Source organism: Pinus tabuliformis, chromosome X, assembly GCF_031772625.1.
Source record: "Pinus tabuliformis cultivar Carrire ecotype Pingquan chromosome X, CPIR1, whole genome shotgun sequence".
Taxonomy (NCBI): domain Eukaryota; kingdom Viridiplantae; phylum Streptophyta; class Pinopsida; order Pinales; family Pinaceae; genus Pinus; species Pinus tabuliformis.
Window position 1 is genome coordinate 1,251,627,282 of NC_142308.1, and position 72,089 is coordinate 1,251,699,370.

Genomic DNA, 72,089 nt, shown 5'->3' on the forward strand with positions numbered 1-72,089 from the left:
GTCATGTCTATTCATCATCTACGTTTTAGTATAAATAGGAGAGGACTTGAAGTCATTTAAGAGACACTCACTCTTCACATGATCTCCTCCTCTCCACATTTTGGGTTTTTGGTGAAGGAGAGACACAATGAAGATACACTGGCCTTGTATGATGCCCTAGCTTACACGCAGATATGGAGCAACTACACACAACAATGAGCGTTGGCAATGGAGCAACTACGCACAGCAATGAATGTTGGCAATGGAGCAACTACGCACAACAATGAACGTTGGAAATGGAGAAACTACGCACAACAATTAACGTTGGCAATGGAGCAACCACGCATAGCAATGAACTCTATACGCTTTCATACGCAACAACTATAGACTTTATACACTGTCATCTATACCCACAACAATTGAAGACTACTTATATGCAGTTCTTGAAGATACTTATACGATGTTCATGGTGACATTTACATTGTACACTTAATACGTTGTTCTTGAACTATACGCAGGGCAGAGATAGTCAACGTGATGCCCTAACCCTAATCTGTTGTCATATGGAGCAGCCGCAGTCATAACCGCAGTCACGAGGAGGTGAAGCCGCAATTAAGGCATGGAGCTGCAGTCACGAAGAAGAGGAGCCGCAGTCTTGAGGAGGTGTAGTTGTAGTTAATGCATGAAGCTGCAGTCTTGCCACAGTCATGAAGAAAGCAGACGCAGTCATGAAGAGAGGAACCGCAGGGTTTGACTACACCTGGTTTGGGTTTTAGGTGCTGTCACAACCTCGATGCATGGAGCAATGAATAAGTTCTCCGTAGCAAACTTAAGATCTAAAGCCGCAGCAAACTCTGGGCATGTCACTCTCAGCATACTTAAGATCTGAAGGTGGTATCCACAGCAAAGTTTGACCATGTCACTCTCGGCATATCTATCTCGAATAAAAGGAGTTTCGGATGTGGACATAAAGATCATGAAGGTATTCCTGTAGTAGACAGCAGTCAATCTCAGTGATGATCACAGAGAGATCATACATCACAGTGAAATTCAAATCTATATCTCATTGTCTCAGCATAAGGAACAATATCACAGTCTATATGGAGAAACAGTCCTAAAGCTCCAGCAAACTAGTAATGGAGGAATGATATAATAACTAGGACTACTTGATGAAAAGCATTAATGAGGATCATTGTCTCAATGATGATGAAGATATAAGGCACAGTCATCATGTTGAATAATACCTCGTTGACTTAATGTCAAGGCTGATCTTAGTGATATTGTAGTGATGGCTTCAATGGTGCAACAATGAGGAGGACCTATACAGCATGGTGTCACAAGGTTATGTGCAGTACAACATGGTGTCACATGGTTATGTGCAGCAAATGGACATAAAGGGCAGCATGATGATGAATAATATCATGGACATGGGCAACATGATGATAATCATGATTAGTGTAGCATGATACAGTATGAAGTGGTGCAGCAAGTGGACCAGATGCAACCCAACAACAGGTGAAGAAGTCACCTTGGAGAATCAGTTGAAGCAATATGTCTTCAACTGATCTCATATAGATATAGAAAGTCAAAGTGTTGACTTTTGGTGTAAATGTACTCTCTCTCTCTCTCTCTCTCTCTCTCTCTCTCTATGCTGAAATTTGAAGAACATAAAAGAAGAATTGATCAAGGGTTTCCCCACATTGCGGTTTGTCCCTGGCTAGCGCCACATCCTGTGTCCTCTTGTCTTGGCTTGTCTTCTACGATTTATATTTATGTTCTATTCGCAGTTTACTTTAATGTTGATGTGATTGCTAATCTATAAAAGATATTAGAAAATTAAAATAAATTTCTCTAGCATAGAACATACCTAAAATTAACATGGTATCGGAGTTGAGGTGAAGAAAATGCCCAAGCAAGAGTGAAAGAGCAATCAACAAAGACAATTGAGACAAGATAAAAGGATCAATGGGTTCCTCATCCCTCTTCAAATTCACCCTGGGTGAAGTTGAAGCAGAGAATATTATCAGAATGGCGCAGCGAAAGGTTTTGATGGCCTACCTAAAGATCACTTCATTGGGAAGTTTGGATCTAAGGGTGGAAGGAAAGATAGATGCCTTGGTTACAATAAGTTCGACCATTATGCGAAGGAGTGTCTGAATGGAAGAGGCACTTCTCTTGATGAAGATAAACAAATCATTCCAGGGTCAAGCGAATGACAGGTAATACAGTTCATCAAGGAGAAATGGTCGACTCTTCAAAGAAAGCAAGGAACCCCAGGCACTTCATCGGATAGATAATCGTGGGATTCTACTTGGAGCCGATACCACCTATCCCGAAAAGGGTGCAGGGAATGTTACCCCTCAATTGAATGAGGGTAACTCGATTCATTTACAAAATCTCTTTTTTGTGCTTGATCACAAGAAGAACCTGGTGTCCATGTCAGCAATGGAAGTCAAAGGTTACAGGGTGGCACTCATCGATGGAAAGGTACGTGCTTGAAAATAGATTTTTCAAAGATGTTTTTGAGTTCAGGGTTGTATCAAGTTGCAGGAAGTCCACTGGGAACCATGTCCATTGACACAACATCGGAGGTCTATGAGTCAGATGGTGACAGGGATGCCTGAATTCAAAAAGAGCATGAAGGTACATGTCTGAGATGTACCGAAGGAAAATATTATAAGGGGACCATTCCCCTCATGCCACAGGTCCACAGGTTTGGAACAACCCGAGGAGTTTGAGATTCATTATCGGGAATCTCATGTATGCAGCCCCCTATGGCTTGAAGAAAATCACCCCAGGCATATTATGAGAGGATCAACAACTGTATGATGAAGCTGAGATTCACTAGGAGTGAAAATCCAAACCATTACTCGAAGGTTGTGGATGATAGACCTCTCATACCAGCACCTATGTCTGATAGGTGCAAACCCTCTCATTTGTAGGAGACAAAGGGAATTGGATTCCGAACGTGAAAAGATAAACTGCAAGCCTGTGACTACCTCAAGGATCTTAACTTTCAAGAAGTTATATGGTAGTGATGTTGGACCAGATTTGGGAATTGCCTCTGAGTTTCATAAACTCATTCGTGTTGATGTTCTTGGAGAACCTCTATCCAGACATATGTGTTGCAGTTAGCATGGTGAGCTCATATTTGGTTGAGCTTCACTGGATTGGTGCCTAGAATCCTTTGAGATATCTTCAGGGCACAATCTCTCATGGATGGAGATACACTGCCTAGAATATTTCAAATGTTGAGTGGGTAGGCAGTGTGAAGGATCGCTAGAGCACTTCTCAGTGTTGGTTCTCCTTGGGATCTGCTTCGATATCCTGGATGAGCAGGAAGCAGAAGTCGGTGGCTTTGAGCACTGCCGAGGCACAATATATTGCTGCTAGCATGGCTACCTGAGAGGCAGTCTGGTTATGAAATCTCTTCAGTGAGCTATTTGGATACCACTATGTAGCAGGATGATTAGTTCCCCTGTGAGGTTTGGATGATGTGTTCTCCATGACGACTATGTAGTAGGATGATTAGTTCTCCTGTGAGGTTTGGATGATGTGTTCTCCATGACGACTGCGTAGCAGGATGATAAGTTCTCCTATGAGGACAGGATTGATTAGTTCTCCTGTCGAGGCATCCTACCCATGCAGTCTGGGATTCATGGGAAGTACCTCTCATATGATCAATGAGCAGGGAAATGAGGATAGGGACCATAGTAGTACTGATGGACGCATCGTTGTATCTACCGTACTCCCTATGCTAGGATGACCTTCATTGATTTGGGACTAGTTGTAGGAGTTATACCTACTATGACGCTGACTTCGAGTTGGTTGAGACTGGTCTGGGACCAGTGGTACATACTCTGAGACTGACTTCGGGTCAGTGTAAGACTGGTCTGTGACTAGTGAGAGTGGTACATACTATGACGTTGACTTCGGGTCGGTTGAGACTGGTCTGGGACCAATGGTACACACTTTGAAACTGATGATACTGGTCTAGGACCAATGGTAGGAGTGTTACCCTCTATGACGCTGACTTTGGGTCAGTTGAGACTGGTCTGGGACCAGTGGCATGCACTCTGAGACTGAATTCGGGTCAGTGGAGAATGGTATGAGACATTCTCGATCAATTCTTCTTCTTCATGGTTCAGCAGAGCCAAGCTAAGTAGAGCAGAGCATAGCAGAGCCAGTAGAGCCAACAGAGTTGAGCAGAGCTGAGCAGAGAAGAGCCAGTAGAGCTGAGTAGAGCTTAGCAGAGCCAGCGGAGTTGAGCAGTGCTGAGCAGAGCAGTGTAGGGCACTGATGGTAGAGACAATACAATCGGACATATGGATCAGTGGATGGAGTTCTCCCTAGTTGAGATGGAGTGTTAAAATTTGCAACTAGGGCCAAACTCCATGTGGCTCATCTTGTTTATGGCAGCTGATATTTTTATTGGATCCCTCTCATCGAGAGGTGTAGGATTGATCTAAAGATCATCCGATTCCAATAAGTATTTATGGATTTATGAATTTATTTATATTATAAGACAAATTGTCATGTCAGCGAGCATCTTATGTAGGCTCGGAAGCCCAATAGTCATGTCTATTCATCATCTACATTTTAGTATAAATAGGAGAGGACTTGAAGTCATTTAAGAGACACTCACTCTTCACGTGATCTCCTCCTCTCCACATTTTGGGTTTTTAGTGAAGGAGAGACACAAGGAAGATACAGTGGCCTTGTATGATGCCCTAGCTTACACGCAGATATGGAGCAACTACGCACAACAATGAATGTTGACAATGGAGCAACTACGCACAACAATGAACGTTGGAAATGGAGCAACCACGCACAATAATGAACTCTATACGCTGTCATACGCAACAACTATAGACTCTATACGTTGTCATCTATACGCACAACAATTGAAGACTACTTATACACAGTTCTTGAAGATACTTATATGATGTTCATGGTGACATTTACGTTGCACACTTATTACGTTGTTCTTGAACTATACGCAGGGCAGAGATAGTCAATGTGATGCCCTAACCCTAATCCGTTGTCATATGGAGTAGCCGCAGTCATAACCGCAGTCACGAGGAGGTGAAGCCACAGTTAAGGCGTGGAGTTGCAGTCATGAAGAAGAGGAGCCGTAGTCTTGAGGAGGTGTAGCTGCAGTCTTGCCGTAGTCATGAAGAAAGCAGACGCAGTCATGAAGAGAGGAACTGCAGGGTTTGACTACACCTGGTTTGGGTTTTAGGTGTTGTCATAACCTCGATGCATGGAGCAATGAATAATTTCTTTGCAACAAACTTAAGATCTGAAGCCGTAGCAAAGTCTAGGCATGTCACTCTCAGCATACTTAAGATCTGAAGGTGGTATCCACAACAAAGTTTGACCATGTCACTCTCGGCATATCTATCTCGAATAAAAGGAGTTTCGGATGTGGACATAAAGATCATGAAGGTATTCCTGCAGTAGACAGCAGTCAATCTCAGTGATGATCACAGAGAGATCATACATCACAGTGAGATTCGAATCTATATCTCACTGTCTCGGCATAAGGAGCAGTATCACAGTCTATATGGAGAAACAGTCCTAAAGCTCCAACAAACTAGTAATGGAGGAATGATATAATAACTAGGACTACTTGATGAAAAGCATTAATGAGGATCACTATCTCAATGATGATGAAGATATAAGGCACAATCATCATGTTGAAGAAGACCTCGTTGACTTAATGTCAAGGCTGATCTCAGTGATATTGTAGTGATGGCTTCAATGGTGCAACAATGAGAAGGCCATGTACAACATGGTGTCACAAGGTTATGTGCTGCACAACATGGTGTCACAAGGTTATGTACAGTATAGCTTGGTGTCACATAGTTATGTGCAGCAAATGGACATAAAGGGTAGCATGATGATGAATAAGATCATGGACATGGGTAGCATGATGATAATCATGATTAGTGCGGCATGGTGTAGTATGCAGTGGTGGAGCAAATGGACCAGATGCAACACGACAATAGGTGAAGAAGTCACCTTGGAGAATCAGTTGAAGCAATATGTCTTCAACTGATCTCATATAGATACAGAAAGTCAAAGTGTTGAATTTTGTTGTAAATGTACTATCTCTCTCTCTCTCTCTCTCTTTCTCTGTTGAACTTTGAAGAACATAAAAGAATAATTGATCAAGGGTTTCCCCACATTGGGGTTTGTCCCTAGCTAGCGCCACATCCTGTGTCCTCTTGTCTTGGCTTGTCTTCTGTGATTTATATTTATGTTCTATCTGTAGTTTACTTTAATGTTGATGTGATTGCTAATGTGGAAAAGATATTGGAAAATTAAAATAAATTGCTCTAGCATAGAACATACCTAAAATTAACACATCTTGACTCTGAATCAAATGTAACTGCTTTTGATCATTATGGACTATAGGCTTGTGAGAATTAAACAACAAATGTGACCTCCTCCTGATATTCATTATTCTATGGGCATCAATAAGGAGTCCATACCCGTCGAAGCAACTAATTTAGAGAAATAGTCATGCATGTTTATCTGCTTCTCTACTTTTATTTATTTTTATGTTTTCTTATCTTGGCTTCCAAGATGAGAAGGGGCATTGTGGCCAAACAACTAAATCTCATGTTTTGTTCTTTGGTGCAAAAACACTCTATCTTTTCTTTTGATATTTTGAAAGAATTGAAGTTTTGTGTATGGTCTAGTTTCCCTAGCAATAGGGCAACAAAAACCTCAACAACTATGCATGTAAATTTTTAAAAAGAGGCAATACAAATATTACCTAAAAAAAGAAAAAAATGATTGATTTTATAATATAAATTAAAATAATGATTCACATCCTTCACTCGTATACATCAAAACAACATTATTCACTCTTATATTTCAAAGAAACGGCGACTCGACCAATTGAGCTATATATCTATCTAGCTATCAATGTTATACATATCACATTAAAAAATTAAATTTAAAAGAATTATAAAACATGTCCAAAAAAATGCCGCATTAAAAAAATAAAATATAAAAATTATAAAACCATGCAAAGAAAAATGGCAAGCACGTATATAAATAATTATATGTATTATCGAGATTTTAATAAAATTAAAATTAAAAATATTTCTATATAAAAAGTTGTGAAACTTATATATATAGTATTATTAAGAATAAGCATGAATCCATCTTAACTTTGGATCTATCAAGCATCAAGAGGAATCTGTTGATAATTCAATAGGGCAATGATTATGATTAATTCTATTTACTTGATAATTGCTTGCCATTCCTTTTTACTATTAAATTTGTTCCTTATTATAATATGTGTGAATCATCAATAGCTACCAAAACCCAAAGAACAATGACACAATATATAGGTTGCAAGTCAGGGCCAAAACCTCTCTGCTTGAGAGGAAAACTTGTAAATTTCTTCTCTTCCTTATAGATTCTTCAATGGACGAATTCCATGACGTTAAGACTGAGACCAATACCCTCCAAGACCAAGACCAACCTCTTGAGATAATGTGTCAACTTTGATCTAGTCAAACCCAGTCAAATCTCTTCCAGTAGCACTTTTTTGATATCTTGTTGCAAGATTTTCAGCCAACTACTGCAAGTCTAAAATTTCGGCCCCTCTACAATTGTTGCTGCCACACATGGGAACTGCAATCTTCTTCTAGAGCCCTCCTCTGACATTTGCTTGCCTTTCCTTGAGTCCTAGAGCTTGAGAGTGACCCTTGGTGACTTTCGCTTGACCTCTTTGCCTCCCTTTCTCCAAGATCGAACTTGTAGATGAATGTCCTAGGTATGCTGCAGAAAACCTAGTCATCTTTAGCACGTGAGAGATAAAATTAGTCCAAAAATAAATCTCCTTCGTCCTCCTTCTACTTTGTTGTCGTATCCTTCATCTTCCTTCGCTAGAATGAGTGGTGAGTAAGTATGCTTCAAGTAGGACGGCCTCTCTTCTCATTATAGGCTTCTTCAAGGGTGGACATGACTCTTCCTTTAGGCTGACTTGGTCTTGGAGGGTATTCTGACACTTTTAAAGACAAAAATAATTTTCTTTACAAGTTACAATGTGCCCAATGTGGTCTTCAACTTATGAAAGTGTCTCTTTTAAACCCTAGAAGCACTCAATGGACGCTTGACCTATAAAATAAAAGACCTTGAGCATGAAATCCATGCTCCAAAATAATAACAATAATTTTTCTTTCATTTTATAACTTACAAGAACCAAAAATACATTTCATACTTATGAAGATTGAACCTAGTTACACATTTTCAACACTCCCTCTTATCTAGGGAGGTATTCATTAGAGGTACATGGACATTCTCAATCTAAATAGATCTCATAAGAAGAGTTAGATTGGTAACCCATATATCTAACATCATATCAACTAGAATTGTCACATAGAAAGGCCTTGACTAACAACTCTATCTCTCCACAAGATCAGAGCACAATGTTGGCGAGACCAATGATTTATAAACACCATCATCATTGTCTCTCAAGGTACATACTCCACCCAGGTGTTCACTGAGTATGACCTTCTTTGGACTATTCTGAACTTGGATAACTAGTCCTTGAAGAATATCGGTCCATGACTACTCTTATCTTGGATGCCCTACCACATCCTCAAAGAGTATTGAATGTCAGATGGTTACCCAATCCTCCATTCTTTCTTCCCAAGTGAAGACAAGAATGATGTGCCTATCTCTCCCTCTCAAGTAGGGAGGATATATCAACCAAGACAAGCTTGTCTCTCAAGTACACAAGCTTCTTGTTAGGAAGAGATTTCATCAATATGTCAACTACCTACTCATCAATGGAGATACATTGTCATTGCAGCACACCATTTTGTACTAGCTCCCGAATATAGTGATACTTGTTGTTTATATGCTTTGTCTTTCCATGAAATATTAGGTCCTCAGAAAATCGTATACAACTGGTGTTGTCACAATGTATCACTGTAGGGTCCATCAGTCCTTCGAATAGGTCGGATAGCATCTTCCTTAACCAGACTGCTTCTTTGCTTACTTTACAGGCCAGAACATACTCAACCTCAGCACTATTCAAAGCAACTGTGTCTTGCTTTCTACTCATCCATGAGATCATGGAGGATCCCAAACTGAAACATCCTTTTGCAGTGCTTCTTTCATCATGCTTTTTGCCTCCCTAGTTGGAATCTATATATACAATCAAGTGGAAATCATTCCTTCTATCATACTTCAGGAAGTAATGTATAGTTCCTCACAGATATCTCAATATATGTTTTGTTGCTATCCAATGATCATGCTTTGGCTCTACTTGGAATTGACTGAGAATGTTTACTGCAAAAACATATGTTTGGCCGAGTATTCACCAAGTACATCAGTGAGCCAATTAGTTGTCTATATTTGGAAGGATCCACAAGGATCGATTCGAAACTCCTCAGTCTCTTCAAGTTTGTGATCATCAGAGTGGTCATAGTTTTGCAATCCATCATGTCAAACCTCTTCAACATCTTAATCACATACTTCCCTTGAACCAGAGAAATTTCATCAAGTCCTTGCCAGACTTCTAATCCCAAATAATAATACATTAGCCCTAGATCCTTCATGTCAATTATGTTGCTAGTTTCTTCTTAGATTCTTCAATTTGGCCTTCTAAACCTGTTAAGAGAAGATCATCTACATACATAAGAATGATTATAGGTTCTCCATCTACAACCTTGATATAAAGGTTTGGAACAGTAGAACTTTTCGTGAAGCCTATTCTTTGTAGTTATGCATCCATTCTAGCATACCATGTCCTTGGTGCTTTCTTGAGGCCATATAATGCTTTCTTCAATCTGCAAGCATATGCCTTCATGTCTTTGAATTCAAATCCCATGGGTTTCTCTATATAGACTTCCTCATCAATTGTTCCATTAAGAAACACAATCTTGAAATCCATTTGATGGATGTTCCATCGCATCGATGGTGTCAAAGAGACTAAAGAACGAATTGTTGTATACCTTGATGTTAGAGCAAATGTCTCTTCATAGTTGATGCCTTTTTATTGAGAGAAGCCTCTAGCCACAAATATTGCCTTCTATTTATCAATACTTCCACATACGCATGTTTGATCTTGTAGATCCATTTGGAAGTTACCACATATTTGTCATCGGGCCTTGGTACGATCTCCCAAACTCCATTTTTCATTATAGATTGATACTCTTCATTCACGACATCCCTCCATTCCTGATGATTGACAACCTCTTCAAAAGTGGATGGTTCTGTTTCTATTAGTTTTGTCATGTATGCAGCATACACATAATATCTCTTGGGTTTCTTTCTTTCTTTAAGTGAGCCTTTTGTTGCCCCATGACCTTCTACATCAAGTAGTGTAGATATCAACTAGTTTGGTCTCTTTATTGATTCAGGGCAAACCACAGGTTGAATGGGTTCACTGGAACCCTCATCTTCAAGGTGAGATTATTCTTCTTCTCTATTAACATCTTCTTCAAATATTGGAAGTTCTTCGTCATCCGAGTCCATGGGAAGTTCCTTAGATTTCTTGAATGTGATACTCTCCTCGAATATGACATCTCAACTTACTTCTATATGGTGTCCTTTCTTTATGTAGATTCTATAGGCCTTAGAGGAATTGTTGTGACCAAAAATGTCTCTCATGCCTGATGGATCCAACTTATTTCTTTTATCTTTTGGTATATGAATATATACAACAACCAAAGATATAAAAATGGTCTACAGTTGGTTTCTTCCAAGTGAATACTTCCTCCAGAGTCTTGTTATCCAGTGACATGTGGGGACTTAGGTTTTGAATATATATTATTGTCTTCGTAGCTTCTCCCCATAGAAATTTTGGTAGAAATTGATCATGTAACATCGCTTTTACACTTTCTTCAATGGGTCGGTTCTTCCTTTCTGCGACTCCATTTTGCTCGTGATTATCATTAAAGAACTTTTGAGGTCTAAAATGGGTCTCTTAAGAAAAATGTACAACCAAAATAAACTTTATAAGAACCAATATGATTTAAGATGATGATGTCAACCATGGGGATGATTCACCATTTTTGGGGTAAAAAAGTTGTTGGGTGTGGAGCCTGATTATCTTCTGTATTCAAAGGTATTCCCACATTGGACCCCAGTTGGGAATGGGGCGGCAACGCCGCCCGTAAAATATTCGCTGCAGGGGGGGGGGGGCTACAGCCTTTGGGGAGCCGCCCCCTGGCGGGGGGTTTCGGGGGCAGCACCCCCAAAGCTAAGAATAGATGTAAAATTGCCTTGTAAAAGTATAGTAATTTCTAGTCAATCTGGGTTGTTCATTAGGCGGAGATCTGATGGTAGAAGTTATGTTTAATTTAGGGTTTTTTGCCCTAGAAGGCAACCCCTCACTATATATCAGGGAATTGTATTGTGTCTATGTAGATCTGTATTCTGAGTGAGAAAGAGAGAGGAGATTGAGAGCAAAGAGGGTGTTACAGTGGATCTGTTGTAGATTGTATCTCTTCAGTTCGTTGGATAATATAAAAGGAAGGACTGGTTGTTTCTCCGTGGACGTAGCCCAAACTAGGTGAACCACGTATATCTGTGTCTCTATTGTTTTATGTGTTTTTTCTGTGTTTATATTCTTGCAATATTTTATGTGTTCCATTGCTCCATAATATATAATTTTCTAACAACTGGTATCAGAGCTGAAGGTCTATTTGGCTGATAAACTCGCAGGAAATAAGGGTTCCTCGTTCGAGTGGGAGCAATGGCGGAAGATGGTAAGTTTAGGGCCGAGAAATTTAACAGCCAAAACTTCTCGCTGTGGAAGATGCAGATGGAAGATTATCTGTATCAGAAAGATTTGTACCGACCATTGGGCGGAAAAACAAAGATGCCAACGGGTATGACAGATGAAGAATGGAACCTTCTCAATAGAAAGGCACTCGAAACAGTATGGTTGTGCCTCGCAGCGTCGGTCGCCTTCAACATTTCGAAGGAAACAACGATAGAGGGTTTGATTAAGGCGTTGGAGAAACTATATGAAAAACCCTCGGCCTCAAACAAGGTATTTCTTATGAAACGGTTATTTAATATGAAGATGTCGAAAGGTGGATTTGTTGCAGACAATTTAAATGATATTAATATTGTTACAAGTCAGTTATGTTCTGTAGGGGTAAACTTTGATGATGAAGTTAGATCTCTATTATTCTTGTGCTCATTACCAGAAAGTTGGAATGGTTTAGCAATGGCCATTAGTAACTCTGTTTTTGGATCTAGTACTTAGTTTGATGATGTCGTCGGTGCTATCCTTAGCGAGGAAATGCGACGGAAAAGCTCCGGTGAGACATCGGGTAATGCTTTGAGTGCAGAGTCTAGGAGAAGAAAAATTAAAAGAGGAAAGAGCTCAGGATATCGCAGTAAATCAAGGAAAGGCATATCCAAGTCTAGATCAGGGATAGTGTGCTGGAAATGCGGAAAGAAAGGACACTTAAAGAAAGACTGTAGATCTCGGAAGGGAAAAGAAGGAGATGCACAGCAAGTAAACAATCATGAAGCAAATGTGATAAGTGAAGTGTTACAAGATGCTTTGATTATTTCTTTCGAAAATATTACTGATTCCTAGGTGGTAGATTCAGGGGTCTCATTCCATGCCACACTTGATAAGAAATACTTTCATGACTATGTTCAAGGAGATTTTGGACAAGTTCGTCTAGGTGATGATAAACCCTGTAAAATTGTTGGAATGGATAAGGTTCTTGTAAAACAGCGGAATGGAAACCAATGGCTACTAAAGGAGGTAAGGCATGTTCCAGATCTAAAGAAAAAACTGATTTCAGCAGGGCAGTTAGGTGGTGAAGGTTGTGTGACAACTTTCATAGATAAAGCTTGGAAGGCTACCAAAGGAGCCCTGGTAATAGCAAAAGGCGAAAATGTTGGTACATTGTATTTATACAATGGTCTTTCTAACTCTGTTAATGATTTAACTTAAAAAGAAGCAGATGCAGCATTATGGCATCATAGGCTCGAACACGAGTGAAAAGGGGATGAAGATTCTTCACTCAAGGAATTTGTTGCCGGATTTAAAGAATATTGATTTGGACTTTTGTGAGAATTGCATTTATGGAAAACAGAAGAGAGTCAGATTTCTTAGAGATGGGTAAGAAAAAAAGAGCGAAAAATTAGCGCTTGTGCATACAGATGTATGGGGACCTGCTCAGGTATCATCTCTCAGTGGCTCTCGTTATTATGTTACTTTTATTGATGATGAAACTAGAAAAACTTGGATTTATTGTATTAAGAATAAATCTAATGTATTTGATACTTTCAAGAAATGGAAATCTTTGGTTGAGATTGAGACAGGAAAGAAATTAAAGTGTCTTAGATTAGACAATGGAGGTGAATATTGCAGCAAAGAGTTTGATAGGTACTATTCAGAGCATGGAATTCTCAAAGAGAAGACAGTTCCAAGAACACCAAAAGAAAATGGTGTGTCAGAAAGGATTAATAGAACAATCATGGAGTGTGCAAGGTGCATGAGATTGCATGCAAGATTGCCTTTACAATTTTGGTGAGATGCTGTAAATACTGTTGTTTATCTAATAAACAGAGGGCCTTCAAGTTCCTTGGATGGTGGTGTTCCATAGGAAGCATGGACAGGTTAAAAGGTAAACTACTCTTTTTTAAAGCCTTTTGGTTGTGAGGCCTTTGTCCATATCGATAAAGAAATAGAACAAAGCTTGAGGCAAAGTCAAAGAAATGTACCTTTATTGGATATGGTGTTAATGATTTTGGTTATCGCTTATATGATTACGAAAATCACAAAATCATTAGGAGCAGAGATGTAATATTCAATGAAAAGATTTTGTATAAGAATCAGTTGCATGAAAAGAAACAGGAAAAAGAAAACAAGGAATACGCAGTTCTTGATGAAATCACTGAAAAAGTAAAGGTGCCTAAAAATAATAATAATCAACAACCACAACAACAACAACCACCACAACAGCCACATGCACCCCAAACACCTGAAAGTGGTGTTAGAAGATCTACCAGGATAAGTAGACCCCCTGAATGATACTCTCCTTCATTATATTATTTATTGTTGACTGATTCTGGTGAATCCGAATGTTATGAAGAAGCAATGCAGGTTGAAAGCAGGAAGAAATGGGAGGTAGCCATGGAAGAAGAGATGGACTCCTTAATGCATAACCAGAATTGGGACTTAGACAAGTTGTCTGTAGGAAAAACTACATTGAAGAATAAATGGGTTTACAGGCTTAAGGAAGAAAATGGAGGAAAACAAAGGTACAAAGCTAGACTTGTGGTGAAGGGTTTGCACAGAAGAAAGGTATTGATTTTGATGAAATATCTTTTCATGTTGTTAAAATGACTTCAATCAGAACTATTTTAAGTCTAGTAGCAGTTAAAGATTTGCATCTTGAGCAGTGAGATGTAAAGACAGCCTTTCTCCATGGGGATTTGGAGGAAGAGATATATATGCAGCAGCCACAATGATATGAAGTGAAAGGGAAGGAGAAACTAGTGTGCAGGTTGAAGAAGAGCTTGTATAGCTTAAAACAGACTCCAAGGCAGTGGTATCTAAAATTTGACAAGTTTATGTCTGAACAAGGTTATACTAGATGTCACTCTAATCATTATGTTTATCTGAAAAAACAAAATGATGGCAACTATATTATATTGTTATAGTATGTAGATGGCATGCTTGTTGCAGGGTCTAACATGCAGAAAATAAATGTGCTCAAAAGAAAATTGGAAAATTCATTTGCAATGAAGGATTTGGGAGCTGCAAAACAAATCCTTGGTATGAGAATAACTAGAGACGGAAAAAATTGTAAATTAACATTGTCTCAAAATGAGTACATACAAAAGGTGTTGAAAAGATTTAATATGCACAATGCAAAACCAGTTAGTACACCTTTTGCTAGCCATTTTAAACTTAGTAAGGAAATGTGCCCAAAGATCCAAGAAGACATGGATTATATGTCTAAAGTTCCATATGCATCAGCAATTGGAAGCTTAATGTATGCAATGGTCTGCACAAGGCCTGATATTGCACATGCAGTGGGAGTTGTAAGCAAGTACATGAACAATCCAAGAAAGGAACATTGGATGGCAGTGAAATGGATTCTCAGATATTTGAAAGGTACCACAAATCAAGCATTATGCTTTGGTGGTTCAAACATTTCTCTACAGGGATATGTTGATGCAGATATGGCAGGTGACAGAGATAACAGGAGGAGCACTACAGGATATGTATTTACTGTTGGTGGAATAGTTGTCAGTTGGGTTTCAAAAATCCAAAGTGTTGTTGCACTTTCAACAACAGAAGCAGAGGATGTTGTTGCTACAGAGGCTAGTAAAGAAATGATTTGGTTACAAAGGTTTATGGGTGAATTGGGTAAGGAGCATGATATGGGCACGTTATACAGTGATAGCCAAAGTGCCAGTCATCTTGCAAAGAACTCAACATTTCATTATAGGACTAAACACATACAACTCAAATACCATTTCATACGATTAGTGTTGAAAGATGGAGAGTTGAAGCTGGAAAAGATACACACTAGCCAGAATCCTGCAGATATGCTAACAAAAGTTTTAACCAAGGAGAAACTGAGAATATGCTCAGTTTCAATTGGTCTTCAAGTATGATGAAGAAGATGAGAAACAAACAGGTTCAAAGAGAAGTCATTGTCCAGCAAATGAAGCAGCGGTGGAGTTGCTATAATCAGTCTCCAAGTGGGAGATTGTTGGGTGTGGAGCATGAGTATCTTCTGTATTCAAAGGTATCGCCACATTGGACCCCACTTGGGAATAGGGCGGCAATGCCGCCCGTAAAATTTCGCTATAGGGGGGGTCCAGGGGGGGAAGCTGCGACTTTTGGGGAGCCCCCCCTTGGTGGGGGGTTTCGAAGGCAGCGCCCTTGAAGCTAAGAATAGATATAAAATTGCCTTGTAAAAGTATAGTAATTTCTAGTCAATCTGGGCCGTTCATTAGGCAGAGATATGATGGTAGAAGTTATGTTTAATTTAGGGTTTTTTGCCCTAGAAGGCAACCCCTCACTATATATGAGGGAATTGTATTGCGTCTATGTAGATCTGTATTCTGAGTGAGAAAGAGAGAGGAGATTAAGAGCGAAGAGGGTGTTACAGCGGACCTGCTATCGGTTGTATTTCTTCAGTTTGCTAGATAATATAAAAGGAAGGACTGGTTGTTTCTCCGTGGACGTAGCCCAAACTGGGTGAACCACGTATATCTGTGTCTCTCTTGCTTTATGCGTTTTTCTGTGTTTATATTTCTACAATATTTTATGTGTTCCATTGCTCCGTAATATATAATTTTCTAAAAAAAGTAAAAATATTAAAAAATAATAAAACTATTTTTTCAACTTATCTCCCCAAAGTTTTACTCAAATATTGAGCGGGAATACCCTTTGGATACAAAATTGAATTCTTCATCCAAGGAGTACCCATGTTGCATACTTTTGATGGAACTTGCTATACGAAAAATAAGATATACACGAAAAAACGCGATTACAATCACGTTTTTCATGTATTTCTCATTTGTCGTGTAGAAGTGTCCATCGAAATTATGCAACATGGATACTCCTTGGATGAGGAATCAAATTTTGCATCCAACGAGTGTTCCTGCTTGAAATTTGAGTAAACCCATAGGGAGATAGGTTGAAAATACAAGTTGAAAAAATAGTTTTTCCTTTTTTTCACTCTAAAATTTGATGATGTAATCTAATCTTATTTTATTATTTCCACTATTATTTTATAATTTCCTTAGGGGGCCCATTTTAGACCTCAAAATTTCCCTAATGATGGAATTATAAATTCCCTCTTAATCCCAGATTCCTATAATTTCCTATAATTTCCTTGGATGTATACTCTCCTCCATTATCAGATCTTAGTATCATGATTCCTCTTTTTGTAAGGTTTTCCACTTCAGCTTTGAATTCTTGAAATTTTGTGAATACTTCGTCCTTGGTTTTCATTAAGTAAACCTAGGTCTTTCTTAAATGATCATCTATAAATGTGACATAATATAGATGACCTCCAAGTAATTTAGGACTCATAGGGACACATAAATCGAAGTGAATGAGATTCAAGGTTTCTTTTGACCGTGAAGCACTGCTTCCAAATGGTCTCTTGGTATTCTTACCCAATGCACATCCCTTACATACTCCCTCATGATCTTCTTTTAGTTCAGGTATTCCATCTACTATGGAACTCAGAGTTGGAAGGATCTTGAAATGAAGATGACCAAATCTTCTATGCCATAGTTCATATGGGTTGATTTCAATGTGAACCAAGGCTTGAGATAGAGGAGATATCAGCCTGTAAAGTCTTCTTTCTTGGATATCAATTACTCTAGCATTCTCTATACTTGAGTTTTTACTCCATACAACAAAATTTCCATCAATGAAAGCTACTCTATCACCCTTATCCTCTAGACTTGAAATGGAAAGTAAGTTCTTATGCAAACCTAAAACAAATAGGATGTTGTTGAGGTGAATGTTGCTTCCATTATCCAGCTCTATAGAAGTTGATCCAATACCTCTCACGGGATAGATTTTGTTGTCTCCAAGTTCCACTGAATAAGAAGATTTTCCCTTTGATAAAGTCTGCAATTGTTTGTGATGACTTGTCATGTGCCTGGATGAACCACTATCAATTACCCAAATGCTCTCCTCTTGGAATGTGCATGTGAGTGTCGAGAAGAGACCTTCATCATTTTCCTTGATTACTTCTTTCTTTGTAGAGAGTAAGAGACTCCATGCTTCCTTGATGTTTTTCTTGAGACAGCTTGCTACCTTTGAACACTTCTTGATGAACTTCTTCAATGTAGAGGAGATCTTCATGATGCCCTTAGCCAACCTTAGCTCTAAAACCATGTTGAGAATTCAATAAGGCAATGATTATGATTAATTCTCTTTACTTGATAATTGCTTGTCATTCTTTTTTACTTATTAGCTTTGTTCCTTATTATTATATATGTGAAGCATCAAACAGCTACCAAAACCAAAAGAACAATGACATAGTATATAGGTTGCAAGCCATGGACAAAACCTCTCCTCTTGAGAGGAAAACCCGTAAATCTACTCTTCCCTGTAGATTCTTCAGTTGATGAATTCCATGACCTTAAGAGTAAGACCAATACCCTCCAAGACCAACCTCTTGAGATGATGTGTCAACTTTGATCTAGTCAAACCCAATCAAATCTATTCCAGTAGCACTTCTTTGATCTCTTGCTGCAAGATTTTTGGCCTCCTATTGCAAATTTGAAATTTCAGCCCCTCTGCAATTGTTGTTGCCACACGTGGGAACTTTGATCTTCTTCTAGAGCCCTCCTCTGACCTTCACTTGCCTTTCCCCGACTCCTGGAGCTTGAGAGTGACCCTTGGTGACCTTCACTTGACCTCTTTTCCTCCTTTCTCCAAGATCGAACTTGTAGATGGATGCCCTAGGTCTGTTGCAGAAAACCTGGTCCTCTTTAGCACACGAGAAAGAAAATTAGCCCAAAAGTAAATCTCCTTCGTCCTTCTTCTACTTTGTTGTCTTCTCCTTCCTCTTCCTTCACTAGAATGAGCGCTGAGTGTGTTTCAAGTAGGACGAGTTCTCTTCTATTTATAGGCTTCTTCAAGGGTGGATGTGGCTCTTCCTTTAGGCTGACTTGCCAACTGCCAGGTCGACTTAGTCTTGGAGGGTATTTCGACACTTTTAAAGACAAAAATAATTTTCTTTACAAGTTACAATGTGCTCGGTGGGGTCTTCAACTTATGACAATGACTCTTTTGACTTCTTGACATAGGACAAACCCTAGAAGCACTCAATGGTTGTTTGACCTATAAAATAAAATACCTTGAGCATGAAACCCGTGCTCCAAAATAATAGTAATAATTTTTCTTTCATTTTATAATTTACAAGAATCAAAAATACATTTCATACATATGAAGACCGAACATAGTTACACATTTTTCAACATAATCAAATCTCTTGAGTTGTGAACCTTTCCTCAAGTTTTGCATTCAAAAAGAGGTTTGAATCCTGAGAGATTTGATCCCTCTTGGCGCTTAATATATCTAGAATTAAGATGAATCTATGCTAATTTAATTTTTCTTCTTCAATAGTGATCAGCTTCAACATTTGATTTTTAATAAAATCATTTTACCAAAATATTACTTGAACACAATTTTAATAAATTTAGTATATAATTCTTTTCTAAATTATTAAAGAAATAAAACTTGTTTTTAGTCCATGCTTTTATCAATTTTCTCATGAAGAAAAATATCTTTCTCATGAGATAATTGATTCTTGCCAATGTCTTCAATATTCTTCATAATCTTTAATTCTAATCCACTACAATCTATAATAACAAACTTTGGACCTATCTAAGCTCTAATAGCATATGTTGCACAGAGAGATTAAAGCAAAAGAGAAACTTGTACACAAGTAGAGATGCTTATTTTATTTAGGAAGATAAATTTATAAATATTGCTTTGGATATCATTCACAGCGCCCAAACGTACAAGAGTGCGTCTCACCCCTATTTAACATCTTTGTACTTTACTTACTAGTTTAAAGTTCACATTAACTTTAGAGCTAGCCTAACACTAAATTTATGTACAAACCTAAGTAAACATGGATCATGAGCTAAAGTGTCTCGGGGAAGTTTAGAAAAAGAAATTGTTAAGAATTTCCCGAAAAAAAAAAATAATAATAATAAAATAAAATAAAAATAAATAAATAATAATAATAATAAAATTGTGTAGAGGATTTAATCTGTTACACAAATCTTTTCCAGAAATTCTTACAAAATAAATAATTGTGGAAATATCAAATCACTTACAACTAACATTCTATAAAGAATTATTTAATTAAATGTGTAAAAGCCAAAATAACGAAATTAGTGAATGCACAAGTGAATTTTAAAACAATTATTTTCAAAAAGTTGTTAGAGTCCTGTTAGTGTCGGTCTTGAACCCTCCATCAGTGATCAATAACTCTTTGCATATGCATTTATAGGTGTCTCATCAGTGTCAGTTTTGCATCCCGCTAGGCATGCCATAACACTGAATTGAGGAGTTGGTCTTTGTTCCCTTCTTGGCTTTGCTGGATCAGGTTATACAACAATGTAATTGAGTCAGGCTTGTTCTCGTTTTTGTCTTAAGGTCCCATGGTCTTAGGTCTAGGTTTTTGAGTCAAAATCATTTCAAGGTCATGAGTCATGGTCAGTAGGTGCCCAGCAAGCCGGAAGGAGTCTTGTACATAAGTTTCATTATCATTTTCTTCAGCTATAGCTCATTTTATGCCTTGGATTTAAAAACCCTGTTTTTAAGTCCAAGGCCATGTGGAATTTTAAAAAAAAAATAAAGAAATTCCCAAAAATTTGTAAAAGTGCCGGCAATAACCCTGGTTCTTTCACTACAGTCCATCAGGCGGTCAACCTGCAAAAAGAACGAAGTCAAACGCATCCAAAGAGCTTATTTCAGGACAAAAAGACTCTAAAATAGTGTTAAAGAGAATGTAAAGGTTTAAACATTATAAAGTGGGTTTTTAAAGTCAATTTTTTTTTAAATATGAGCCTATAAAAGCAAATTCCCTCTTGCAAGGTCTTCATTGTGCATTTGGAGCAAGAAATTACAAGCAAAAGGCGATTAGAGGGCGAAATTGGGCAAATTGCAGAAATTCCAGTCTTTATCAGGGTGCGCGACCACGTGGGTGGGCGCGACCAAAAAAAGGCCAACGCGCTGTGTTAAATTACACAGGCGCGACCAAACGGAGGGGTGCGACCATTCTGGGAGCTTGCGCGACCAAAAAGTCTGCCCGCCTTGAAACTCTCCCAAACGCTCAAATTCACTCAAATTCACTCCAATTTTTAAAGGTATGCCTCCTCCACGTTTTGTGTAATGGTGTTGGGGTTGCAAAAGAAGATTATGGTCATGATTTTATGCAAGGAAATCCATAGAAAATAGGTTAAAATGACTTGATGTTTTGCATGCATATGTATGACAGTTTGTTTGTTTTTCAAGGCAATTTTTTTTCCTTATATCCCTCCATTCATTTTCCCAAAATTAAATTACATATGTTAACATGTTATATTTGTTAATCTCATTTGCAAATTAGTCATACCAAACCTGCCCCTTAAATCCTATCAAATCCTACCCCTAAATCATGTGCAAACCCTAGTCCTTTCAAACCCTATAAACCCTACCTTTTCCCATGTGTCATGTTCAAACCCTACACTAGTATATACAACAAATTTACATATGTAAATACACAGCAGAATAAAAAAAACATATAAAAACAAAAAGAAAAAATGATAGCAAGGCATGCTTATGAATATCACACAAAAAACAGTGAAAAATGTAACTTGCATAGCCTTATAAAAACAAAAGAAAAATGACCTCTTGCTGTGTAAATGTCAAAGATTAGTAGCTGTATGGTGCTCATGACAAAAATTCATTAAATATACAGCTGCATAGTTATCAAAAGAGCAGTTTTGTTGTGCTAGGGTTTGCAAAGTGACATGGTATTTATCTCCCTATCCTTAAACTCTGTTTTCCCTTACCTTTCCCCTCACAAAAACCTTGATTCAATTGCTCATTAAATCCCCTAAAATCCCTATGCAATTGATACCCTTCCCTTTTGACAAAGTATGTAATTGAAAACCCTAATTCACTCATGGCAAAAGCATGATGAAGCTGCCTCTGTTTTAAATGAACTGCTGTTATGAAAATTAGTTGGCAGACTTTGTTGAGGGGTTTCATTGTCCCCTTAAACCCTAATTCCCTTTCACCCTCATCTTCCGAAATACCATCGACACATCATATCCCATTTTTCTTGCAAATTTATTACAGTAACCCTTCCCTCCCTTGGTGATCAAGCATACAAAGTCCCTGTTTCCCAAAAGCATCAATGACCATTTTAAAAGTTATAAAAAACAGAGTATGCTCTTAATAGACATTCAAAGACAAAATGAAATGAGCAGCCTGTTGAATGTTGATAGTTGATGCTGCCTTATCCCCCTATGCCCATGATATCCTTCCTTCCATCATGATGAAAATTCTATATTGTCCTTTCCCTTGGTGATTAAAAATCACAGTTTCCCTTAATAAAGTATTGATTTGCAAATGATGAAAGATGAGATGGCATGTTTAACATTATGTGATGTTTTCCTTCAGAATTCCCTGCTTATATATATATTTTTTCCCTTTCCTATATGTAAATTCCCTCCCCTAACATATCCCTCATGATGTTTCCCCTTGAAAACAGCATACTTCACAGCATTTTGCAGGCAGGGCAGCGGTCATTTTGACTTATTTATTCCACCTTGCTCAATAACACCATGTCAACCACTGAGACTAATGAGCAAGGTGATGACCGATCATCATCTACTGAGATTGAGATACAGCAGAGGCCTCGTAGGGGAGGCAAGGGTGGTCACCACAAGAGGGAAGAGCCTACATCACTGACAGAGTTGCAGGCTTGCCCATTGGCAGTATCTTGCTTTCAGCATATGGCTTGTTTTCAGTTTTGTGAGAGGCTGTCACACATCCAGCATCATAGAGACTTGGCCCGGTTGTTTGTCCTCCATCTCCATGACAGGCAGGTCACCCTTGCAGGGGTGAATTTTGTGTTTTCTCCAGAGGCTATCACAGATGCTACCGGGATACCCAATGTGGGTGAGGTATGGCCAAAGCGCAAGTGGGTGGACCTGGTATACTATGAGCCATATGTTAGGCCTGCCTATGTGCATCACTTGACAAGGAACTTTCCTATCAAGTTCCTCCGAGCATAGTATATAGACACCATGAGACTCATTATGCACTACTTCACATGCGAGGGGAGATTCTCACGAGTATTTTCTTGTCATATCCGCATGATGATGCACTTCACCAGAGTGAGGATGATGAACATCTCGGCATACTTATTTCATGACATTCAGAGGATAGCCACTACCTTTCGGAGACAGACTCCAGTACAGCAGCTCCGGAGCCTATGCCATCATGGTCTTATTCAGCTAGTAGTTTCCCATCAGCTGAGCCAGCAGGGCATCCCTTGGGCAGATTTCATCTCCCGAGATGTTTTCACACAGCCACATTCAGGGCCTGAGGCAGTTCATGAGGAGGGAGGGCCATCACATCAGCCCGAGACCAGCATCCCGAGACACATGGCTTCTTCTCCTCGGGTCACATATCAGAGAGGTCACAGGACCTTATTTGCAGCAGCCCGACGAGTACTTTCTCTACAGCCAGTGGAAGGGGTCTCGTCTTCATCATCAGAGCAGCGAGTGTTATCTCCACACCAGGTGGAAGGGGCCTCGCTTTCTTCACCGGCACAGGCAGTACGAGAGGGCAAGCAGCCCATGGTTGAGGATGAGGCAGTTGGCGAGGCACATGATGATTTCACTGGTCGTGATGCTCATTCTCCTTCCTCTTCAGATTTCTATGAGCTCAAGGAAGAGAACCTTGTGTTGCAGCGGAAGCTTGAGATGGCTCAGTGGACTATCACTTATTTAGAGCAGCGGACCAAACAGCTGGAGACCGAGAAGGAGTTGGATGAGTTATAGAGGATTCGATTCGACCGAGTCATCAACCGCAGGAGGCCTGGGGACCCACTGCCCAAGGATAGAGAGTTATTGCTCATCCGAGCAAATTGGCGCTTGGAGGGACTGTTAGACAAGGCAAACCGTGACAAAGAGCTGCTCCGGAACATGAAGACACACTACTGGGCAAGATTACATGTTTGCAAGGCGAGAATGAAATTTCTCCAAAGAAAGCTGTCAGAGGCCCGGAAGAAGAAGAAAAGGACAAATCCACTCCGCATCTTGGCTGAGGCATCCCTCACTCATCATGGTACTGTTCAGCCTTGATCTAGCATCAAAATCTGAAAATTTTGAGAATTTTGGAGCATTTTGCAAATTTTTGGTAAAATTACAGGTTTTGCCCACGGTTTGGTCTCACCCCGGGTGAGACCATTTTGAAGGGCTGCTCGGAATTTTGCAAACTTGGCATTTTTGGAAAGGGCATGCAAAAAGAAAAATTACCAGTACTTGGGGGCAGCCTAATTTTGAGTTTTGAGCCTCCAAAAGCTCAAAATACACCTAAAAAATGACTTTCTGCCCACTTTTTGAGTTGCAGAAAGTGACCTTGGGAGAAATGGTTTTTGAGGGGTCAAATCAGCACCAAATTCAGAAATTCCACTTGGGATGGAAAGTAGACAGGCCAAGCTTTCCAATGAGCCATTTTGCACCTGATTTGGATCAGTGGAACCCACTCAAAAACAGCTGTAAAGGGGCGCGACCAGAACTTCCAGGGGCGCGACCAGAACTTCCAGAATTGCCAGAATTTGTCATTTTCGGTCAAAAAACACTGTTTTGACTATGGTTGACCATTTTTACTTATAGATGATGGATGAATGTAATATTTTCATGGTACTTTGATAGGCTTTATCTTTCTTTACTCTTCTAGAAGTTTCTTTGATGTAAATAGTTAATATTTAATGCATGGATAGGCTTCCTAACTTTTAGAGGCAAGTTGTTGTGCTGGCCTATTATCTAGTGACTGATTTAGAATTAGTTGTAACAGCTCCTAGGAAGCTGAGCTCGACCCCTAGAGGTGGGGGAAGAGGTTTGACCTTCTATATTATGCCTTCTCTTTCTCATTTTGATGGTTGGACTCTTGTGGGAGAAAGCATTATTGTGTATTGTACATCTACTTCTGCAATTTGAGGAAAGGAAGGCCAAGGTTTTGCAGACTTCATTGTGGATTCTTGTGGATCATTGTGTTGATGGTGTGTCTTCTAATTGTTACTGTAAGTTTGTTTATGTGTTACATCTCTCTTTCTTTGCTGCTAATTGAACAAGATGAAGTGATAAAGTTTGAATTCATGCATGCCATGCTCAGCTTTTAATTCTGTTCAATATATATGTTTTCCATTGTTTAAAGAGGATTCAAAGTCCTTGTTTGCCCTCTTTAACCTCCTCTCTTTCTTCCCTGATCACTCATCCAAGTCAAAGGCATCAGCACAAGTTCCTACCTTGCCCCAAAGAACCCCCTGCAAAAACTGTGCTCCATCCCCGCACCCTAAATTGCACTCCCTCCAATTGCCACCAAAAACCCAAAAATCTTTAAATCAACCCCCCTTATCAATTTACTAGCCTAATATCTTTGATCCTAATTGGTCAGCTTATTATATTATAAGATCTATCAAATCTGACCCGAGAGAGCCTTCTCATACCTCGTAGGGCTAGCTACGAGGTGAAATGGTTTGATGTAGCCTTGAGAGTTTGTCGATCTCAGCCTAGGTGAATCCCAAGCGCTAACAAGTCCCATGGAAGAAATTGTAATGTTCCTAAACAGGAAATTAAGTGATAAAAAAAGCAAGCAAACAATCCAACAATCAGAAAAACGAAATACACATTAGGCACCCCTGAAAACGCTGGAAATAGAAAAATTATGAGCCATTTTGTTAAATCTTCAAGGGAAAATACAATGATAAAATAGAATGGTGCACCTGGGCTTGTCTCTAAGGACAAGCATGACAAAACCCAAGTGATAAAATGTTGATCTGAAGGTTGCCCCAACTGCTGCACCAAAACTGATTTGCGTTGCCCAGAAACTACACTATCTACTGGAATCAAAGGGCTAAAAACACTGCTTCCCTTGCTCAGAAAATTATAATATTTCAGCTCCCGGATCCTTAGCCAAAACCTACCAAAACCCAGGAAGGGTTTGGCCTCGTTCAAACTTTTGAAATTCGACCCCCCAAAGAGCCCAACCTCCGCCGCAACTGCAAAAATCGGCCTATTGGAATGAAGCTGGAAAACCTCCCAAAAACTACCCCAAGTCATTGGGATGAGCCCTACTATGAATTCCATTCCTTCCCCAACTATGATTCTGGGTTGTAGCTCTTCCCCTCAAGACCCACGTGTTGCCTAGATTGGCCCTCTGCGTTGTCCTTCAAGAATGGAATTCAAACTGCCAGTTTGTTGCACTCCCTTGCTCCAAAACTCCTACTGACTGTTGAACCAATTATGTCCTTCGAATTCCCTGGTTTCCCCGGCTAATGGTTGGCCCAATGAAGCTCCTCCCTCCACTATGTGTTCTCCACTTGCTAGCCCAAAAATACGCATTTCCTGGTGATGGCTGAATGGATGTGTTGTGAGTGCTCCCTAGTGCTCCTTAAGATGTTGTGGAATTGCCTTCCTAGTGTGGCACTCGTAGTCCCTTGAAGGTAAGGTTGAATCTCCAACTTGAGAGATTCGTGGTTGAACAACCATTTGACTCAGCTAAGCAGCTTGAGTAGACAGTCAAGTAACATTCGATATGCAAAAGTGAATGAATGACCAAGTGAGAGGCTCTTCCTCCTTATGACTTCGTGGGCTTCCTTTTGCCTCATGTGGGCCCCTCTAATAGCTATACAAATTCCCTCCAAGCAATTCGAATTTCCTAGTACGCATTGCCACGTGGGTGCCCCCCACCTTCCACTAGCAAACTAATCTGGTCATATTTCTCCTAACTCCCTAAGTTGAAACTACTTGGGTCCTTTTCCTTGGCAAAATTGTGTAGAGACAAAGCCTGTTACAAATGTTTTTGGGAAGGGACATGATAGTCCTCCCCTCCCAAATGTTGCTTGCCCTCAAGCAACTTCAGAGTTGGATGCTCCAAAATGTGATCATCCTCCCAGGTGGCATCCTCATCCAACAAGTTCTTCCAGTGTACCAAAAACTCCTTGATGGACCTTCTCCTCAACTTCCTCTCCCTCTCCAAAATGGCCTCGGGCTCCAAAACCAAGTGGCCCTCATCATCCAACGGGGGTAAGTCTACCGTGGTTGTCACTTGTTGTCCCAACACCTTTTTAAGGCTTGAGACGTGGAATATATTGTGAACCCTACTCCCCGGAGGCAGCTCCAACTCATAGACCACCTCCCCAACTCGCCTGACCACCCTGTATGGCCCATAAAAATGGGGTTGTAGCTTCTCGGCCCCCTTTTGCTTCAACATGTATTGCTTGTACAGCTGTAACCGGAGGTACACCAAATCCCCCTCCTCGAAATGTCTCTCGTTCTGGTGTCGATCTACGTACACCTTCTACTGGTTTTGCGCTATCACTAAGTTATCCTTGAGAGCCTTGAGGATGTCTTGGCTCTCTTGGATCCAATCTTTGGCCTTTGGGGCCCGACTGTCTCCAAAAACAACATCAGCAAAAGATAATGCATCATAACCATACAATGCACAGAAGGAGTCATATCAATGGACATGTGGTGGGTGGTGTTGTAGTAATACTCGCCCAAATGCAGTCATCGAATCCAAGCAATCCGTTGCCCAATCATGTAGTAACTCGCGCTAGGGGTGAGCTTGGTACCAACCAACCTGAAGAGCTCCTGCAAGAAGACTCCCATGAACTTGCTATCCTTATCACTCATGATGTTCTTAGGAAGCTCGTGTAACTAGAAGATCTCCCTAAAGAACAGCTCTGCAATCTGTGAAGCCAAGTATCTGGTCAGGATGGTGAAAAAGTGGGCATACTTGGTCAACCAGTCGACCTCTACATAAATGCAGTCTTTGCCCTGTACTGTGGGGAGCCATGTGATGAAATCCATGGAGATACTTTTCCCATTTCCCCTCGGGGATGGGAAGAGGTTGTAATAATCCTGCAGGATGAATCAACTCCCCTTTGTTCCTCTGTCATGCCTCACGCACCTGTATGTGCTTCATCACGTCCCCCTTGAGGCCCTTCCATGTGAAGCACTACCTGACTACCATGTATGTTTTCCTGAACCCCTAGTGCCCTAACAATGGCAAGTCATGTGCTTCCTGGAGCACTCTCTCCCTCAACTGCAAGTTGGGAAACAAAAATATGCGCCGCTTGTAGTAGATGACCTCATCCATAACCCGGTAGCACTCATCTGCATGGGTACCCTCCAGAATCTCGCATGCCCTCATGTCCTTGAAATACTCCACCAATAATTGGGCCTTCCAATCATGGCAGATGCTCATGAGTGATAGGCCTGCAGGTCTCTGGGATAGAGCATCAACCACCACATTGTGCTTTCCCCGCACATACTCTATGTCGGAACCGTAGGCCTGCACCTTGCTAACCCATCTTTGTTGTCTGTCATTGAGGCCCTGTTGCCCCATGAAGTGACGAAGACTGTTGTGATCGATGTTCACCCGAAACATGGTACCCACCAAATATTGTAGGAACTTGGCCAAGGCATGCAAGATGGCCAACATCTCCTTGTCATATATAGAATATGACCGCTCATGAGGTAAGAGCTTCCGACTCTCTAAAGCAATGGGGTGCCCATCCTGAGATAGTACTGCTTCGACTCCCTCCCCGGATGCATCACACTCCATGGTGAAGGGTTGGGAGAAGTCTGGAAGTGCTAAAACTGGACAACTACTCATCACCTCCTTGAGGCGGTCAAAATTTCCCTGTGCCCCATCTGTCCATGTGAAAGCCCCTCTCTTGGTCAAATTTGTCAGGGGAGTTGCCAACTACGAAAATCCCTTGATGAATTTTCGGTAATATGTGCAAATTCCCAAGAAGCCCCTCAACACTGTCACATCTCTAGGTACAAGCCAATCACGAATATCTCATATCTTCTCCTTATGTCCACCTTCACCCCATCTGCACCAATGTTATGCCCAAGTAGAGCATCTTTATTAGGCCAAATTCACACTTGGACAGTTTGGCATAGAACTGCTACTCCAAAATACATGCACCTCCTCCAAGTGTTGGATATGCTCCTCCCAAGTCCTGTTGTAAATCAAGATATCGCCGAAGAAAACCAACACAAATCTCCTCAACTGCCTCCGTAACACATGGTTCATACATGACTGAAAAGTAGTCAGGGCATTGGTCAACCCAAATGGCATGACCAGGAACTTGAAGTGCCCGTAATGGCATCGAAAAGTTTTCTTGGGGATGTCCTGATTCCTCACCCTGATCTAGTGGTACCTCGAACATATATCTACCTTAGAGAAGTACTTGGCTCCTCTAAACTCATCCATCAACTCATCGATGCAGGGGATGGGGTATCAGTTCTTCAGTGTCTTCCTGTTGAGGGCTCGATAGTCAATGCACATGCAGAAGGTTCCGTCCTTCTTCACCAACACTATTGAAGAAGCAAAAGGACTGGAACTTGGCCTGATATGGCCCAATGCCAACAATTCTTTGATGGCCCTCTCAATCTCGTCCTTATAGGCCTTGGGGTGCCTATAAGGGGTAGTGATCACCACCTGCACACCTGGCTCCAACTCGATGGTGTGTTCGAATCCCTATTTGGTGGTTGCCTTGGTGGAAAGTCCCCGAACACCAGTGAGTACCTGTCCAACAAGGCCTGTATCTCTGGAGGTGGTGGTTGGGCCTGCCCTCCAACCTCTGAAACCCTCAGCTCCACTGCCCATGCTATGTCCCCATGTCGCAGATCTGCCTCCATCCTATGCGTTGAGACTATCTGGGGTGGATATGAATGCATGCCTCTAAGGACCATTGATTTTCCATCCGGCCCGGTGAACTCCATCTCCAGTTTCTTCCAATCAGTGGTGACTCGCCCAAGGGAGTACAACCACTAGACACCCATCACCATGTTGGTCTCTGGCACATCGACCACAAAGAAATGGTCTGTCATAGAGTAGTTCCCCATAACTACTGTCAAAGCGGCCACATACCGAGTGCACTACATGGTACAGTCACCTAATACAAGAACTAAAAAGCCCTCAAACTTGGTCGTGGTGAGGCCCCTCCTCTAAAACAACTGGGCATTTATGAAGTTGTGGGTAGCCCCACAGTCAACTAAGACTGACACCCGTTGTCCCTGTATAGTGCCTCTGATCCTCAATGTCAAGAATTTGGGGATCGAACATAAAGAAGCAAGGACTCCCCGGATGGGGCAAAGGATGTCGCTCCCTGTGGAGGTGGTGGTGGTTGCCCACTATTTGCCAAACTCTCACTGTCTCCCATACCACACTCCTGCTCCATCTCATCCTCCTTATCATTGTTTGAAAAGACCTCAGTATAATGTGCTTTGCCAGCAGTGCACTGATGGCTTGGTGCCCAAGGCTCCCGACAAGTGAAGCACAACTTCCTCCTCCTGAGTTCCTTCTGTGTCTCATCATCTCGCTACCCCCGTCCCTGGGGGGTTCTCTGTGGTGGGGGTCTAGTGTCATGCCCGTTCTAGGGAAAAGGTGCTCGTGTCTTGGGGATGCCCCCCTGCAAATCTCTGGTGCACATAATTGCTTCCTACAACGTGGAGGGTCTGCGTGACTTCACCAGTCCAAGCAGGGGCTTGAGTAAGCCCTCTATGAAGGTGTATACCCTCAAAGCATCTGATAGGTCTGACACCATCATTGAAACTCGCAGAAACTCCGAGATGTACTGCTCTAGGGTTCCTTGTCTGGCAAATTTGGGTTGGCTCTCTGAAATGAGCCTCCAGATCCCTCTAGTCAAAGCGTTCCACCACCCTCCTGGTGAAATCCTCATATGAAGCCACATTGGCATGCCCTAGGGTGGCCAAACCATGAAATCACCAGTCGTGGGCTCCCCCCTCCATGTGCAGTGCGACCATCTTGATGGCTTCCAACTCTGTCATCTGGATGAGATGGAAATACGTGTCCATCTTCTCAACCCAGGCCTGAGCAGTGCACTTGGCAGTGCCATCGAATGTAGGGAAGGACATCCTCCCTATGGTCCTCTGTAGCTCATAGCTTTGTGTGCCCTGTCCTCCATAGCCCTTGCTCTTCTCATTCTGCTTGAGCTTGCAGAAATCTCTGAAAGAGAGTGCTTCCCTGAAGTCTGCACCCATAGACTGCCACTCTCTAAAGTGTTCTCCCATCTGTGAAGGATCCTCCATCCTTGCTGGTTCAATCTGTGCCACAAGCACAAAAGAGGGCAATGTGGCTCGAGTTGGCCCACTGGCTTATGGGGGTTGTGTTGTAGGTGAAGGGTGATTGAATTGTTGAGATGCTCCAAATGTTTCCCCAAATAAGAATCCCCTAGGGGTGGTTCTGTCCCGATTCTGCATTTTAATCTCCTCTAGCATTTCTTTTTGCCCCTTTACTAAATCATTCAAAGCTTTCAAGAGGTTGTCAAAATCCATCTCCTCCCTGCTCTTGGCCTCTACCATATCTTCCTCTGCTACCACTACTTTCCCCTATCCTCCGTGTCTGGAGAGATTTCAAACTCTCTTTCTATGCTCCGGTACCTCTGCCTCCTGTATGTAATATTCTACTGGTCCCCTTCTCCCATAGGAGAAAATCCCCACAGTTGATCCAAGACCTAGGCTCTGATACCACTGTAATGTTCCTAAACAGGAAATTAAGTGCTAAACAAAGCAAACAAATAGTCCAACAATCAAAAAAACGAAATACACATCACATACCCATGACAACTCTGGGAATAAATAACCGTTGAGCCATTTTATTAAATCTTCAGGTGCAAATACAATGATAAAATAGAATGGTGCACCTAGGCTTGTCTCTAAGGACAAGAGTGACAAAACTCAGGTGAGCAAATGCAGATCAAAAGGTTGCCCCAACTGTTGCACCAAAATTGATCTGCGCTGCCCAGAAATTCAATTGTCTACTGGAATCAAAGGGTTGGAAACACTGCTTCCCATGCTTAGAAAATTATAAGATTTCAATTCCCGGATCCTTAGCCAAAACCCACCAAAACCAAGGGTGGGTTTGGCCTAGTTCAGACTTCTGAAATTCGACCCCCCAAGGAGCCCAACCTCAACTGCAACTACAAAACTCGGCCTACTGGAATGAAGCTGGACAACCTCCCAAAAAATACCCCAAATCACTGGGATGAGCCCTCCTATGAATTTCCTTCCTTCCCCAACTGTGATTCCGGGCTGTAGCTCTTCCCCTCAAGACCCACGTGTTGCCTGGACTAGCCCTCTGCGTTGTCCTCCAAGATTGGAATTCGAACTACCTGTTTCCTGCACTCGCTTGCTCCAAAACTCCTCCTGAGTGCTGACCCAATGATGTCCTTCGAATTCCCTGGTTTCCCCGACTAATGGCTGGCCCAATGAAGCTCCTCCCTCTACTGCGTGTTCTCTATTTGTTGGCCCAGAAATACACACTTCCTGGTGATCACTGAATGGATGTGTTGTGAATACTCCCTGGTGCTCCTCAAGATGCTATGGAATTGTCTTCCTAGGGTGGCATTCATAGTCCCCCGAAGGTAAGGTGGAATCTCTCGCTTGAGAGATTCGTGGTTGAACAATGAGTTGACTCGGTTAAGCAACTCGAGCAAATAGTCAAGTAAAATTTGATATGCAAGAGTGAATGAATGACCAAGTGAGAGGCTCTTCCTCCTTGTGACTTTGTGGGCCTCCATTTGCCTCATGTGGGCCCCTCCAATTCGAATTGCCTATTACGTATTCCGACGTGGGTGGCCCCCACCTTCCACTAGCAAACTAATATGTCTGTATTTCTCCTAAGTCCCTAAGTCGAAACTGCTTGGGTCCTTTTCCTTGGCAAAATTGTGAAAAATTGTGTAGAGACAAAACCTGTTACAAATGTTTTTGGGAAGGGACATGACAGAAATTGTCCCTAGACCAGGGGCATCTAGACACCCTAGCGATGGTTGAGGGAAATCTAGGCATCCTTGTTTTCCAAGGGAACATCTTGAAAATATGGTAAAATCCCCTAGAAAGAGCGGACACCTACCATCCACTTTATCAATAGGGCAAGGGATGAGCAGCTAGGGCACATATCAAACCCAACATATTCTTTACATGAGCAGTGAGGGCCTTAAATAGAGAAAATCTCCCTTCACACACATCACAACTTACACAAATTGCCCATTACTTAGAAGGGCACTCTTAGAATTCGATGATAGGAGTTACCAATCTTGTTAGAGACAGTGAAAGATAAATACTAGACTAAATGATAAACGTTGACAAATTGAAAAAGCATGCCACTAGATGGAAAACATGTCAGTAAGGCCACTGCCAGGCAAACACAGGATGAGCACAACTAATTGTAAGTCTCAACTTAAGATGCTAATAGAAGTGCCACTATTTTCACATTTATTTCTATCATATAAATGCATTTACTTCATTCTAGCAAATAATAAGGAGGTGCACATTATATAATATATTTATTCATTCAACCGTATAATAGAAAGGTGCACAAAAGAGTGATCAAAACACTCCTGCAAAATTTAGCATTAACTCCAATTTATCTTTCATGAAGTCTCAATAATTTCACCAAGTTCTCTGATAAAAGAATAGATGCAACCCAATAATAGAAACAGGTTGGCTCTTGTTAAGCTTGGAAAACGAGAAAAACTAATGAATGCTTTTACAGTTTATTTGAAATTTGAGTAAGCCGGATACAGGGTAAAGAAATTGATTATATCCCTAACGGCATGTTGATGTACAGGCATGCTTTTGTATATGCATTAATGTCATTAGTATTCCTAGAAAATTCAGTGGAAAACCCACGAGGTTGTTGCAACAAGTAATAGTAGTCCAAGAAGACCAAACTGAATTTGCATATCAGTGTCTCCAAACTCATCTAGAGAATGTTGCAGACGGTGCCACAAGTGGATAAACATATTGTGTTCAGCCTGAAGACAAGAGCAACATTTGTCAATCAAGTATGTCAGCATAGAAACTGCACATTATTAAAATGCTAAAGAAATTGAAAAATGTCCAAACCAGAAATTCAACTCCAGCAACTTCAAAAATAGGATAAATATTAATACATGACTGCCTCCAGATCTTTACATTTTAAAAAGAACAGCATATGAGAAAATTATGAAAACTTAAGAGTTTGATGCAGCCTCCAATAGGAAACCAGGGAAAGGTTTAAGAAGCATCCTCGGTAACCAAGAGGAAAAGATCATCTGTGCTTCTTGCAGAGTTATGGAACAAGCCTACAATGATGAAGCAAACTTGCCCAATCTAGAACAAGGCCTATGGATGAGCATAGTGAAAGGAATTAGAGATAAAAGAGTTGAAAAAGACTTGCTGCTGACCATTATATTTGTTAAAACTGCCTCCAAGAACACCAGCCTAGGAACAAAAGGATTTTTAAAGGAAGAAAGAAACTTGATAGAACTCCATGAAAATCATAATCTTAACCATACCCCCAGTTGTAGAACTAAACATGCTGATAACATGGCAAACGAAGGAGGCTACCCTCCCAAGAAATGATTCAATTATTGAAACATTATGAAGGTGGTGTAAATGAATCATCCTTTGTTTTTGATAAGGTGCCCAAATAGAATGACTGCAAGAACTATGAATTTGGTCACCTTAGGAAATCTCTCAACTGACCAACTTGTGCTAATCATTAAAGTGTCGGCATAAACACTCAACTCGGAAGCAATCATAACAAGGCGAGGCCTTAGAGGTCACAACGAAGGCTACTGGCAGAGCTGAGTAAAGGAATCTTTGATAAGAGACATAAACAGATGCACAGACTCAGCAACAGCATTGCTGTAGACAGCACAATTCAAAACAATACACATTTTTGTCACTGTCATCTGCTAATCAATAGAAAAATCAAGGTCCTGAAAAATCTAAACTTGAAATTTTCTCAAAGTCTTGCAGACAGACAACCAGACTAAGGATATATATACCGTGAAACTTCATTCAGATCATAAAGCTGTCAATTACTTAGTTGAAACAGAGGATTAGCAAGCCAGAAAGCCAGAAAGTCAGTTATGGAACAAGCCTCCAATGATGAAGCAAAGCTGCCTGATTTAGGACAAGGCCTATGGATGAGCTTAATGAAAAGAACTAGAGGTAAAAGAGTTGAAAAAGACTTGCTGCTGACCATTATATTTGTTAAAGTTGCCTCTAAGAACACCTAGGAATAAAAGGCATTTTAAAGGAAGCAAGAAACTTGATAGAACTCTATGAAAATCATAGTCTTGACCATACCCCCAGTAGTAGCAGTAAACATGCTGATAGCATGGAAAAAAAAATGAGGCTACCCTCCCAAGAAATGATTCGATTGTTAACATTATGAATGTTGTAAATGAATCATCCTTTGTTTTTTATAAGGTTCCCACATAGAATGACTGCAAGAACTATGAATTTGGTCACGTAAGAAAATCTCTCAACCAACCAACTTGTACTAATCATTAAAGTATCGATATAAATAGTCAACTTGGAAGCAATCATAACATGGCAAGGACTTAAAGGTGACAATGAAGGATATTGGCAGAGCAGAGGAAAGGAAACTTTGATAAGAGACATAAACAGATGCACAGACTCAGCAGCAGCATTTGCCGTAGGCAGCATAATTCAAAACCATTCATATTCTTGTCACTGTCATCTGCTAATCATGAGAAAAATCAAGGTCCTAAAAAATGTAAAGTTGAAATTTTCTTGAGTCCTACAGACAGGCAACCAGAATGCGGATAGATATACTGCGAAACTTCGTTCCGATCATAAAGCTGTCAATTACATGGTTGAAACAGAGGATTAACCACCCAGAAAGCCAGTCCTGAAGATCAAGATAGGGTTACTTAACAAGACTTCAAATTGGCAGTAGGATCCATTTGTGAAGTCTCTATTTTTGTTTTCCTTGTCACATTACTTCAGGCTAGCCTTTGGCCATCAGACAATATTTGTAAATTGTTAACTAGTGAATAGGGAACTGGGGGCAGTGATGGTTAGCTGGCTAGGACTATAATTGAGTAGTGATTACCTAACTGGTACAATGTCATGCCAGCCCACTAAGTGTGACTAGTATTGACGGCAGGCTGAGCCAAGCCCTGAATTTTGATTATTATATAAAATAATAATCAAAGTTTATATTTCCTGAATTTAAAAAGAACATTAGGATAATAATCCCCTCACCTGCAAATATATTGGGAGTGTGTCATTAAGGTCAACCTGACCAGGTGATGCTCTGGAGATTTTAATCTGATTCTCATCAACTGAATCACAATGAACTGATGAGACAGCTGGTTTTTCAACATTTTTTCCGGTAAACCCACCATATGCAGAGTCGGTATGAATTGTTTCCATCACTGATCCAAAGAAATTTGTAACAGGTACCTACAAAAACAAACACAGATGCAATAGCAATATATTAAATCTTAATAGGGAATAATATCTGTTGTACAGAAATAAATTAATAAGTACAGATTGCATTCCTCACGGGACATAATGAATCCTTCTCATCACTATTAATTCAGTTGGTATTATTCATTTGATAATGGGAAATGATGTATGGTATTATTCATTTGATAATGGGAAATGATGTATGTTTTAGTAAAGCCAACTTCCAAATTTTGAAGAATGGCCTAAGCTATGGAAAGCATTACAGCATTATATAAATTTGACCTTTCAGAGAATAGACAATAGAAAGTTATGTCATGTTTGAAGGTTCCTCACTGTAATGTCCAGAACCTATCTTTTCTGTAAAGAAGTTGAATCCCCGTGTATTATACAGGCATGTTACCATTTCTTGCTTATTTAGGAAGGGAATTTCCTTGTAATCCTATTGTTAGATTGATTTAACTCTTTTTTCCATGAAGTAATATATGATGCTTTTCTCAAAAACAAAATTGTCATCTTGTGTTACATAAAAATACATTTAAGCATACTTACCATACATGCTTATCGAAATGTATATGGATACAATACGATATGAAAAAGATACCATATTTGAAAAAACCAAATACAGCCAAACTGTGAGAGGGCACATCCAAAATACAGCAAAAGTCAAACAAAATATGCCTAAATGTGGTTGTGATATGACTGAAGTAGAACCAAACTACTTCTGCAATATGGTCAATACACATTGACCATATTTTTCATATATACAGTTAAATATGGTTGAACTAGTATCCATATGTTGATGTTTGTAGTTCGGGCAGGTACTTCTGCACAGCACTAAGTGTCTATGTATGCAGAATTCGCCCAAAGTATCCTTGAGATGATCGCTCAACTATCAAGTGAGTTGCTATTGTAACTTAGGAAAATCACATAATTAATTATGTTGGTTATTGAGCTAAAGAAACTTAGGAAAAGTAAAGTATTTACTTTAGTGATTATGTTTTAATCTCAACCATTGATCTCAAGTGAGGCAAGATCTAATCTCGCCCATGCATGACTTTGGAGATTAAGCTTATGGATTTAGCTCAATGAAAATCTATAAAACCAATTCTTAAGTAGAGGAGAAAGACACACCATACAACGGCACATGCCATTGAGAAAGAGATTTTCTCAAGAGAGGAGTGACATACTCAAGTGTGTCGGGTCCGAGGAAGGTGCAGGGGTACAACATTGGAGATCCAAATCAGCAAAGCAGATCAAGCACAGATCTAGGGTATAATCATCAGGATCAGATGTAGGGTATGTTGCAAATGTATTTTTCTTAGTTGAGCCATTATGCTAGGAGGGGAGCCCAAGTAGGTTCAGATTATTAATTTAATGAAGAACTGTTGGTTGAACAGAATTTGTATGTGTCGCATGTGATTGAGATTAGTTTGTTGAGACGTGTCGGTGTAACTAGGTTCGGTCTTCATAATGTCTATTGTAACCATGATTTTATATATTTGATATTAAAGAGAAAAGAAATCTATTATTGTCATTCTTGATGCATGGGTTTCATACTCAAGATAAATTTATTTATAGGTCAAGCATCCATTGAGTGATTCTAGGTTTGTCATAGAGTTATGAAGTCAAAAGAGTCATTATCATAAGACACATTTGGGCATGTTGTATCTTGTCAAGAAATTTTTTGTAAAGACAAAAGTGTCATAAAGACCCTCCAAGACCTTGTAAAACAAGACAGCCTACAAGAAGGATCAAGTCGGCCTCATGGGCAGCAATTCAACCTCTTAAGAAGCCTATACATAAGGGAACCTCGACTTCATTTGAGGAGACATTCATTCAAGCAAGAAAGAAGTTCGATCTCCAGAAGAAAGAAGCTGCAAGATGAAGGAAAAGGGTGAAAATCAAAGAGAAGAAGAGAAGCAAGATTGAAGTTTTGGACCTCTCTCTCTCTCTCATGTTAGGGTTTCTAAAGTAGCTGCTAGACCGAAGTTGCAGAAGTTGTTGGGGAAGTCGAGGTTGTAGAAGAAGTTGTTGGGGAAGTCGAAGTTGCAAAAGAAGTTGATGGGGAAGTCGAAGTTGTTGGAAGCTGCTAGGTCGAAGTTGTTGGAAGTTGCTAGGTCTAAGTTGTTGGACACTGCTAGGTCAAAGTTGTTGGACACTGTTGGGTCAAAGTTGCTCATCAAGAAGAAAAGTTGGCTTGGCCTTGGAGGGGTCTTTGACAAGGGTCTTAGGTCTTGGAATTCATAATCTGAACATTCTATAAGAAGAGAAAAATTCTTGTGTGTTTTCCTCTCAAGGAGAGGTTTTGGCCCTAGCTTGCAACCCATATTTTGTGTCCTCTTGTCTCATTGATCTTCATTGTTTGGTAGTTGTTTGATGATAGCAAACTCATTACTAATCAAGAGAAAGAAGAAAATAATCAAGTTAAGTAAAAATACATCACAAGCAATTATTAAATTAAGAGATATCATCTAATTAATTTGCCCCTTGATTTTTCAACATAGTTGTGTAATTTGCTTCCACTGAGTAATTATGCTAAGAACCTAGTTGTATTTTTATGTGCTAGATATGTGATAAATCTAGTAGGAACTAATTTTTGAATGATAGATTAAAAATTTAACATGGTAACAGAGCTTACACTCTGAGAAACTAGCCTCAAGAATTTTGTGGGTACTAGGTTTGTATAGGCATCGCTAGGGCTAGGTTAGATCGCAATCACACGAGGCACAAAATTTTAAAAAAATTAGGCCAGAACCAGAGAATCGAAGGCCATACACTATACGAAGGCCAAGGTTGTGTGTCAATTGAGTAAAGAATGAAATTTAAAATAAAGAAAACAGTGACGGTTGAGTGGGTCACTAATGGCCTACACAATGATGGTCAACAACCATAGGCTATCACACTTAGCCACCAAGGAAGTAGTTTGAGGCTACAGGCACAGGGAGCAAGCTACGATGAGCGACAAAGGAGACACAAGTGGTGTCGGGCTTGCAAGAGCCAATATGTAGTGAGATTAGATTGTTGCAGGGCCTTGTGTGTAGAGGAAAAGTTAAGGCCCACAAGAGTTGGTCAGCGGTCCAAGCTGCTAGAGGGATAACCATATGTGTGGTACGCAACGCAGGGTTGTGCAAATATAATTGGTCGGCAACAACTCCAATGAATTAAGGATCGCAAGGTTGCAAGCGCAAGAATGTCAAGTTGTGGGATAAGTGGTTAACTAGAAAACTAGTCGCTACAGGTAGCATTCGAGCATCAGGACAAAAGGATAGGCATTTGGCTACGGAGAAACACCCTCAAGTGAACAGATCGAGCTAACCAACCGACATGATTTTCATAAGGGAACTAGTAAGTGGAGGGTCAACAGTCAGTACAATGCAAAAGTAACAATAGACATAGGTTGAGCATCTGTGAATTAGGGCATAGGTTAAGCGTAGGAAGGAGAGCAACATCGACGCAGGCAACATTCAAGCCAAGACAAATCGCAAGAAAAAACATCATTGCTATTCGTAGCCAACAAGAGACAAGTTGTGACACGGGCAATTGTTAGGTGCGGCAAAGAAGGCGGGGCATAGGGCTAAGCCACTAGGAGAGTGCTATAGTTGTCAAGACAACCACAAAGCAATGAGACGCCAAATGCACAAGTGAAAGTGCAAAAGTCGAGCCGCTACAGAGGAACCTTGCTCATGCAAAAGCCTACAACAACATGGTGATAGTAGGTCGCAGATTACAACAACTAGAAATTTGTAGTCACAAGTTTGACATCATCAAAGTGAGACAGGGAGACCATACTAGTCAAAGTGGCAGCAAATTAGTTTGAATGGGTGCCTAAAGGACCACACACATTTCTTCAGTTAAAAGTGTTTAACAAACTAAGCACATATCTTCGACAAGATTTGGTAAGATGAATGCAGTGGCTTTTCGGTTTGAAGACAGACTGGATAGAGTGTCAAACTTCTTGCCTTGGAAGGCTAAGGCCACCTTGATTCTCAAGGAAAACAATCTCTGGGAGATTGTCGAGAAGGTGATCCCAAAGCTGACAGAGACTAAGGAGAAGGTTTCCCTAGCTAAGAGGGAGATAAAGGCACAAAGGGAAATCTTGTATGCGGTGAAAGACCTTTGATTTCTCACTTGTCCAAGAAGAAGTCAGCAAAGGAGATGTTTGATGCCTTGGTGGGTCTATACCAAAGTAAGATTGTTATCAAGAAAATGGCATTGAGGGACAAGATTTGACCTACACAGATGACTATATCTAAAATAGTGACAAGTTAACTAATAAATATCATTCAGATTTGTGATCAACTTGTAGCAATGGGGAAAAGGATGAATGATGCAGAGTTAGTGAATATGACGCTAAACGATTTCCTAGAGATGTGGGATCCGTTCATCAAAGGAATCTATGCTCAAGAGAACTAGCCCTCATTTAAGAGGATATGGGATGACTGCATCTAGGAGGAGATGAAGGTATATTCAAAGGCTAAGGTCATCAAGCAAGAAGGTGACAAGAACTAGATATTGTCGGTAAGACATGAAGAGCAAAGGAAAAGATTGGAACAAGAGTGACTAGTCAACCTCACAACCAAAGAAAAATGACTTCACTAAGGTCAAGTGCTTTGCATTTCATAAGACAAGACATTGCTTCACGGTGTTCAGAGAGTAAGGGCAAAAAGGATACACAGACAGCTATAGGTGTGTCTGCAAAAGCTTAGGTGAAAGAGCTTTCCAGGAAGTTTCAAACAGAATATTCACTTGTTCCCTACCTTTCCTCAAGCACCATACCAGCTAGTGCATGCCTACCAGATAATGGACCCATGCGACATATGATAGGAGTACGAAAGTCGATTGACAACATGACAAGTGGGACTCAAAGTTGCATGTGGAGTATGGTGTTGATACCAAACATGCAATGAAGGGAGTTGAAACAGTGATATTCCAACTTGAATTAAGAGGTTGGTTGAAAGTGAAAGAGGTGCTATCGGTGTTGGAACTTAGGTAGAGTTTGCTCTCAATCTTTGTGATAGAGAAGAAGGGCTTTGTTGTAACTTCCTGGATGGACAAGCACTGATTAAACCTATGGGATCTAACACAGGCAATGGTTGCATCAATGGAGTTAGAGAGAACAACTTGCATAGGTTAAAGGGCCAACCTATTCAAGCAATGGAAAGACGGAAAAAGTGACAGAGAACGAGAAGGAAGCTCCAAAAGTTGAGCATTTTCTAGGGATTCAATCTTCAGGTTCAAGTGGGGAGGAGCGTTCAACAAGTCTATCAAGAAGGTATCTTGGTATGAGATGACCTTACAAGATGTTTAGGAGCAGGAGGCTTCTCAGAACAAGTCCAAAGGGAGTAGGTCTTCGAGGAAGATTCTGAACAAGGTGGCAAGGAAGGCTTCTAGTTCAAAGGCAAGAACCATGGTAGCAAATGTAGTTCCAAGATCAAAGCTTGTTCCAATTGCCAAAAGTACCTCCCTCACTAAGAGGGAGTGTTGATGTTTGTAGCTTAGGAAGGTACTTTTGCACAAGCTGAAGTGTCTAGGTGTGCAGAAGTTGCCCAAAGTCTCCATAGAGCACTTGCTCAACTATCGAGTATGTTGCTATTGTAACTTAGCTTAAGTCTTATTAGGAAAAGCATATAAATAATTATGTTAGCTATTTAGCTAAAGAAAAATAGGAAAAGTAAAGTATTTACTTTAATGATCATGTTTTAATCTCAATTGTTGATCTCAAGTGATGCGAGATCTAAACTCGGCCATCCATCATTTTGGAGGCTAGGGTTAGGGATTTAGCTCAACGAAAACGATGAAAGAAATGCTAAGAAGAAGAGAAAGATCTTCCATACAATGGCACACGTCATTGAGAAACATAATTTCTCAAGTGAGGTGTGAGATATTCAAGTGTATCGGACCCAAGGAAGGTGCAAGGATTTAGCATTGGCGATCCAAATCAGCCAAGCAAATCAAGGATAGATGTAAGGCCTGATCATTTGGATCAGATGCAGGGTAATGTTGTAAATGCATTTTACTCAATTAGGCCTATTACGGTATTACCCACCAAAATGGGTAACCCCATCGGAGAAAAAAAATTCTCCTATCTTGGACAACCAACCAACCAGCAGCCCTACACATTGCTCATTGATGATGATATGCCACATTCCTCCAACATTTGCACCGATCATGCACCTCTCACCATTCAAAACTCCTCTTGAATGAAAGTGGGCCACCTCTCAATAGGTACTTTAACCATTTTTGTTTGTATCTTATGGAGAAAATTGGTAGATGTTTACCTTGTCCGACGTTTCGGGTGGACAGTCCACCCATCATCAAGGACCAAAAAGCAAACAAACGGTAAGCGTGATAGCTGATCATACCTATAAATATTAAGAGCATGGAAACTAGTACAATGGTCACAAGGATGTAAAATATCAAATTAAGCTATGAACAGTCAAATGAGAAGAGGGAGATAAATTATTAAATTAAATGGTCAAAGAAAGAAAAATAAGGTTAAAAATGTAAAGGAGAAATTAATTAAAGGATAAATTAGTGATTTTTTTAGAAAAACAAGGGAAGGGAAGGGTGTTTAGTAAAGGAGAAAGAGATACTATTTTATTTTTAAAAATTATATAAAGAACATTTTTTTTATTATTATATGGTTAATAATTTAGAATTTTTATATAATATTATGATATTTATCTATGTAGTAATAAATGAATTAATCATATATATGTGTATATATACAAATTAGTAATAAAAGGTCTAAAATGTGAATAATAGGGAATTCAATGAGAGGGTAGGGGGTTTAGTTATAGAAAAAATATAAGATGATATTTTATTTAATATAAATAAAATTATTTATCATATATATATATGAAATATATTAAATAATATGTATATATTGAAAAATTTGTAGAAAGAGGGAGGGGGGAAGTTTTTGAAAAAAGTGGAGGGGGGGGGGGGGGGGGGGGCGGGGTTGGGGGTGTAAGGAATTTGAGAAAAGGGGTTCGGGGCAATGTTGCACGAAGCGGGAGGGAAGCGGAAGCGGAAGCGGAAGCGTGGAAGCGTCATTTTCCAAAAATCTAGGAAGCGAAGCGTCCGCGGAAGCGTCTGCTATATATATATTTTTATTTTTATTTTTTTGCATTTATACTCAAAACAAACATTCCAAATACCAAATTAATTGTAGAAGACATGAAAACATGCATATTTTTTCATAAATCAAGATAGATATAACATCCATTGTACATTAATGATCTAGAATCTAGATTCTTCTCCTCTTGTCTAGCCTTTGCCTCTACCTCGATTGTCTAGGGATATTAGTCAACATTGCCCAATTTTGATCAAACTACCTAATTCAAGACTTAAAATATGGTAGAAAAAGCTTAACATGTTTGATCGATGATTTTGACTTGATTGAAAGGTAATTTTTTGCTAAGGGTGTGCCGCGTGACAAAGGAGTTCAACAATTAACACCACCAACACCAGGGTACATATAGGGCTTGGTGCTCTTGATTAAATGCTAATCGAATACCTTCATACTTGATATAATCTAATGAAATGCCACAATCCCATTGATCCTGAATACCTGAAAACTGTTAAGTCTGCTGAATTTTGAATAGGATATGAAATTCTATTTTCTCCATATGAAGTCCAATGAGGCTGGAACCACTCTCAAACATTCTGAGTCATTTCATGGTAATGTTAAAAATTTAAGTAAAAGGATGAAAATGAAAAATAAAGGAGAATGTCACTTTTACTTTAAGAATTTAACATTACCATGAGGGAGCATCTGCTATATTTATATTTTTTTTTGCTTTCATTTGTCACCCTAACCCAAGGTGGACCCACCCCCAACAAGCAAACTCACCTAAAATTTAAAAAAAAATTGAAAAAAAAACGATTTTCTAAATGCTTTTCTGGAAGCTTTTCTGGAAGCGTCCTGGAAGCGTCCTGGAAGCGTCTGGGAAGCGCCTGGGAAGCGTCTGGGAAGCGTCTGGGAAGCGCCATACGAAGCGTGCTTCGGCGCTTCGGAAGCGCCAACGCTTCCAAATTTCCAGGAAGCGTCTAAAAATTTCGGAAGCGCGCTTCCGAATTTCGGAAGCGCGCTTCCGGCCAAGCTTCCTAGGCGCTTCCGTACGGGACGCGCTTCGGGGCTTGGAACCGAGGGGGGGGGGGGGGGGGGCGCTTCGTGCAACACTGGTTCTGGGGGGTGGGGGTCGTATGGGGTTAAGAAGTAAGGAGATGGATTATAGGCTTCCAAGGGTGGCAGTTGAAAAGAGTGGGTGGGGAGGATGTAAGGAATTCGAAAAAAAAGGGGTTCTGGGGGGGGTTAAGAAGGAGATGGATTATAGGCTTCCAGGAGTGGCAGAGTTTATAGCCATCAATGTTGCATTAATCTATCGGGATTAAATTGGCGCGGGGAAAAAATCGGAAAAAAATCGTAAAAATCAGGAAAAAATCGCTAAAAATCGGGAAAAATTTGTAACATACAAAAATATTCTTTTTTTTTTCAATTTTTTTAATATCTAAAGCATCTACAACATAAAATAAATACATTGACCCATAAATATGATAAAAGAACTAATATATAAGATGTTTAATATCATTTCTAATGCCACATCACACATAACAGTGAATCATGTCCTGAATAGTATGTCCTAACTCATGACTCCCAACTCAGCCTCAAAATATCAACAAAAAATATAATAATGTATCTCATATCATGAGTATAATGTCATATCCAATGAAATGAACCAAATAACTAAAGTCTAATACTACTGATTTCCTTTGCCCCTCTAGATGTAGATGCCGATGGAGTTGGCAGTGGACTCTGTTGTGCTCTAGAAGTTGAAGAACTAGGAGCTCCAGGGAGTAGACCATGTCCTCTACTGGTGACAGGGGTAGCTTGGGTGGGTTGTATCGCCAATTTCAAAAACTCGCGATTTTACGATATAATCGCGATTAGTGCAACACTGATAGCCATCTTCCCTATTGAAATGTTTGGGGTGCTTTTCAATTTCTAAAGCTTCCCTAATGACACGAGAATTATGAAAAGGGATGCTAGCTAGGATTCGAGCCTGGTCAAAGCTAATAAGGTGTTTGGTGCTATAGGAGTGCTCAGCAATGGCAGGCTTGGCCACTCTATGATGCCCGTTATCCATCATCCCCCCCTCCCCCTTTTTTCAAAAATATTTCCCCCTTCCTCTTTCTACAAATCTTGCAATATTTATAAATTATTTAATATATTTCTAGATCTAATAAATAAGTTTATTTATATTATATAAAATATCATCTTATATTTTTTTATATATCTAAACCCCCTAAACTCTCATTGAATTCCCTGTTATTCACATTTTAGACCTCTTTTATTACTAATATGTATCTATACACATATAGATATGATTAATTCATTTATTACAATATAGATAAATATCATAATATTATATAAAAATTCTAAATTATTAACCATATAATAATAACTAAATTTGTTTATATTTATATAAATTTTTAAAATAAAATACTATCTCATATTTCTCCTTTACTAAACACCCTTCCCTTATTTTTCTAAAAAATCACTAATTTATCCTTTAATTAATTTCTCTTTTACTTTTTTAACCTTATTTTTCTTTCTTTGACCGTTTAATTTAACCATTTAATTTAATGATTTATCTCCCTCACCTCATTTGATTGTTCATAGTTTAATTTAATATTTTACATTCTTGTGACTATTATACTAGTCTCCATGCTCTTATTATTTATAGGTCTGATCAACTCTCTCACTTACCATCTATTTGCTTTTTGGTCCCTGATGATGGGTGGAGTGTCCACCCGAAACATCAGATAGGGTAAATATCTACATAGTTTTCTCAAGAAGATACAATCAATATGAATAATTGTGCAAATCTCCACTCTCAAAAAAAAAAAAAAACTTTAACCATTTTGCAATCGAGCTCTTTTAGTTAATGTTTTGGGCATTTTAACATGGATAAAGGAGTAATATGGATGATTAACTGATCTTGACTATAAACTTTTTCTCTCACCTTACCAGGGGGGTTAATCCTTGGCCCTAGTCTAGTAGGACCCCCACTAAGGCCTTAGGGTCATAGGAGGAGCACTACTTGGGAAACTTGGATTGAAGTAATGCGTCCATCACCTTTTTCCATACTTATCATCTTCCATTTCACATCATTCCTTTGATACCACTTCCATCCTTCGGCTTAACTATCACTGGTTCATGAGGATTTGGAACTCACATATCCACATCCTTGAGTAGGGTTGGAAACTTTTCCCTAGAGGTTGATGGAGCTAAAAGAATGAAAAAGAAAAATATGGCCACAACAAAAGAAAAATAAGGTTAAAATGAAAAAGATGGGTGGGACAAAACTAACCAGTGTCTAAATTGGCACATTTTCAACACCTGCCTATAGCCTTTTTGATGCCATTCTTCCACTTTCCATTCCTTCCTTATGCATTTTTCATCCATTATTACCCTATTTCTGATGTAGGTATGAATAATCTCTTTTCTTGCCACTTTTACACTTACTCTTATGCATTATGTCATGAACTTGTCACCTTTCATATAACGTTGTCAGACAGGAGCACAAGGCAGTGGTTGTAACTCCTTCGTGTTGCTACAACTCCACAACGAATGTTGTCGGTGAACACACAAGGGTTGCAACTCCTCAGACCAAAATACACCAATGTTGCAACTCCTCTACATCATTGCAACTTTGGCGTGATCACTGAAAGGACTGCTACAACAAACCTAGGACCAACGAAGTTGTTGCAACTCATGATTGCCTTGACTTTGCCTTGCTACTATTCTTTCATACTATGCCAACTCGTCAATCAATGCTCCAACTACATGCCTAACATGACTCTCGTGATGGAAGGCGACAGAAGAAGCAAGTGCGTGACCAATTGAGAATGAAAACTCAATTGCCAAAGATGCCCAATTGATCCAAGTCATCTTTTGCTTGAACCATACCAATATTTGAATACGTTATTGTAACAGGACGAGTCACCTAATTCTCACAAGTTGGTTGTTTGATCGTTCACTTAATTTAGACAACAATTATCTTGTATAAACACCTTGCTTTCTTCAAAGCCCAGGGGATGAGAAAAGAAAGGAAGAAATTATTGTCAATTGTTGTATAATTTCTCTTTGCTATAATAGATAGACTCCTTTGTTCCAATCGCTCAATGCCAATCTTGTGATTGTGTGACTGAAGATTTCACAGTACCTCGTCTAAGGCAATAGGGCTCCCTCCTTAGCTTTGTATTGTTAGGTAACATTAGTAGGTAGATTAGTATTTACAATTCTATTAATTTAAAATTAGTTTATATTGTTGCAATTGTGATAATTTGTTTTATTGCAATCATGTTAATTTCCTTTTGTTGCAATTCCGACATTTACTTATGTTGTAGTCACATTACTTAATTGTTGTTGCAACTCCATGTTACGTAATTCAAAACACTAATTCCAAGGATAACGACTAGTTAATAGATTTGTGAGTTTATGGACATCCCCAGTTGTTGTTGCAACTCTTGTTGTTGCAATCCGCTTGTAGCTTACTTTTACTATGTTTTCACTAACAATTTACGATTGAGAAGTTTGTGATGTTTGCACACCGATTTTGGGTTGATTGTGTCGTTCATTGCATCTTAGGCGTGTGCCATTGCATCTTTGTTACAACAAACCAAGAATATCATTATACTTGAACATGTCACTTTTAGCAGTTGGTGTCTTTACTTTCCTGAATTCCTGAACATTTGATGCTCCATCTCATCATCATGAGCTCTAGCTCCCTCATTAGCCATCACCTAATTCCCAAGCATTTGATGCTCCATCTCATCATAAGGAACGCTTGCATCTCCCAACCTTGATGAGCGAGAAACTGTCTCATCTAAAGGGGTAAAATAAATGCTATCATAAAGAGCAAGCTTTGATCCTTGATCTATGCACCATTAAAAAGCATTATCAAAAAGAAGTAAAAGGCACACCAGAGGGGTGGAAAAAGCAAGCCTAGAGGGGTAACTCATGTCTCCATGATTGCTCCCTCCATTAATCTAAACACTCAAAATGTTGTTGAAAATTGGCAACTCAGGGATGAATTCCTTAAAATTTCATTTCTGACAATTCTAGAGTGACTTTCTAAAATTAGAAAGTCATGTCTAGCATCTCAAGTATGACTTTCCAAAAATAGTAAATCATCTTGCATCAATTGGAAATCAAGCATAGTTGATGGAAAATCACTTAACTTACCATTAATCAATCCTAATAGTTCCTGAAATTAATTAGAAAGGGACATTACAAAGGATTATTTGGTTTTGGGAATCAACACATTTGATTTAGTTTCATTACTATTGAATATTACCGTTATAGTTGAATTGTTCTAATCCATAGTAGTTTGTGGAAGAATCTATGACTATTGAGCTTCTTTATATCATTAAGGATATCTATTCTTATGAATGTGCATTGTTGTTATGATATACAATCCTCTTCATGATTTGTTGAAACCCTAAATAGATAGAACCCTAAGGGCAAAAAATTCCTTAAGGACATTACATCCCCTTAGGGGTTGGAAGCACCTAATAGGGTTGATTATTTAGCCACCCCTACAAAGGTAGGGAACACTTTTACAGGAGTTGGTCTAGTTAGATATTTGAAGGTGATCCCAATTTGAAGTATCATTATGCCCTTAACACTAAAGTATGGTCCACTTCAATGCATCTATGGTTATGGTCTCTAATGAAAGGTTTCTTTCACTTGCATTTGAGATGGTTTTGGCAAGTGGTTCCAAAGTAGCTAAGGCCTTTGAGGGCACATTATTCCACCCATACTCCACATGATGCCCAGGTCATACTACACTTCTGAAGAGCATGATGATCTTACAGATGCAATGTTGCCCCTATTTAGCAGAGCATTGGGAACTTAGTAGTTGATGGCACCCAAGGGCACCCTCAAATGCCAGAGCGTTGAACTTCTCTTGCTTGGCATTGAGGATTCTTGATGATGTACCAATGGGCCTAGCATACCCCCAAGCTAGCCTTGATATTGTTTGATGGGCGTGCCTTGATCCAAAGCCCAAATGAGGATGGTTATCACTCAGGATGATTGAAAAGGGCTTGTTGCACCTGATCAAGCCCCAACACTAGAGAGAGTACACTACATTATCTATTTGGCACCCATAGAGATGACGCAAGGCACCCATAGATGGCTTTTAGACACATGGAGATGCTTTGAGGCTTGATTTGAGGACCCTTCCTCAAATTGAGGTTGATCATGATGCTTGGAGACTCTTTTAGCCCTTCTAGTGCACTTTTGAAGCATCTTGAGCCCTAAAACGGCATGACATCATGATTACTAGGAGCTTATGGCTCACACTTGTGGGCATTTATTTGTATATTTTATTGTTGAGCTAGTGGGTTGACTTGTAACCCAATTTTACTTTGTGCCTACTCAAAATTAAACTTCTTTTAGGGGATTTTAGTGGGCTATTAGAGGTGATAAACCGCATATAAAAAGAGGATCGCCTCCTGTCATTTGTCATCATCACAATTATGGATTTCAACCTCTCTAGAAGGATTCAACTTACCCTAGTTGTACTTCACTACTTGAGGAGATGTAATCTTCTGTGGATTTTGGCTATTGGAGACTAGTCTTGTGTTGGAGACATCTTTTTGGGATTGGAAGAAGGCATGTTCTTGGGTAATTTGTGAGTATTCTATTGCATATCTTTTATGGTTTATATGTAATGAAATATTGCTAGGGTTTCTATTTTGTTCCTTATCTAAATGTAAATGTTTATTGGAAATTCTTAGTAGATTGTTGCATGTTAAATCTATTATCCTTGAGCTCCCGAGAAAACCTCCTAGTGAGCCTTTATCTAGTTAATTTCTCCCCTCACAAAAACATAGTTAGGGTTAGAAAGTGAAAACTAGGGTTCCCCCCCTTACTTGATGTAATGTTCCTAACTAGGCTGAACAGTGATATGAAACCTATAAACAAATCCAACACCAAAAATATGAAACAATCAACAGACACCCATAAAAACACTACAAATAAGAATCATCTGAGCCATATTATTAATTCTTTCGAAGCAAGTACAATAGTGTTGGAATGGTGCACCTGGGCTTGCCTCAATGAACAAGCGTGACAAAACCCAAGTGAGTAAACAACAGCCCAAATGTTGCACAACAGTTGCTCCAAAGATGATCTGCGCTGCCCAGAAACCGCGCTGCCTCCTGTGCTCAGAAAATGCTGCAACTTTAGCTTCCGGTTCCTCAACCAAAATCCACCAAAACCCAAAAAGGGTTTGGCCTAGTTCCGACCCCCAAAATTTGGCCTCCAAGCACCACGTCCTCCTCCTCACGCCCCTTCTGTGGAAAAGGGGTCTGTGCAAGAAAAGGCGCTCTAGTCTTAGGGATGGCCCCCTGTGGATCTCTGGTGCACATAACTGCCTCCTGCAGCCTGGAGGGTCTGTGTGACTTCACCAGTCCACGCATGGGCTCAAGTAAGCCCACAATGAAAGTATATACCCTTCAAGCCTCTGATAGGTCCGGGACCATCATTGAAACTCACAAAAACTCCGAAATATATTGCTCTGGGTTGCCTGTCTGGCGCAGTTGGGTCAGCTCCCTGAAATGGGCCTCCAGATCCCTCTGGTCAAAGCGTTCCACCACCCTCCTGGTGAAATCCTCATAAGAAGCCACATTGGCATGCCCCAGGGTGGCCAAACCATGAAACCACCAGTCATGGGCTTCCCCCTCCATGTGCAGCGTGGCCATCTTGATGGCTTCCAGCTCTGTCATCCAGTTGAGATGGAAATAGGTGTCCATCTTCTCAACCCAAGCCCTAGCAGTGCACTTGGCAGTGCCATCGAATGTAGGGAAATACAACCTCCCTATGGTCCTCTGCAGCTCATAGCTCTGTGTGCTCTTTCCTCCATAGCCCTTGCTCTTCTCATTCTGCTTGAGCTTGCATAAATATCTGAAAGGGAGTACTTCACTAAAGTTTGCACCCATAGATTTTCACTCTCTGAAGTGGTCTCCCATCTGTGTGGGGTCTTCACCCCAGCTGGTTTGATCTATGCCACAGGTACAAAAGAGGGCATTGTGGCTCGAGTTGGCCCACTAGCTGATGGGGGTTGTGTTGTCAATGAAGGGTGATCGAATTGTTGGGAGGCTCCAAAAGTTTCCCCAAATAAAAATCCTCTAGGGGTGGTTCTCTCTCTGTCCTGCATTTTTATCTCCTCCAGCATCTCCTTTTGGCCCTTCGCTAAATCATTCAAAGCCTTCTATCAAAAGCCATCTCCTCCCTGCTCTTGGGTTCCACCATATCCTCCTCTAACACCATTGCTTTCCCCCAGCCTCCGTGTCTGGAGTGATTTCCACCTCTCTTTCTCTGCTCTGGTACCTCTACCTTCTGTATGTGATGTTCTACTAATCCCCTTCTCTCACAGGAGAAAATCCCCACAACTGAGCCAAACCTAGGCTCTGATATCATTGTAATGTTCCTAAACATGAATATAAGTGATATACAAAGCATGCAAACAATCCAGCAATTAGAAAAACGAAATAGACATCAAGCACCCATGAAAACACTGGAAATAGAGAACTGCTAAGCCATTTTATTACATCTTTAAGGTAAAATATAATAGCAAAATAGAATGGTGCACATGGGCTTGTCTCAATGGACAAGCATGAAAAAACCTAGGTGAGCAAATGTTGAACTGAAGGTTGCCTCAACCGCTGCACCAAACTGAACTGCGCTGCCCAGAAACTGCATTGTCTGCTGACTTCGAAGGGCTGGAATCACTGCTTCCCATGCTCAGAAAATTATGAGATTTCAGCTCCTTGCTCCTTGGCCTAAACCCAAAAAAGCCCAGGAAGGGTTTGAGCTGGTTTAGACTTCTGAAATTCGACCCCCAAGGAGCCCAACCTCAGTTGCAACTGCAAAACTCGGCCTGCTGGAATGAGGCTGTAAATCCTCCTGAAAAGTGCCCCAAAACTCTGAGATGATCCCTCCTACAAATCTCCTTCCTTCCCGGATGAGTTTCTGGGCTGTAGCTCTTCCCCTCAAGACCCACAAAATTGTTGAACTGGCCCTTTGCGCTATCCTCCAAGCCTGGAATTCGAACTGTTGGGTTGCTGGCTTCTCTAACCCCAAAACTCTTTCTGAATGCTGGCCCAATATTGTCCTTCAAGTTCCTTCACTCCTCCAGCTAATGGCTAACCCAAGGTGGCTCTATCCCCCTCTGCGTGTTCTCACTGTTGGCCCAGAAATACACACTCCCTAAAGATAGTTGAGTGACTGTGTTGTAGATACTCCGGGAACTCCTGAAAATGTTGTGGAACTACCTTCCTAGGGTGGCACTCGAAGTCCCCCGAAGGTAAGGTTGAATCTCCCACTTGAGAGATTCGTGGTTGAACAGCTAGTTGACTCGGCTAAGCAGCTCGAGCAAACAGTCAAGTAAATTCAATGCACAAGGATGAATGAATAACCAAGTGAGAGCCTCCTTCTCCTTATGACTTCGTGGGCCTTCCTTTGCCTCATGTGGCCCCCTCCAATCAGCTATTCGAATTCCCTCCAAGCCAGTCGAATGTCCTAGCTTGAATTCCCAGGTGGATGGCCCCCACCTTCCACTAGCAATCTAATTTGGCCGAAATCTCTCCTATGTCCCCAAGTCCAAACTGCTGGGTCCTTTTCCTTGGAAAAAGAGTGCAAAATTGTGTAGGGATAAACCTGTTACAAATGTATTTGGGAAGGGACATGACAAAGTGAGTATTCCATACCCCGAAATTTATCCCAGAAATTTTAAAGACCTGTATCATATGATGGGCAGAGAAAGTACCAGTGTGCATAGATGAAGAATTCCTGCATATTCATTTGTAACCAGTGTTGATTAAATAGTCATATTCTGAGGCTCAGCCTTCTCACAGCCCTAATCCACAAATCAGACTGCTTATTTTGGAGGAAATATTAATGATATGGCTGAAGGGGAATAAGGATGACCTAAGCAAACATAAAGGATGCTGTTAATGAAAGGGGACTAGAAATGTAAGCCCTCCAAAATCAGTTGTTGTTGCACTATAATGTTGGGGAAGAAAAGAAAAATTTAAAACTAGAAATCAAAGGCTAGGAATGCAGCAGAGGAATCAACAGGAAATAAAAGCATTGGCAAGGAACATAAATTCAGAATTCCAAGTGACAAGAATCTAAGGTTCTAAACTAATTAGATTTGTAAAGCATCCATGAATGACTAAAAAAAACTAGAAGACATGTGCTTATAGAAATGGGACTGAAATAGGACTTGCATTTATAAAAAAAGTAACTACATTGCAAATCCCAGGTTTTAAAGCACAGTCTGATTTTCAACCACTCTTCTAGCCTAAGTCCTACCTGTTGATTACATAGTAACAGAAGAATGAAATGCAGAAAGAAACAATGGAACGCCAGCTAGAAAAAAACAGTAGCAACCCATTGAACTTGAATGACAATCAGTAATATACCCTAACTCCTACCATTGAAGATAACATGAACACAGCGGCAATGCAAAATTGAAAGTAATCTCCGTGGAGGAAATTACTGGAGGGAGTGATGAATCGATGATTAATTAAGCCAGTCCTCCCCTATTTAAAGAGTTAAATCAGGGCCTTGGCTTGAACCAATGTTGCAAACATTGGCATCGGGGTAAAATCTGCAAACATCGGCTAGGCCAAAAAATCGTGATTTCGCAATTTTTTCATGATAAAACTGGGATGTTTACAACACCGGCTTGAACACTTAAGATTCCAAAGTTGGTGTTTCCTTCACACATACTCCAATCCATGGGTTCACAAAAGACTAGAAATCTCTTGAAGTTTGTGGCATAGCTGGCTGAACTGTCCGTGACTTGTTTTCATGTATTTCAAACCGTTCACTAACTTTTCCCTGCTTTTTCCCTAGCACTCCTTTATTTTCTATGTTTTTCCACTTTATGGTTTTCTTTTGCAAATATCAAGTTTTGAATGAGTTGTCTCTAAGTTGCCAATGATCCGTTGGTTCTACTCAACTGCAGGAATCTTCTGGGTTATTCATTCCCCTGCAATATTTTCATTCAAGCATGTGACAGTTAATTTTCGAGTGGTTTAACTCACGTCCAACTTTAAGATACCCTAGAGGTCCAACATGACTCCTACTGTGACCAGGTTGGACATCATGGCAGACCTCTATGTCCATGGAAGGTGGACTCCATCGGATTCTTCACTGTTGTTCAAGCAAACTTCCCATGTGACAGACTTCAAAAATAAAAAAATGTGAATTTAGTTCTACTGCATGTGGACTTCTTCAAAGTCCAACAAAAAGAAATGAAGCCGACTTGACAGAGATGGCACCATGAAGAAGACAGACTAATAACTTCTGGATTTCTCATATTTGCAACAGACAGAATCTTCCCTTTTCACTAAGTGAATGTAAGGCATAAAGTTTCAACTCCAATTCTATTGTTGCCCTTTATTCACAGGAACTACAAATAATACACACAGAACTCTAAGAATTAATTGCCAAAACTCAAATCAATATGCCATCGAGGCTTACCAAAACCTGAATAAAAAGGACCAAAAATTATATGATGACCCTTCATGAAAATGGGTTCATTATTTGCCCCCTGCTGAATAACAAAATTTTCACTTAAGGAAGGTAAAAGTTTCAATCGCAATACTAAGGTTATAAGGTTGAGGTACAACCCCACCCACTGAAGGGTGAGATCCATCTTCCCCCACTCATTAAGGGCCCAGGGGTGAGGTGTAGCTAATGACGTAGACTTTTATTTATATTCTCCCCATGATCATATCATTTATGTGCACACTTGTGTACAATTGTACCAAAAAAGTCAACTACCACACATGAATAGTCTACCAGAGCCTACTACAACTCCCACAGAAAAGCAGTGACTCTTAAATGCCCCCTCATAGCCATTTGTCCACAATCCAAATAATGAAACTCTCAATTTACAAGTGCTTATCACTCATCAGGCTTGTACTTAGCAAACTTGCCCTGGTCATCTACTTCCTTCAAACTCTGGCCACTATGGCTCTCAACAACCTCAAGTGAGGCCATCTCAATGTTGAACAATTCCATAGTAAGGTCTTCTTCCTTCTACTCAGCCAATGGTGAGTCACTTGTGCTTTCTCCTCCAACTACTGAAAAACTCTCCACAGTCTCCAAGGAAAGTTCTTCAGTCTAAATATCCTCATCATTGTCCCACTGATCCTCATTTATCTCTGTTTCAGGACAGTGAGTGAATGGATTCCTGACAAGTGATTCTGTCATGCAAATGTCCTTAAGCTGAGTAACCCAGTGGATTCCTGACAAGTTATTCTCTCATGCAAATGTCCTTAGGTTGAGTAACCTCAGTATATTCCTGACAGGTGATTCTCTCATGCAAATGTCCTTAGGCTGAGTAACCTTTGTATCTTGTAGCTCAGGAAAATCATCCTGTGAATCTCTTGCTCCAAAAGTGGGGCAGATGCATTCATCCTCACCACATTCTTGTGGTGTTTCCACGTTATTCTTCTTTAATCTACCCAATCACCATTACATTAATGGGTGCATTTTCTACTGTCAAAGAAGGACTACGATACTCTTCATGGCCAAGGGGTTTACTTTCACAACGTATTGCAACAGTTCCTTGAGTTCTTGTTCCTTACTAATCTCCACATGTCACCATTTCAACATGCTAAAGCCTGATATTTGATGTCTTACCACAATGCAGGACATGTTGATAATTGCTACAATATATAAAAATATGAAGTAGCAAACCTGACTAGAAGATCAAGTAGCAAACCTGACAAGATTTGGAACCTTCTGGTCTCTTTTGTAGAGTACTGCTTTCTGCCACAAATAACTTGTCCTGAGAGTTCAACTGAGCTTGGTGATTGCGCATAGGTGGTTATACACACCAATATACAAGTCGATCAATATTTTGATGTGGCACCTATTGATCAATCCAAAACTAATCTTCCATCGATGGGTGTGAGCATTGTTGATATGGCAAGCTAGAAAATATCATTCGCATCCCTTGATGATCAATCACATCAGGAGGCAGGGAGGATAGCTGCTGAGAAATGGGCTCTTGATATGCAATAATGAAATGATAGCTACATTGGATGTGCCTGCTGATATTGTTGAGGTTGTGGTTAAGAGTCTAAGACATTTGAGGAGGCAGGTAGTATGGATTATAATCCATCTTCTGTGGCCATTGGGACTGATACGATCCTTCCGTGGGTGTTCTTCATTGACCTATAGTCCTGGGTTCTTCACACAACCAATGTCTTCAACATATAATCAACAACTTACCTTAGCAACTCCATTGTGGAATAACAAGCAATCAGTTTATAAGTATGGCTTTCCATGCAATTAGGTGAGCATATAATCAAAGATTTAACTAGTCACAATAAAATGCTTTTCATTGTTATCATTTTTTTCTGAGCAATACGTCTTATATTTACAGAAAAATACTTGCAATCAAAACAGAAAAATACGGAAGGGTTTTCCATGCATTCAGGCGGGCATACAATCAAAGACTTAACTAGTCACATTGAAATGCTTTCCATTGTTATTATCTAAAATCTTTAAATTGTAAACCAATGAAAATTATCTGTTAACTAATTCTGTGAAAGCAAAACACTCTAGATACCAAATTTGTATTACAGCATACCTTGTCTAAAGGTCGAGGATACAAATCAACACGATAATATGCATTTGACATCAATAATTTTGGATTGTAAGACTGGAAGAGACTGCACATAAACAAGCATTTGTAGTTAACTAAGTTAACTATGTTGGCCTCTCAATAATAATTTTATATATCATTTCCTTCAATAATATAACTTTTGATTGTAGGACCGGAAGAAACTGCACATGAACAAGCACTTCTGCTTAATTACACCAACTATATTGACACACAAATATTTGATTTCCCTAAATCTGAATGCAATTTCATATTATTTAAAAAGCATGAACATTATGATATACCTACCATAACGTATCCAGAGCAATAACGATATTGAGCTTTCAGTTCTCATAGTGTAGGCTGTAAAGAAGGGGAAAACTTTATTGTATTTTATGTTGTGACAATAAAGGTAATGTTATGAACAAGAAGATACAATCAGATAATTTTATAGATGTCCAACAAATGACTAAGAAATAGGTCGACACTCCAGAGTACAATCGGTAGTTAATAGAACAGTTCCATATTCTAAAATGTTTACAAAAGTAGAGATACCAATGGTTATATTAGAGAGGGTAGCAAGATTTAGGTAAAGAAAAGAGGAAAACCCTCATAGACACCAGGCCCTAGCTCTATTACAGTGAAATCTAGCACCTTAGTGCAAAGCCTCACTAGGTGACCAAGGCAATGAGCAACAATGGAAGTGTCACCACTATCACCTTCGTAACTACTTTTATTGTTTTAGTGATAGATGAAAATCCAACACAAGGGAGGCTTCCCTTGTAGAGCTTAAGGATCAAATGTGTTAATTTTCCACTGCTCTATTCTATGTTAGTTACTTTTAGCCCAATTAACTTCTTCAATAAGCAATCCTTTCAACAATAATTAATTCTTCCAATAATCAACAGTAAATGACGATAGAACAGTAAATGCAATCACATTAGGAGACAATTAACAACAGACACCGATTTGGTCAAAGACCAGGGAAAAACTCCACAATGGGGAAAACACTTTGAAAATTCTTCTTCTATTAGATTGTCATAAAATGTTCAGCAGAGAGTACAATCAGCCCAAATCCAAAAGAGTCAAGTAAAACTTTAACTATTCAAATAGACAAATCAATATCCAATCAATATGAGCTTCAAATGTCAACTTTAGTCAAACTGTCAGATCTGCTATACTGTCAAAGTAAACAGCAGTCAAGATTGCCTTAATCAGGCCACAAGTCAATGATCAAAGTGCCTTCCAACAGCTCGGTCAAAGGTCAAACGGCTCAGCCTTGAATGCAGGTCAAAAATCATTCAAAACAGTCTTGAAATCCATGGTCAAACCTGGTCAATGGAGAGAGGAAGTCTGTGGTCAACGCAGGTCTGAAATCTGTGATCAAACCCTGCGGTTAGCGGTGGTCAAACTGCCCAGATTGCCTCAGTTCCTGTGGCAAACAATGCATCCTTCCCAAACAGAAATTCTTCCACAAAAATTGAAGTAAATCATGCCAAAATAACCCAAGTCAACATTGGTCAAAGCCCTTCAAACAGAAAAGTCGACGCTGCAGTCAAAGATGCCAAGAGACCTCGCATGTGTGAGAGAGAGAAGGCTGCCTCAGACCTGTACGAACCAATCCAAGCAAGAGAGAGAAGAAATGATGTGTTGTGTTGATGTCCAAATGAGCTTGAGGTCACTTGTATTTATATCTGATGGAGGAGGGACAATTTGTCCTTAGGCCGACCTTGACAATTTGTGTCCGTGGGCTTGACTTCAAAAATACACTTTCCCTTATCCAAATTCAGTGCTTCAAAGGTCAATTTTGCTCCTCTCGGAAAGAGGAATCTAATTCAATGATTGGAATTTGTCACTAAGCTACCAAATTAACAGCCCCTCAGCTAGGGAGAAATTCCAACTAGATCATGTGATCATCGCAAGTATCAAATCATGTCCCATCTCTGCTCAACTCTATCTGTTGAATCATTCTCAAATCTAAAGAAGAAGAATCATAGGGGAGCTTCAACTACCACCCTCTATATCAAGCAATAGGCAAGATACAACTTACCAAGCAAGGATCACAACCATCCCATTATGCAACCAATGGGCGAGATACCACTTGCTATAAGAGGTAAGGATCACATCCATCCTATTGCCTACCGATCTTCCCAACAATGACCCTCAAGAGTAGTGTGGTAGAACACTTGCATCATAATCTGAGCCTAGGTTAGATACCCGACTTTCCAAAGGTCAATTTTGCTCCTCTCGGAAAGAGGAATCTAATTCAATGATTGGAATTTGTCACTAAGCTACCAAATTAACAGCCCCTCAGCTAGGGAGAAATTCCAACTAGATCATGTGATCATCGCAAGTATCAAATCATGTCCCATCTCTGCTCAACTCTATATGTTGAATCATTCTCAAATCTAAAGAAGAAGAATCATAGGGGAGCTTCAACTACCACCCTCTATATCAAGCAATAGGCAAGATACAACCTACTAAGCAAGGATCACAACCATCCCATTCTGCAACCAATGGGCGAGATACCACTTGCTATAAGAGGTAAGGATCACATCCATCCTATTGCCTACCGATCTTCCCAACAATGACCCTCAAGAGTAGTGTGGTAGAACACTTGCATCATAATCTGAGCCTAGGTTAGATACCCGACTTTCCAAAGGTAACGATCACACGCCCTAAGCCTCCTCAACCCATTGGCCAGACGGGGAGGTACAATCTTGTTAAAGAAACTGTAACTAGGTTCAGTCTTCATAATGACATGATATTTGTAAATGATGAAATAAAAGAAACAAATTTATTTTTGTATTCCTTGCTACATGGGTTTCATGAGCAAGAGGTTTATTTGTTGGTGGCTCCCATTGAGAGCCTTAGGATTTATTTTAAGTAAAAGAGTCAATGTCATGTATGAAGAAGCTCTTCTTGAACCTATGTTTAATGTATACAAGTCTATAAGAAATGTCTAGAAGCCGTCCAAAGACAAACACAATCCCTCTTGAAGAAATAAACCTGCAAATCGAATTAAAAGAAATCATGTCGGCTCACCTATGGAGACACATCCGTTCAGCATGACATGTCGACTCATTTATGGAGGACAAACTACTATAAATACCCAGCTAGGGTCCCCGCAAAAGTGGAGTACAAAACTCGGATTCTCCGTAACTTTTAAATCGGTGCAGTAGAGTACAGAACTCGGATTCATCTGAAGTTTTCGGAAGGCTGTCGCAGGAAGATTTCGGATGTCACTTAGGAGGTCTGTCCACAGTACAAATAAAGTCTCGGCCTCCTCACAGTCTCAGTGGATACCACAGAAAAGGACTCGAACTTGTCGCATTGCAATCTCGGCATACATGTGATGAGAAGGATCTCGGTAACACTCTAGACACAGTCACAGTCTTGGTGATCAGTGTCTCAGCATACTAAACATAGTCACTGTCTTGCTATATTTGTGATGAAGAGGATCTCTATGATACATTCTCACCATACATTCTAGACATAGTCCTGACCCCGACATAGTTGTAGTCATGGTAGTTATAAGGTCGTGATCTTGATCTCGGTACAGCGCTCATATCTCACTGTAGAGATCTCATTGTCCTTATGAAGATCTTCGTGGTGTAGCAATGATGCAACAAAGATCTCAGTGCAGCAAATATGCAACAGTAAATGATCTCGATTGTACAGTAGTGAAGGCCTCGGTGTTGCAACAGTGATGACTTCAGACATCAACGGCAGTGATAATGATCTCAGCAATGACAAAGAAGAGGATTGGTGCCTTGGTCTTGGAGTGGCTAAATAGGTCAAGGGTCATTGTCTTGGTATTCGTCAGTTGGAATCTCTATAAGAAGAATTTTGTGCGGGTTTTCCTCTCAAAGAATGAGAGGTTTTGGCCCTGGCAGAAAGCCAACACCTTGTGTTCTTGTCTCTTTTGTTTTGGTAGCTATTTGATGAACTACGAAGACACACTCTAATAATATCAAGATAAGATTGTGCTAATAAGAAAAATTTAAAAATACCTTGCAAATAGTTATCATGGCAAGAAGAATCTTATTAACTCAATTTGCCCTAGATTCTTCAACATAGTATCGAAGCAAGGTGTTGAAGTCAAAGAAAGGGTAGAAAAGAGACATTCAAGGATCAAGTTTCAAGAAGGGCATCAAAGCAAGTTGAAGGTTATCAAAAGAAAAGGATCAAGATCTACATTGAAGAATAAAACTCTAGATTGAATAAGCAGTCTACAACAACAAGAGTTAATCAAGCACTAATTAAAAGTGCAGTCTACAAGCAGTTATCATCAAAAGGCCACAAAGACCCTCATCAAGTTGTCTACAAAGCAAGATAGCTCGAAGGACCTCAAAAACGAAGATCACATCATCTTGGCGAAAGTCAAAACCCTAGAAGCAGTCCTGATCTACACTACAAAAGAAGGCAAAGCATATTGAAGTCAAGAAGGCATTGTCATCTTCAAGGTTATAAAAACAAGCAAGGATCATTTCCTTGCCCTAGAAGAAGATCATCTGAAGAAGCAGCAAATCATCCTCATCAAAAGGAGCAACCTTTTGTATTAAAGAAAGGCTTTTTCATCTGAAAGAAGATCATCCAAGAGGAAGCTATAATACATCTTCTTCATCCATCATCAAAATGATCAAGTAGAAGAGTTCATCTTCACTTGTCAAGTAAGTATCTTTCACTTTATAATTGAGTTTGGTTAAATGACTTCGTGTTTGCAAGGAGATCTATAAATCGGTTAGGTCATTGAAATTCCTTGCATAAGAAAGGAGGATAGATATAGTCCCCAGAAGAGAAGTCATTGATATCTATGGAAAAGTCTTTGAAGGTGAAGCATTGTTTGAATGCATGGAAAAAGGATCAAGGGACTCATAGGATTCTTATGAAATCAGTGAAATGTCCCTATGTAGCAAGAGAGGAGACATAAAAGAGATATATGAAATGCTAGAAGATATATTCTCTGAAAATGCAGTAAAGAAGGTCATATCACTTAGACCTGATCTAATCAAAATTGAAGGTATCAAAAAATGAAGGAATATCTTCATGAGCTCTCAATTGGGAGATCTGGGAGAGATGATAAGAAGATAATCATCATTGTTTTAAATACACTAACTGATAAGCAAGGTAACAAATGTCCATGAACAAGAAAGTTACCTCATTCGACAACTTGTGGTCTCTAAGCTAGATAGAAAAAGACAAGTTGTGGGAAAAACTGTTGAAGGTCAAAGGACTCAAACATTTGCAGAAAAGAAAGGGAAGTTTGGTTCTCAAACAAGACAAAACAATGCTATAGAAAGATTATGAAAAGAAAGCTCATATCACCAAAAATATGGAGGAAGCTGAAGAAAAGGGCCAAGGAAAGAGGGCGTAACAGATCTCTACTAAGATTGAGATGGTATCCCTCACAAAAGGGTCCTATCATCAGTTCCTAAATCTTTTGTTATAGATATGACCATGATAATAAAATGCATCGTGGCATCATGGAAGCATTAGAAACAAGAGCTCGTAACATCACCATGGGAATCATGAAGGACAAAATCCATGACAGTCAAACGTGAAGGATATAGCTCTTGGGGACCTCATTGGACATTGAAGGAAAGGATGAAGTCATCTAGGACAAGGCTCATCATACATCAAGTCAAAAAGGAAACATCTGCCAGATGGGGATATGTAAGATCCTCAAGATTCTCTAATGGAATCCTCATCGGAGGGATCACTAATCTAGAGAGGAGGCAAGTGTTTCATCAGGAAATCCAAACTTATGGAATTCATAGGATGATGATATGATGAAGCAGATCAAGGGATTGAAGATCTTTTCAATCAAGGAAGCTGCTAGAAGAAGCCTAGATGACCTAAAGGTAAAATGAGGTATGTATGCTTGTATGTAATATTATAAATTCATGTCGTATAGCTACAGGTAACATGGATCACTACTTCTATCCTGAGAATCATGATCAAGGGAAAAGGATCTCCTCCTCTGAAAGGATGCAGGAAGGCATAAGTCACACTAGATGAAATCAACATAACATGTCCTCATATGAAGTATGAGGTGGTTGACTACAATGAAGGAACTCTAATTGAAAGCTCCTGGGAATGGAATGTGTGAGGAAGGAAGAGATCGTGAGATATGCAACCATGATAAAGGCAATCAACATTCGAAAGACGAAGAAGACTTGACTAGGAAATCTCCCAGAAAGATATGGACTCTGATGGAAGTTTGAAAAAGATGAAGACCCTTGACAATGATATCTTTAGGAGATGTGTCAACATGAATGCAGGATGTTGATACCTATAGGAAGATGTCATGATGAAAAGCCATCTCGTAAGGTACTATTTGACTTAATGTTATGTTTTGATTTCTTAAATAATATCTGGATAAATTCATGCAGGGCTACTGGAACAAGAGTTCTAAGTACAAGTACAACTAGTATTCATGTGGTGGAAGGAAATTCATGAAAGAAACATGATGAGGAAGAAGTAGCCATATGACAAAGGTTCTAGATATGTATTAAGAAGGCCATTTTCCATGAAAAAGGAATGACATGGCGATCCAAGAAGGAAAGTGATGGATGGCGAATGCCCTACAAGGAAGAAGCTCGACTGTAGTTCATGACATCAAGGAAAGAAATTGATCTAGTTGAAAGACCCACGAAGAAGAAGCTACTGATGAAAAGGAGAATCCCTAGTTAAGAGGGAGCTCTGACAAGTCCCTAATTGGGAGGGAGCTTGGGCAAGTTCCTAGTCAGAGGGAACTTGGGTACATTCCTTTACAAGAATGGGCATATCTTCCCTAGTTAAGAAGGAGAGATAGACAACATTCGTGTCTTCACTTAGGAAGAAAGAACGAAGGATTGGGTAATCATCTGGCATCCCATGCTCTTTGAGGATGTGTAGGGCATCCAAGATAAGAGTAGGCAAGAGGGCTGATATTCGTTGAGGGTTGGGAACCCAAGATAATAACATACTCAGTGAACACTCGAGTGGGTATGTACCTTGAGAGGCAATGATGAAGGTGTCTATAGCATTGGTCTTGCCAACATTGTGCTCTGATCTGATGAGAGATAGAGTTGTCAGTCAATTCCTTGTTGTGGAAACAATGTTGGTTACTATGATGCTATACAGATGGGTTACCAATCCGATTCTTCTTATGAGAAATTCTTCAGATTGAGAATGACCAAGTACCATTGTGAATACCTCCCTAGTTAAGAGGGAGCATTGAAGAAAGTGTAACTAGATCCGGTCTTCATAATGACATGATATTTGTAAATGATAAAATAAAATAAATAAATTTATTTTTGTATGCCTTGCTGCATGGGTTTCATGAGCAATAGGTTTATTTGTTGGTGGCTCCCATTGAGAACCTTACAATTTATTTTAAGTCAAAGAGTCAATGTCATGTATGAAGAAGCTCTTCTTGAGCCAATGTTTAATGTATACAAGTCTATAAGAAATGTCTAGAAGCCCTCCAAAGGCGAGCACAATCCCTCTTGAAGAAATCGTCCTGCAAATCGAACTAAAAGAAGTCATGTCGGCTCACCTATGGAGACACACTCGTTCAGCATGACACGTCGACTCATTTATGGAGGACAAACTACTATAAATACCCATCTAGGGTTTTTGCAAAAGTGGAGTACAAAACTCGGATTCTCTGTAACTTACAGATGGGTAAGTAGAGTACAGAACTCGGATGGGTACAGTAGAGTACAAAACTCGGATTGATATGAAGTTTTCGGAAGGTTGTCACAGGAAGATTTCGGATGTCACAGGAGTTAATTTTTCATAGGGCGACATTGTTCTTTGCTATGATAGTTGCATTTTATCATAAATACATTAAGTTCACCCCATATCATCATTACAATATTCAGATCTACACCATTATACATCAGCGTATGCAATTACATAGAAAGAAACAACATCACCATCATCATCAATGCAGCGCAATATAAAAGGAACAGTAGAAGATAGCATGCACACACAAGAGACACCAAGATTGGTTTGAGACCAAGGAAAAACCCACTACAGGGAAAACCCTTGCAAATCTTCTTCTTCTTAGATCGTCATCAAATGACGCAACAAAATAGATTACAACGATCCATAACTTTATGTATGTAGAAAAACAATAATGATGTCTATGAAACATATCAAATCATGCTAGGAATCAGAATCCTCATATTGATGGTTGTAATGTGTTGTCACAAACTAATGTCAACTGTTGTATACTGTTGTCGATGTGTCGAATACTGTTGAACATTGATGTTATTGTTAATGAGCCCAATACATATGTTTGCAACGGAAACTAACAAATAAAATCTACAGATCTACAGATCTGTATAATAGTAGAGAGGAGCCTAGATCTACCTTATCACTAAAGTCGACTGAAGCCAAGATGTCAAACACTAGATCTAAACTCGGGTCGCTCTCATCAAACTGTCACTATGCGATTGAAACTTTAGGGTCACTCTCATGAATGTAGTATGCGAGCGACTGTAACTGTAGAGTCGCTCCCAGGAGGTCTCTATGCATGCAACTCTGGCACTAAACTGCAAAGACCCAAAGTTGCTCCCTTGCAAAGCTGTGCAAGTGACCGACAAGCCAAAGTTGCACCCTTGCTGAGTTGTGCTAGCGACCGAGATGACAGGGTCGCTCCTAGGGCTACCTGGTGCGAGCGACCGGGGACCAGAACCTTCTGATCTGCCTTTGAACCCAAAGTCGCTCCCATAAGCCTTTGTGCCAGCATCCAAGGGTCTATAGTCGCTCTCATAGGCTTGTGTGCCAGCGACCAGGGACCAAAATGCCCTGTTCTGTGCCAACGACCAAGATCCAAAAGACCCTAACCCAGAGCGAACCTTTCGCCTATGATTTCGGACCCTTGAGCGAACTCCTTCCGTCGAACCTATGCAAACCAAGACAAAAGAGAAGAGAAGATGTGTCCAAATGATCTTGAGGTCTCTTCTATTTATACGATTTCTTGAGGGGTCACTTGCGGTTAAAACTGACCCAAGCAATTACTCATGTGATTAGGGCCGACCCATTCCATAATACATGTGTGAATAAAATAATTCATAACTTAACTTCCGCTTAACCAAATTGGGTGATCTTTAGGTCGATTTGGTCCTCTCGAAAATAGGAATCTAATGCAATCATTATCTTGGTCATTTGAGTTGTACAAGGTGGAATTTTACCACAATTGCAAAAATTAACAACAGGAAGAGAGGGCAGTCACAGGAAGATTTTGGATGTCACTTAGGAGGTCTGTCCATAGTATAAATAAAGTCTCAGCCTCCTCACGGTCTTGATGGACATCACAGAAAAGGACTCGGACTTGTCTCCTTGCAGCCTCGGCATACATGTGATGAGAAGGATCTCAGTAACACTCTAGACACAGTCACAGTCTTGGTGATCACTATCTCAGCGTACTAAACATAGTCACTGTCTTGGTATATTTGTGATGAAGAGGATCTTTGTGATACATTCTCGGCATACATTCTAGACACAGCCCTGATCCTGGCATAGTTGTAATCATGGTAGTCATAAGGTCATGATCTTGATCTCGATACAACTCTCATATCTCAGTGTAGAGATCTCATTGTCCTAATGAAGATCTCAGTGGTGTAGCAATGATGCAACAATGATCTCAATGCAGTAAGGTGCAACAAAGATGCAACAGTAAATGATCTCAGTGGTATAGTAGTGAAGGCCTCAGTGTTGCAGCAGTGATGACTTCAGACTTCAGTGGCAGTGATGATGATCTCAGCAATGACAAAGAAGAGGATTGGTGTCTTGGTCTTGGAGTGGCTAAATAGGTCAAGGGTCATGGTCTTGGTATTCGTCAATTGGAATCTCTATAAGAATAATTTTGTGCAGTTTTTCCTCTGAAAGAGTGAGATATTTTGGCCCTGGCAGAAAGCAAACATCTTGTGTTCTTGTCTCTTTTGTTTTGGTAGCTATTTTATGAACTAAGAAGACACACTCTAATAATATAAAGAGAAGATTATAAGAAAAAGTTAAAAATACCTCACAAATAGTTATCATGGCAAGAAAGTCTTATTAACTCATTTTTCCCTAGATTCTTCAACAAATCCCAACAAGCCCAGCTTGTGGCTATGATGCCAATTGGGGTATACTCTGCTAGACCAAAATAGGGGGAGATACCCAACTTGTCATAATGTACAAGGATCACGCACACTCTATGGATGACAATAGGGGAGACACTTGACCTACTGCAAGAGTAGGGATCACACACACCTATTGTCCAGAGATCCTGTTAGCGCTTGAATTTGGCCTCAGGCTGAAAAAGACAAAATCCAAGGCAACATCAAACCACTTAGCCTCGTAGCTAGCCCTACGGGGACAGGAGAGGGCTCTCTCCGGGTCTATCTCGGCAAAAGGTCTTCAAAGGGCTGAGATGACCTAATAAAGAACACTGATTTTAGGCTAGTAAACTGATGGCGAAAGTTTGATTTTGAATTTTTAGGGTTTTGTTGGAAATCTGAGCACGACAATTTTGGGTGCGGGGATGAGACACAGTTCTTGCAAAGGTCTTTTTGGGGCAAGGTAGGAGATTGTCTTAATGCCTTTGAAATAAGTGAATGGATGGATATGACCGGTGAGGAGCTAAGGAAAGCAAGAAACCATCGAGAGTTCTCCTTAAACAGATGAAAACATTGATATTAAGCAAACTTAAAGGCAGAGCATAGAAACCATGAATTCTACCTTAACACTTCATTTACTTAATTTGCAGAAGAGAATAGTAAGAAAATGATGCACATAACAAACTTACAAGTACATGAGAGAAACACACCATCAACACAAATAACCACAGGAATCCCAAATAGTGCTGCAAAACCCTGGTCTTTCCTTTGCCAAAATTGCAGAGATACAAAGTGTAAAACAGTCTAAGCTTATCCCTCAAGAGTCCAACCATGAAAATGACTAAGAAAGTACATAATATAGGCAAGCTAACACATTTCCTTGCCTCTAGGGGTCGAGCTCATCATCCTAGGAGCTGTTTCAACCAATTCTAAACTGAGCACTACAATCTAGGCAATCAAAACAACTTGCCTCTATAAGCTAGGAAACCAATTCATTCATTAATTTTTTGCCATTTTATGAATGAATCTTCTAGAATAGGTAAATAAGTGTCCTGTCAACATGAAATTACATCAATTACATCAAGGAGGATGAAAAATCCCACCAAAAAGTCAAAACTAATCAAAGCTGCGTTTTCCTGAGCTGAAGGTGCAAAACTGGTAAATTTTCCCAACGCGTAGCGCGCCTTTCAGCCCACTTTTGGGGCACTTCCTGGCATCCAAATGAGGCACAAGTGGGCTTGTTGGAAAGGTCTGGATGTCTACTCTCCAGCCCAAGTGGAATTTCTCAATTTGGTGGCCATTTGCCCCTCCAAAATTGCAATCTCCCAAGACTGCTTCCTGTGTGTCCAAAAAGTGGCAGAAGGTCATTTTTTGCTTGTTTTTTGACCTTTTGGGAGCTCAAATCTCCATGAAATGTCTTGGCAGTGGCTGAGCAAGTGTAATTTGTCATGACAAATCCAAAAATGTTGAGTTTTCGTGCAATGGACCTCCCCAACTTAAGGGTAGCGCGCGGCGCGCTACGCGTTGAGGGCAAAAACCTGTTTTTGGCACAAAAAATTCAAAATTGACCAAAATTGCTCCAAATTTCCTGAATTTTGAGCTGGAGGTGTATCATTGAGCACCATGCTCCTTCAAGGTGGCTTCAGCCAAAATCTGAAGCGGATCGGGCCTTTTCCTCCGTTTTAGTGCCTTGGCCAAGCGTGCTTTGAGTACCTTCATTTTTGCTTTGCACACATGCATGCGGGCCCAATAATGATTCTTCATGTGGCGGAGCATGTCTTTGTCCCTGTTTGCCTTGGCTAGCAACTTCTCTAAATGAGTGTTCACCCGAATGAGCATAGATCCTTGCTCAATAGGTGTCAAATCACCGGGTCTCTTGCGAGCCAAGTTCCGGTCTTCTCGGATCCTCCGCAACTCATCAAGAGTGTGTTCATCCTCCAACTGCTTGTTGCGCTGCTCTAAGTATGTGATTGTCCAATTTGCCATTTCCAACTTTTGCTGCAACAAGTCATTTTCAGCCCTGATATCAAGGTCAACAATATCTATGTCTGGATCTCCTGATGGCCCCTCATCAATCATGGGCTGCTTGCCTCTCTCCTGTACCTGTGTTGCTGTTGAAAGCGAGGCCCCTTCCACCTGATGTGGAGATAATACTCGTCGTGCAGATGCAAATAAGACCCTGTGGCCTCTCTGATATGTAACATATGGAGGAGCGCTGACATGCTCTGGCTCAGGAATGTCAAACTGATGTGAAGGCCCTCCCTCATCATGGACAATCTCGGGAGGTGGCTGTGGCACCATGAAGAAGTCGCGAGAAATGAAATCCTCCCAAGCAATACCCTGCTGTGCCAACTGATGCATCACTATGATCTCGATCAGTGCATAATTATATATACTTTTGGGTTGTTGTGCGGGGTTCTTCCTTTGCACTACGGGCACCATCTTCTCTATATTTCGGCACATGAAAAATGGAATGTTCATCATTCGTACCCGGGTGAAATGCATCAACAAACGGATATGGTACGAATATAAACGTGAAAATCTGCCCTCACAAGTGAAATAGCGCATAATGAGCCTCATCAAGGGTGCATACTCATCCCTTAGGAATCTGAAAGGAAAAACAACAGTTAGGTGTCTCATGCATCCGGGTTTGATGTATGTTTGATAATGAAATTTGTCTAGCAGCTTGCGCTTGGTCCACTCTTCCCCAACATTTGGTATCCCGATGGCTTGAGCAACCATTTCAGGTGATAGGGTGAAATCCACTCCTGCAAGGTTCACATGGCCATTGTGCAAATGTAGGACAAACAAGCGGACCAGTTCTCTATGGTGTTGAATTTGTGAGATCCTTTCACCATATCCAAAGCATGATTGATACTGAAAACATGACATTGCAAGTGGACAAGCTTGCAAATGAGCCAAAGAAGTGGGCTCTTCCCTGACATGCCGACCACCCTTACCACCCTTGTGATGCCTCCTTGGCACTTCTACCTCTGGTGTTGAATCACTGTCATAACTTTGCTCATAATCTGATTCGGTTTCTAACATGGTTTTGAAGGCAAGATGGCTGAAATGTATTGCTAAATTTGCACCCAATTAACCGTTGTTTGACTTTTTCAAATGCTGTTACCAAGGGGACAAAAATACAAGGGAATTGTTATGGATAGGGGAACATGAGGGAATTAGGGAGAATAAACATAAAGAAGGAATTTAAGGAAGGCAACATGGAAAATCACAAAATTGTGGGATTTCAAAGTGAAGTAGAGTTTGGGAATTAAGTATGTTTTAGGAATTTTAGAGAGGAGAATTATGAAATTTCATGGGAAAATTTGAAGGAGAGAGGTGATGAAAATGAGGGAAAGAAGGGATTACAAATGGGCAGCCTTGGACAGCAAGAAAAATTTGAAACCCTAGCAGCATTTAGACTTTAAATCTTCCACAACAATGTAGGGTTTTGATTTATCATTTTCATAGCATTTGAACATATTAATTTTCTCTTTCATCTTGCAAAACCAAATCTAGCCATGGAGGAGAGGCCTACCTGCAATTTGCCTGAGAGAAAAATCGATTTCATGGCTTGCTGGCAGTTTGTTGAGTTGAAAACCCAACGCGCAGCGCACCTTGCCCAACGCGTAGCACCCCTCTGACGCGTAGCGCACGTGCAAAATAACACTAAGAAAGGCTCCCTGACGCGTAGCGCGCCCCTGACGCGTAGCGCGCCCTCGCTGACGCGTAGCGTGCCTCTGAAACTGCTCAATTTGCTCAAGAACTCCTAAAATCGCCTTTGCAAGGATTCACTTAGCTTGTGAGAGGCAAATGAGTTGCTAATGAAGAGTGATGTGCTTTTATAGGCTTCCTTTAGATTTTTACTTGCCCAAAACCCACTTTATAATGTTTTGAGTGTTGACACTTTTTGAATTAATTAGCTTTGACTTTTGGTTTCTTTTCTTTGAAAAATTGGTTGAAATGATGATTTCTTCTGAAAATTTTTGCAGGGATAGCTTCTAAGGTGCTTTGGCAAAGGAGACCAAGGCTGCACTTCGACATTTGGAGAGTTTGAAATTTTGAGAATTTTTACAAGAAATGAGATAATGACCTTTGTTTTTCAAAAACAGAGTTTTGAAAACAAGGTGAAAATTTAGCTGTACAATAGTGAGAATTGTTGAAATGATGCTTATGAAGAACATCCCTCTGGCCTGTTGGTCCTTTATGACTTCTCAAGACAAAAATGGACTCAACCCTAGACCTAAGACCTCGAAACTTAAAGCAAGATGAATGACCCTTTGAAGATTTTATTTACTTAAACAAACCTGAACCAGCAGTGCCAAACAAGAGGGGAATAAAAGACACAAACTCCCTCCACCGGGATTATGGCATGCCTAACGGAATGCAACATGATCACACTGATGGGACACCTAATCATGAAATGCAAAGAGCTTTGATCCCTGATGGAGGGCTACTAGACCGACTCTAGCAGATCCCTCAACCCCAAGAACCCTCAATGCTCCATTCCCACCTCGGGGGCTCAACCAAGGGGGAAGAGCTATGCTCAGTGTTCTTAATTAGCGAAGCCCCTTATCCAGAGGGGTCACATTTATCAATCCAAGCTACTCTCTGAAGACCAAGAACTTCCCTTTCCGCAAAGCCTTGGTGAGAATATCTGTTATATGCTCATTTGTCGATATGTTATGGATTCTAACAGCTCCTCTTTGTACCATGTCTCGAATGTAATGATCCCTGATCTCTATATGCTTCGACTTCTCATGAAATGCAGGATTCACTACCAATTGGATCCCACTCTTGTTGTCACAATATATCACTGTAGTGTCTAGGACCTGCTCAAACAACTCTCCAAAGAGCTTCCTCAACCAAACTACTTCACAACTAGCCATGTTAGCGGCAATATACTCTGCCTCGGAGATACTTAAAGCTACGGAATTTTGTTTCTTGCTCATCCAAGATATCATGGCAGATTCAAGGCTGAAACAACATCTTAAAGTGCTTTTCCTATCAACAATGTTTCCTACCCGGTCAGCATTGGTATATCCATGAAGTTAAACATCTCCGGCAGAATATCTAATCCAAGTGTAATTGTCCCATGAAATATCTTAGAATGTGTTTGGCAACAACCCAATGTGCATGGAGGCGCTCAGTCATAAATTGACTCAGGGTGTTTACTGCATAGCATATGTCTGGACGGATGTTCACTAGGAACATCGAAGCCCCAATGAATTGTCTATACTCAAATGGGTTTGCCAAATCAAGTTTTGTAGCATCTCCACATAGC

The 72,089-nt window shown here is 40.2% G+C and overlaps 1 protein-coding gene across 1 annotated transcript; it reads right to left on the reverse strand.

Annotated features, from left to right (window-relative positions):
- Positions 1 to 33,067: 33,067 nt before the first annotated feature.
- Positions 33,068 to 56,776, reverse strand: LOC149144521 (uncharacterized). The gene is made up of 3 exons (XM_089449388.1): positions 56,694 to 56,776; positions 35,797 to 35,997; positions 33,068 to 33,551 (listed from the first exon to the last, which is right to left on the reverse strand). Exons 1-3 carry the CDS (start codon positions 56,742 to 56,744, stop codon positions 33,411 to 33,413), a joined length of 393 nt encoding a protein of 130 aa, XP_089305514.1. The 5' UTR covers positions 56,745 to 56,776; the 3' UTR covers positions 33,068 to 33,410.
- Between the last annotated feature and the right edge of the window lie 15,313 nt (positions 56,777 to 72,089).

What these genes read in the sequence shown, in the direction of transcription:
- LOC149144521 (XM_089449388.1), bottom strand. Translation starts at nt 56,744, where the DNA reads ATGTCAAATGCATATTATCGTGTTGATTTGTATCCTCGACCTTTAGAC. An exon ending in ATCCTCGACCTTTAGACAAG is followed by an intron (nt 35,998 to 56,693) that starts GTATGCTGTAAT and finishes TTGTTTTTGTAG; the next exon opens with GTACCTGTTACAAATTTCTT. An exon ending in CACTCCCAATATATTTGCAG is followed by an intron (nt 33,552 to 35,796) that starts GTGAGGGGATTA and finishes TCTTGTCTTCAG; the next exon opens with GCTGAACACAATATGTTTAT.